This window comes from Ornithodoros turicata, chromosome 4 (assembly GCF_037126465.1).
Source record: "Ornithodoros turicata isolate Travis chromosome 4, ASM3712646v1, whole genome shotgun sequence".
Taxonomy (NCBI): domain Eukaryota; kingdom Metazoa; phylum Arthropoda; class Arachnida; order Ixodida; family Argasidae; genus Ornithodoros; species Ornithodoros turicata.
This window is the reverse complement of record NC_088204.1, coordinates 65,065,582-65,137,670: the sequence shown is the minus strand read 5'-3', so window position 1 is coordinate 65,137,670 and position 72,089 is coordinate 65,065,582. Positions and strand designations below refer to the sequence as shown.

At 46.7% G+C, this 72,089-nt stretch overlaps 4 protein-coding genes and 1 long non-coding RNA gene across 6 annotated transcripts in view; 4 read left to right on the top strand and 1 right to left on the bottom strand.

Moving 5' to 3' along the window:
* The window catches only part of LOC135392527 (uncharacterized protein DDB_G0290685-like), a 25,599-nt gene extending 7,039 nt beyond the window's left edge, over positions 1-18,560 (top strand). The window contains exons 4-6 of the mRNA XM_064623234.1: positions 3,084-3,429; positions 16,865-17,890; positions 17,968-18,560. Of these exons, the coding sequence (XP_064479304.1) occupies positions 3,084-3,429; positions 16,865-17,890; positions 17,968-18,560 (1,965 nt within the window). The remainder of the gene's footprint in view (positions 1-3,083; positions 3,430-16,864; positions 17,891-17,967) is intronic.
* Positions 18,561-18,639: 79 nt separating this feature from the next.
* Positions 18,640-20,420, top strand: LOC135392526 (uncharacterized protein DDB_G0290685-like). The gene is made up of 2 exons (XM_064623233.1): positions 18,640-19,750; positions 19,828-20,420. The coding sequence occupies exons 1-2, from the start codon at positions 18,640-18,642 to the stop codon at positions 20,418-20,420; spliced, it is 1,704 nt and encodes a 567-aa protein (XP_064479303.1).
* A 79-nt stretch (positions 20,421-20,499) lies between these two features.
* Positions 20,500-22,059, top strand: LOC135392525 (uncharacterized protein DDB_G0290685-like). The gene has a single exon (XM_064623232.1). It carries the CDS (start codon positions 20,500-20,502, stop codon positions 22,057-22,059), a length of 1,560 nt encoding a protein of 519 aa, XP_064479302.1.
* A 14,935-nt stretch (positions 22,060-36,994) lies between these two features.
* LOC135393323 (noggin-2-like) lies at positions 36,995-53,539 on the top strand. Its single transcript, XM_064623794.1, has 4 exons — positions 36,995-37,128; positions 46,200-46,480; positions 48,692-49,824; positions 53,033-53,539. Exons 2-3 carry the CDS (start codon positions 46,201-46,203, stop codon positions 49,111-49,113), a joined length of 702 nt encoding a protein of 233 aa, XP_064479864.1. The 5' UTR covers positions 36,995-37,128; position 46,200; the 3' UTR covers positions 49,114-49,824; positions 53,033-53,539.
* Positions 52,977-68,593, bottom strand: LOC135393324 (uncharacterized). 2 transcript variants are annotated; one of them, XR_010422577.1, is made up of 4 exons: positions 68,410-68,593; positions 63,151-63,222; positions 54,735-54,800; positions 52,977-53,102 (listed from the first exon to the last, which is right to left on the bottom strand). It is a non-coding gene; the product is annotated as an uncharacterized LOC135393324 (long non-coding RNA). The 2 variants fall into 2 exon arrangements; XR_010422578.1 differs by lacking the exon at positions 63,151-63,222.
* Between the last annotated feature and the right edge of the window lie 3,496 nt (positions 68,594-72,089).

Sequence of the window (72,089 nt, the reverse complement as noted above, 5' to 3'; positions counted from 1 at the left end):
GTGCCGCGTGGTGAAGCTTGGTTGAGTGCGGCCAACAACGGCAAGCTACCTCGACACCCCCCCCCCCCCCCCCCCTTGGTTGTAAGAGTGCAGAGAAGCTTGCGGAGAGTGCAGAGGAGCTTGGTTGTAAGAGGCAGGTCCCATTAATGACCAGGCTTCATTTGGCATACACGCACTGGGACGTACTGCAGGCCAACGCCACTTTCGCTTTCTTTCTTTCGTTTTTTTTCGTTTTCTTTCATGCCGCCTTCTTTCCTTTTTTCGTTTTCTTCCTATCTTTTCGTCCCCCTTCCTTTTCCGTTCCTCTTTACGAAAGGAATAGCAAGTCGGCCTTTGCCTGACTAACCTTTCCTTGTTTTTTTTTTCTCAATAAACATATTCCCCCCCCCCAACGCCACTTATAGATAAGCAAAATGTACTTATGCTTCCTCTTTCTCCCTCGATACGTTGACATATACGTTAAGCGACCAGTCTTTGTTTCTGGGTGGTGTTAGTGTTAGGTTGTGTTCGTTTATAGGACTCGAGCAACTCGACAGCCGAGAGAGTCTACTCTTGCTGTGTGAAAATGCCCTGGAGTGGCTCTCGTGACGTCATCGCCCTGGCAGTGACTCACTTTCTAAAATTCGCCGAACAACTACAACAACAAATAAGTTAATGATAATGAATGGGGAAATTCGCCACGTAAGGTGCGGCTCACTACCCCAAGGCACAATGGGGCGGGATGAGATGTGTCCTGATGATGAGGAATGAACGATGCTAAATAGGGTCGGTAGTCAGTGGAGTCATTAAGACATCAGAATGGTAGGCAAAACCACAACACACAAAAACACAGCGCACAGGTGCGCAGGCAGATCATAGGGTAGAGAGGAGACCAATGTCACGGAGAAAAATCTTGAAATACTCAAGAGCTTGGCGATCGTCAATCTGGTTAGACCAAGGGCCGAGAATGGTTGCCAATGTGAATGGTGCGGCCGTGATCGACTGCAGGCGACACTGTAGAGCTGCTCTTTGGGAGGTGTAAAGATGGCAGTCGAGGAGCACATGCTTTGTATCCGCCAAAACAGCACAGCGAGAGCAGAGCATCGAGTCGGAGCGGCCGATCAGATGCTTGAAATGGTGGGTGAATGCAACCCCAAGACGAAGCCTGTGTATCAGCGACGCAAAATGGCGAGGCATACGAGAAGGCATGGTGAAGCCAAAGTCAGGGTCCATTTCACGCATCAGAACTCTTGATGGAACGTCCCGAGACCATTACGCATGTGCAAGAGGCCTCACCACATCATTTAGGAAGGTTCGCCTGTCGCCTTTGGGGAGGGTAATCCGCACGCTTGATCGGGAATGATACGCAGCTGCTGCAGCCTCGTCAGCCTCTTCATTGCCGCGGATGCCGCAGTGTGCAGGAACCCACTGGAAGTAGATAGAGTGCCCGCTGATCTCAAGACGGCTTAGTTCCTCCAGTATGTCCACTACCACAGGCGCAAGTGATCCACGAATACCCATGTTCGCTATACATTGGAGAGCTGCCTTGGAGTCGCAGTATATCACCCTGCTGCTGATAGCGGCGGATGCAATGTGCTTGAGGAAGAACAAAATGGCATGTAACTCTGCAGACGTGGATGAGGTGCGGTGCGAGAGACGGTATGCGTGGCACGACGACATAACCGGGATTGTAAAATTCGTCGAATCAACACTAGAGGTTGTGGGAACCAAGGTTCTCACTCTCGGGGCGTCAGCCCGTCCGTTCAGCGACGAGAGAAAACCCAGAGTTTACCCCAGAGAGGACCCAGTCAATTCATCTGCTAGGGTCAGCACGCAATCCCATCAGGACCCGCTGCGTCACGGAATGTCGTAGACCTCACTCATTCTTTTACAGGATCCCGGAAAGGATGAAAGGGACCCTAGAGAGCATACAGAGTAAACACGTCCCGCAGGCTTTGCACACAGCAACCATCCTACTTTCTGTGGAAGAACAAATGTTGTATGAAGTGCAATCCGTCGCAGCGGAAACCAAAAATTTATGGAGTGACCTTCACTGCTCCTTTAAAGGCAGACAGAAGCCAACTCAATCGCTATTTTTTTATATACCAAGCGGGTAACCTACGTAGTAAAAGAAAATGCACCACGCTCGTAATTCATTCCACAGATTCATAATCATTGCAGGATTTGATTATAAAATGTGCCACAAATGCGGCTGAGTGCATCTGTGGCGAAGCACGGAACCAGCCGTCCGAGTTGCTCTGACGTCGTTGTCGTACCATCCTGTGATTTGTTAAGAATAACGTCTGTTACACAACTGTTCCCCATTTCCGAAAGCGAAAAATGGGGTACTGCCTACGTGGAGGCATTGCTGTCAAGACAAAAAAGAAATGCGCTGACCTTGATCGGGGTGCCAGTATGGTGAGTTAGAATATCTTCGTAGCTCACCACAATACCACAGTGTCGTCGGTGGTGACGTTATCCCTCCTCCTTCTCCTCCCCGTTTCACGGCGCAAAGCGTCAGGGTGATCTTTTTCTTCTTTTTCTTTTTTTGAGAAAAAATATTGAGAAACGCTTGATGTCACTCGATATCGTATCCCTCCTCAAGATGCTCCCAAAGTGAAAAATATTTGAGAGAGGTTTCTGTTCTGCCTTAACATCCTGTCCTACCAAGTAAAATTTCTACTAGAATAGGAACCTTGAGCGTGAGGGCCACGAAAATGACGACACGACACTGGTCTTGATGCTTCATGTCGTATCGTCCTCTCCGTGTTCCTCAATCTCAAGGTTCCTACTCTTATGGTACGAATGCCCACCAGCTGGCTGTTTTTCTTTTTTAATTTTTCTCACATTTCAATTGGAAGATTTTTGTTACGTATTTTTCTCGAAAATCATCGCCAGTATACAGACTCTCGTTCAAGGCGCACCGGTTTTGTTTCCTAAAACTACCGTTGTACAACAAACCCTATACTTGTCGCACACTTATCAAGGCTGCGTGCCAAACAACAACGCCCACGAGCAAAAACCAGCACAAAACACTGCACTCCTTGCATGCAAGAAACGCACTTGTATGTGTAGTCGTTAAAACCGAACTACTATCTTTGCAGTCACAGTCATACACGGTGGTTGGGTCAGCCATGTCCGGCGTGTTTCCTGACAAAGTGGTCGACCAAATCTACCTCAAGAGCCAGGGCCACTTTACGAACGGGTCCTACTACCAGGGGCTGAAATCCATGATCCGGGCCTACTTCGAAAAGCTGAGGCGGCATCAGGACCAAGTGCTCCTTACTCGGCAAACGGAAGGCAACGGAAGCGAACTGGGCCTCATACTGGGAGCGACGTTCGGAACTCTGGTCCTGCTGCTGACAGTAATCGGGGGAGGAGTGTACTGGCACGGCTCGCTTCACTGCGTCCACACCTACTTGGTGGCATCGTTGTCTGCGTCAACACGGAGTAAGTCAGGAGGGTAGAAAACAGCAGGATGGTGATTGTACAGCTTAGGACAAAAGTTATGGGGCACCGGGACGTCGCATTTCTCCATTGGAGCGACACCCTATCAGCAAACAGGATCGGACACACACACTGAGAGATGGACAGAGTAGCCGGTTACCCGTTTGTTATTCGACCTCTTCCTGTCAGCTAGCAAGGGACCGGTCCGTTGGCAGGCACCCGGGTTCGAATCCCGGTGCCGGCTGTGCTGTCTGGGGTTTCTCCTGGGTTTTCCTCAGACGCTTTCAGACATATGTTGGCACAGTTCCCTTAGAAGTCGGCCCAGGACGCACATTCCCCAGGGCGTCAGTCGTGACGTTGCCCACATACGTGAGGCCGACAACGGCAAGCCCTTTCACCATCAACACCACCACCGGTCCGTTGAAGATTTGCGCCAGTGCCATGTTCTGTAACCTTTTGTCCCAAGCAGTACAACATTTCGTACCCTCCTGTAGCTTTAGAGGCCATACCAGACGGGGAGCAACTCCAATTCACGATTTTCCCGACCCTAGATGGCGCCACGCTCGCCGTACCTTATCACACAGTTCGCCTCCGACTCCGAAATAATCCCCATTGTGCACGGTTGAGGTCGCGAGTTTAAGGCGGCACGCTCCCCTGCGCTGTTTGTACTTGTGTGTATTTGTTAATAAAAGGTGAAAAAAAAAAAGCGCTGTTTGTCGAGAGGTGAAGTGTTGGACTTTGAGACGAAAGGTCCGCAGTCCGATTCGGGACACTCACGTCTTTCTGCTTGTCTCCTGTTGCTGTATGACTACTTTGCTATTTTTATTTTGTTGCTATATATTTATGCTGTATTTATTGTTTTCACAAGTCACTGGCGTCTGTACTGACTGATTAGGGAATTCTTTAGTTGCTCTTTGTATTGTTGTACTGGTGCATACTTACTATATGCCGACGTACAAATGTGCTCGGATAGTATGGATGGGAATATGGGCGATACAGTTGGTATTATAAACGAAGGCTGCCAGCACTGAGTCTGAGCGCTAGTCGATTGCCAATTAAAGAAATCAGGAGATGACAACGGAAAAGTTACTTCATATGCTATCAAAGCTCTCCCGCGATGTCGGTATCTCGGAGGTTCTCAACTGGATGTACTAGCGGCTGTATATTAGGCTATAAACTAAAGACAGGACGAATCCAAAATTTTTCGAATCCGAATCCCAATCCGAATCCAAGGAAGGTTCTACGAATCCACGAATCTTACGAATCACGAATCTTTCGAATCCTTTCTTGTAAAAGAGTTTAAAAAGCCAGAAAAAAAAAAAAAACTTCTAGTGAAAAATGTTTTGAAGCAGAATATGATACCTTTGTTTAATGAGAAACAAATTAAATAATGCTTCATATTCAGGAGGAAATATACCCATATAGTTCTTCTTAAACGTTATTTATTTAACATGTTGTTCGTCGACTACAAGAATTGCATAAATTCTCAAGTGCGAATTATTCCCATAAAGCTAAGCAACAATCAAAAGCGAAGCCAGGTTACTTTTAAACTTGTAATGTAACAGTTCCTGCCTGAACTCTTTCAGTCCAGAGCAATGTAAACAAACAAACAAGAAAAGACCCGTCGGTCAATGAGGCTTTCGGCGGACTCCGGGGGCGCCAATTTGGAAAAGAAACGAACAAACGTGGTTGGTGGATTCGAAAGATTCGATTCGTCGTTTTGGCCACTGAGATTCGGATTCGCAGATTCGGTTGGCACATCCCTACTATAAACATTGCCTGCACACCGCCCTTACAATGCCGATCTGGAAAATCTAGTGCTCGAAACAGTATTTTAATCCTGCACCCGCCTACACGCAATTTACCTTGATAATACCTCTAGTATTCATGCAAAAATGACATTTTAGGATATATATTTCTGGTAAGTAAGTATTACCAGATATCCGAATTCATTTTCAAGGCGTTGGTGCAAAATACTTTACAAAATTTCTGTCGCAAATTACACTGCTTATTATTACACACGTAACATGATTATTAACACACTTATTATTACCCGAAAACTTCACTAATATATTTTACAGACTCCTTTCCCCCCTGTTTTCCCATCTTTTCCTTTCACATTACAGGAGCCCCGAAAAATGACGTCAGTGGAGAACCCCCAGTGACAGGGACCTTCCTCTCTGTTTTGGCTGGTCCTCCTATTTAGTGAATCTAATCTTATCAAGCCATACAAAGAAACGCGGATATGGGGGGGGGGGGGAGGATAAAGGCTTTGGGTCGACACACACGAAACCAGCCAAGGTCGAACGGAGGGGCCTCGCAGCGGGAGTCGCAATATTTCAAACAGAGACTATTTCTTTTTTTCCCCTGGGCACCAAGAAGAACGATGCGACAAATAATAAAAGGACATAGAGTAAAATAATAATAATAATTGTCACTTGACAACAAAACATGTTGTTGTTTCAGTGTAGGAAACTGCAGTTCGACCTTTTTATATTTCATGTGGAAAAATCAATTTGTGTGTTTTTATTTTTTTTGTTTTTTTGTAAAAGAACTCATGAAGCGTAAATTTTTTCCTCGTGATTTCGTCGAGATTTCGTCGTGTTGGACGCTGAGGTCTCAGTTAATTCAATCCAAACTCGAAAACGTGTAATTCGGTTGTGGAAAAAGCTGAAGAATGGGACATCTTGACTCCTAGACCAACTTCTCGGGCCACGGAGCAGCATTCCACAGAACTGGGAGGCAATGAAGCAAGGAAAAGATAAGTGAGGCAATTAAATCCCCTTGAGAGAAGTCAGCCCAGGATGCACAATCTCCAACGGGCAGCATGCCGCAGGACAAGGTTAGTTCCGTTGAGGGACCGAAAAGAAGGTCTAGGTAGAAAACAACCATTTATTGTCATGAAAGTTAGCAACGGCTCTGCAACGGCAATTAAATGCTCTTGAGAGAAGTCGGCCCAGGACGCACAATCTCCACGGGACAGCATGAAAACAAATATATATTGTCACGGAAGCCAGCAACGGCCTCGAGATCGAACTGTAGGTGGCGCTGCGGCGGAGCTCTAGTGGGGATACGGCATCATCCGGCGCAGCAGGCGCAGGCTTGTCTACGCGGGTATGGCAGTGTTTCTGGATGAAATGTCGCTGTCAGTGCTTCACATATTGCAGATGTGCTGAAATGCGCTACTTAGAACGCTGATAAAATGTGAAATTTGACAATAAGTGCTGCACTGCGAAACGTTGAAGTCGCGAAACGTTGAAGACGCGAAATTGTGAAAAGAGAATCTCCTTTGTGCGTTCGAAGGGAAACACTGCCATGCCATTCCTTTGTTGCAAGCGAGATTTTGTTTTTATCTTTGCCTGCTCTCACTCGGATATTTATTCGTCGTTCGTATAGCTGTGTTTCCCTCTACCTTTCTATCTTAGATCAAGACAAGGATCGAAAAAAAAAAAAAAGAAACCCAAAAATCCCTGTCTACATTGGTCTTGGCAACCTAAATGTAAAAGTGTGCAAGAACACAACGTAAGGGCAGAATAGCCCAATAAGTATTGAAGCCCTTCGCTCTAATTTTTGCGTCGTATAACAGCGGTGGTGATTCCCGTCGTGCGAGTCTGAAAGAGGTTCGAGGTTGATTCGTCTTCTTTGCAGGCATTGGTTAAACGGTGCTAAAATATGTTACGAGATGACCACACCTGTGTGGGTGGACTTAACTTTGTATGGGGTACTATATACTGGTCAGGTATGAACTACATAAAAACTAAGTTTTTGGTTCCAGCGGCAGGTACATTCTGAAACATGCCGTTGCACACGTGCCTCATACCCCACAAAACACACCTGTTTTACAATGAACGTTCGGGGATGGTGATATCATTTTTACCTTGAGTGCGTGTGTTCCAATGATTACGTATGTGAAAGACAAAAGTCAATACGGTCAGATAAAATGAGATGAAAGCTAGAAATTCACACATTTAAAAACACCCATATCATGCATATATTCCACGCGTTCGATATATTCATACATTCGATACAACGTGTTTTAGCGCGCGTAGGATATAACTGGGCATTACGAAGTAAAATGAAATTGCTAGCACAGAAACCATTCCATAAATAACTGTGACATTGTTACATGATTAAAAACCAGTTACAACATTGACCTTAGTCTTCGGTATATTTTGTTCGACACACAGAACCACGACAAATATAACAAAGGCCGAGTGGAATCCGTATGCTGGAACATGCACGTTCTGTAGTTTTCTTCCTTCCTAAGCACGCTTGTGCAGGGAACTAGAAAAGTTGAAAAAGGTATCCACGAAGTCATTTTCACTCACTTTGAAGCGATTTGAAAAACTCAAGCGGACAGACATGCACGTTTTCGAGCATTATGACCACAGCGCAAGCACCGGCTGAAGCAGCGCATCCCCACTAAGGGCAGTTCAATGAGCAGCCGCACTGTGGCGACACTGTTCGATCTCGAGGCGAATAACAGGAACTTTCATTTTGCAGTGAGGGACGGCAGCCGGGGACACTTTGTCTCGGGACATTTCGTCCGGGGACGTTTTGTCCGGATCCCCCGATCAAGTGCTATCATTCGTCCACATTATTTGTTTAAATTGGGAGACGGGATTTTTTAAATTAACGTTTATTAATGAATAGTAAAACCATTGAACGAGGAACATAAATGCGGTTACACCCGCTGCACCGCTTGCATTGTGCGGATTACATCTGTTCTTTCTGTTCCTCTCTCTCTATTTTAGTTTGCTGAGTACAGACAACGCGGCAAGATTAGGAAGCGGTTCTCCAACAACAAATAAATGTTGACTATGACACGAGGTGATTCATCACTGGTGATTTTCCAAGGTCCTGCTACCTTCTACGTATTTCTGGCACATATGTTGGAAAAATGGTGGCGGCGTTCTTTTATAAAGGGAAGTACTACAGAATACTGAGCACAATGACAAATTACCTTCTGTATTCATGCCAAAGAAATGAAAGGCATATGCTCACTATCCTGAGGCTCTGACTTCACGCTCGCTGAACGTGGATGTCGTCGGACGTAGTTCCCAACTCAACCGGAATACTAGTACTTTCATATATAGTTTATTTTGCTGTTGTTGGTCAGACAATGATGTTGTAGGTGTTCTCTAATACTTTGTATGTTGATGAACCGTATTTTCAGATCTTGTCATAGAGATCCTATGCAAGCTTATTTTTGTATAGCAAGCGATTCAGACGGTTACTTGTTCAAATCACGTTCGGGAACTCACAAATGTAGAGAAACAACATCTCCCTCCAGTTCATTCAGTGGCATGCCACCATGCACTTTCTTTTCGTAGTACACATGTTGCAGATTATGGCTTTTTTGTCTTCTCTGGCTAGTCTATTTCCGAGCACCAAATGCTATGCATTCCAGTTATTTGATTTCTAATACAAGAGCCACAAAACTTTTTCATAATCTATACCATCCCATCCCATTCGTGATGGTCATTCACTGGGGTGTTCACCCTGTCTCTCTTTGGCCTTTCCATTTTCAGCCTTCTGATTTTCGGCCTTCTGACAGTCCGGCGTTATGATTTTTCGGTCTTTTGACTTTCGGCCTTCTGATAGTTCGGCGTTATGATTTTTCGGCATTTTGGCTTTCTGCCTTCTGATATTTCGGCGTTATGATTTTCGGCCTTTTGATAGGCTTAATACTTACACTCAATCAGCCTAAATAAATGCATTGCATTTGGCAACAACTATTCAAACAAACAAAAAAAAGAAAATGAGAAGAAGGAAGCTCCTAAAACTCCTTTAACTTCGTCTTTATGTACGAGGGGTGTTCAAGACAAACCGGGACTTTTTCTTTTTCGCAAAAGTAAAATGAACTTACGGGCGAGAAATTAGTTTCATTTTCAACGTAATCTCCAGCTGCACTAATGCACTTGTCGCAGCGTTTCACGAAGGCTTGGATGCCAGCAGCGTAGAAATCCTTACCGGCGCGTAGCAGCCATGATCGGACCACATTCTTGACCTCGTCGTCGCAGGTGAAGTGGCGCAACCCAAGGAACGCCTTCAGTGGCCCAAAGAGATGGAAATCGCTGGGGGCGAGGTCTGGACTGTAAGCGGGATGTGGCAGCAACTCCCAGCCAAGTTCCTGTAAGGTGCGTGTCGTGAGATGCGCGGTATGCGGGCGTGCATTGTTCTGTAGGAGGACGACTCCTTTGGTGAGGCCCGGCCGCTTTTGCTTCAGCGCCTTATGCACACCCCTGAGAACCTGGCAGTAATATGCACTATTGTTGGTGGTACCACTGGGCAGAAAATCAACATGAACAACGCCAGCCTTGTCCCAGAAAACCGTGGCCATGACCTTATCCGCAGACGGGGTGCTTCGGAACTTCTTGGGAGCTGGCGAGCTTGGCGGATGCTTCCACTGTTTTGATGCGCGTTTAGACTCAGGAATGAAATGGTGCACCCACGTTTCGCACGTGATGATTCGATCATGGAACGGCTGTCCTTCAGTGTCGAAACGGTACCTTAGCTCTTGGGAGATTTCCAGTCTTCTCTGCCGGTCAAACATGGAGAGCTGACTCGGGACCCAACGGGCACTAACCTTCCGAAACTGGAGGTGTTCATGAATGATAGTGTTCAACGTTCCCACAGAAAGGTCCGTCTTTCGAGCCAGTTCGAGACATGTTATCCGTCGGTCTTTGAGGATCAGGCGCTCCACAAGTTGGATGTTCTCAGGAACTCTGACACTGGGCACTGAGCCGCCTCGGCCGGGATCGTCCTGCACTGATGTACGGCCGTCTCGGAACCGTTTGCACCACTCAAACGCTTTGCTGCGGCTAAGTGTATCGTGGCGATACTGAGCCTGAAATCGTCTGTGGATTTCAGATGACTTTACGCCTTCATTCACGAGAAACTTCATGACAATTCGCTGTTCGATGTGCGCGTTCATCTCGTTGTCCGCCATCTTGTCCAGCACGTGTCTTCTGTTTTGCACAAACTTTGAACTACCACGTGGTGAACGCGGAGGCCTGTCCCATGTGAAAATGACGAAAAAGAAGCATAGGGCGAGCCATTTGTACACTAAGGAGACAGAAAGTCCCAGTTTGACTTGAACACCCCTAGTATAAATGAACAAGATAAAACGAAAGGAACTTGACTTGCGAGAAGGTCTCGGAGCACAAATTCCGTCTCATAACGCGCTGATTATTACCCGTACACTTCAGTACTATATTTTTAGACACTCCTTGGTTTTCACAGGGTACTTCACATTACACCAAACCTTTCGTTCAGCGTTGAGTCACTAGTTCAGCGGAGAATCCCCGGTGACCCGGAGCTTTTCCTTATCTTCGTCAGTAGGCCTCCCTTTGTGTGCCGTGCAAAGACCAGTCTTGGGTAAGTTACTTCCAAAAAGTAACTGAGTTACAGTTCTAGTTACTTTCTTGGTCAAGTACTAGTTACAGTTACAGTGACTGAGAGAAAGTAACTTAGTTACATATTACAGTTACTTTTTATAAAAATGACCATGAAACGGTGATACAATTGTTAAAAACATACAATTATTTACATTTACTTAAGTGCGATAAAGGTATTATTGCACTTAACCAAAAGCTGTATAAGTCAATATGCGGCTCTCCCACAGGGAAAAATATGACATGTGTACGCGACCTGGCGCATCGCGGTGAAAAAGAACAGCATGGTGACACGCACGCGTTTCGTAGCGTATAGAGAGAGACATACACAAGGATAAGGAAATCGCCTCATGATGCTTTTTCAGGTTTGAAGTTGATGTCCTGTTTGCCGAGAACGTCTTATTCCACATCTTGTACTTTACAATTAAATTATTTTCATCCTTCCATGATAAAAACTCGAAGATTGCTTCATAGCGCACCCACGGAACTTCATAGCAATGATAGCAGCAACCAGGGCAGGATTAGCTATTGCACGGGTCGGTGCGCACGTGAGCTGACCGGAAAGTTTCTCCTTGTGCATAATCCTTCCCTTGTTCATATCCAGAGGAGGCAGGACCCCGTGCCAGGGCAGTGACACCATTACTAATATATGACTCACTCCGACCCTTGAGGGTAACTATATCTTCAACTGATTTCTTTTCGCAAAGCTGGAATTCCGTGCTTGGTCAAGAGCACAGGGCACATACCGATTACCGACAGAAGGAAGGAAGGCACTGTTAGGGGGAAGTAGGGTACGGTAAGGTAAAGAAAAAAGCGAACTACAACATTTATTCAAGTAACTAGTTACATTTTGCAGTTACATTCACAGAACTAGTAACCAGCTACAGTTAAAAGCTACTTTTCTAGAAGTGTAACTAGTTACCCCCAAAAGTAACTAGCTACAGTTACAAGTTAAAAGTAACTTAGTTACTACCCAAGACTGGCAAAGACAGACGGGTAACGGTTTTGGGTCATCCCACGCGCAACCAGCAAGGAGTGTCGAAAGATGAAAAATCCAGGGAACCGGTATCGAAAAATTGGGTGTACCTCAAAATAACGTGATCGAAATCCCCGGTGACAAATAAACTGGAAATAAATGTTATCTGGCTATAAAATGCACAGTTGTGCGCGGGAAACTGCCAAAGCGCACTTAGACTAACCTGAGCATGAAAATGCAAACACTGAACTTGTACTAACCTAATAATAAACTAACCAACGTGTTGCAGTTGTAAATGCCGTTATCCTAAGGCACGTTTATCTCATGTACTCCGCTTGCTCGTAAACACATTCCTCATGCTAATCCACTTTTTCGCACCCAAAAGCGGTTCAAGGGCCGCCTTGTTCACCCTAGCCCGTTCGGCAACTTGATAGGCTTTCCGGCTCTGACACATATAGTGACTAAGCATGCCATACATGTCTTTCATCCCTAATCCCCAACCCTTTTTCAAGTAATAATTGATGTCAAATAATAAACATTTTTGACAAATAAATCAGTCAAATGAATAAATGACATCTTTGGATGACGCTCACTGGGTGGTGCTCCAATATCGCATATCGTATCTCCTGTATCGTATTTTCCTATTGTAGGTCAGACACACACTTTGCAGTTGTTCTCTCATACTTTCGATGTCGATTAACCGTATCTTCAGCAGAAGCAGAGTTGTACGGGCCATGAAACAATGAATAAATGGGTGCGCAGCTTTCATTGCACATAAACATCGGCACAGAAAAGATGCAGGGGACAACTGTAAAACCCGTGTCTGGCCAACTGTAGAAAAATACTAGCATCTAGAGCAGTGTTTCCCAAAGTGTGGTCCGCGGACCCCTGGGGGTCTGCGAGAGTGTCCGTGGGGGTCCGCGACCGTCTCTCACATTTCAGTGAGGATTTTCGTCCCCACAAACACGCGCTCGTACATGCTGCCCGATTTCCAAACACCCAGAACTTCCAAAATTGCTACAAGCATGCTTCAACGGCTAGCTTCTAATTTCTGATAGAAAAGTCCTGCAATGCACGTTTATGCTGTTTATGCATATTTATGCTTGCACAAATGTAATTTCGTTCCTTGTTATACCCTGTCGCGCATATTAAACGCGGTCTGCAATGCAGTGTACACAGCGCGTATCCCGGTATATTTGTGTGTGTGTGTGGGGGGGGGGGGGGGGGGCGTGAATTGGTTCTCATCGCTTCCGGGGGTCCGTCACCGCCAAAAGTTTGGGAAACGCTGATCTAGAGGACGATATCACTAGCGAACTAGTGCAGCGAATTATATCGATTTTATGTTGCCCATTGAATGGAATTTCAAATCAGGAGAGCGAATGGTAACACTTGGTCGGCTGTGATGTGCTTCATCGGCTATCTGCAAGTACGCCCCTGTATTTTTGGCAGCGCAGGTGCTTGCGGGACCATTTTTTCCGTCCACACAACCAGGGATCATATTTTTTCTTATAGCCTGCGAATTTCGAGATCGTGGATTTCGCAACCGGGAATATCGAGGTCCTCCCGAAAACTTCAGAAGTTTGGAACTGACTGAGGCTTACACTCTTAGCGAAAAGAAAAGGAAACGGCGAATTATTATTATGGGAGGCGACGGTAGAATTTCTAGCATTTTTTCAGCATTACGAACATTACAGCACAGCGCTGTTGAATGTTACTGTAAAGAATGACTGTACATCCCCGCAGACATGTACGTACCTTGAGTATTGTATTTGAAATACAGTAATTTAAATACTTTTTCAGTATTTTGTATCTTGCTAATTACTTTTCAAGAAATGTATCTTGTAATCTAATTTAAATAATTTTTAAAGTATTTTCTACTGAGTATTTCGATTACTTTCATTATTCTGGGTCATAGTCTCGTGAGGATTTTTTTCCGAAGTGCCCTGACGTTTCCCTTCTCCTCATCCTACCGATGACAGGTCAGGGTAGGGCAGTCAAGAGATGACCTCACAATTTTTGTTCTCTGTGCGTGTACGGAGTAGCAGGACGCATGTTAATCCTCCTGTATGTTCTATACTCATGTGTGGAATGGGATCCCCTACAACCCTCCTGTGACCCAGAAACAAAGCGGGACTTGTACCTCTGGCCGGTTTCCATGCAAGAAGTGGCTCTCAGGTCGATGGTCTAACCGCTGCTGGAATTCGGTGAATTCCGGACCTGCTTTTGGGATATGCCATTGACCTGAGTGCTGACCTCCTTCAGCTTTGGAAGGTACCATATAGGGAGACGATTTCTAAGGGTTGTTTTCAGTTACTGTTGGCTGCGCGCATGATCACATCTCAGGATGGAGCCCCACACGAAGGCTGCGCCTCTACTTCCTTTGCCTTGTCTGAGGCCCTATTTCGAATGCGTTGCCGAAACAGAGAATAACGGCTATAAAGGCTATCGTGGTGTCTGTTCTTTATGCCAAGTACGAAAGTATCTTGTGAGTATCTTAATTACTTTTTCAAGTATTTAGTATTTTACTCTAAATACTTTTATTCGTAAGTAATTCGTACTGTATTTCAAATACATTTTCGCTTATCTCTGTATCTTATTTCAAATACTTTTTTTGCGGTATTCTGTACATGTCTGAGTCATCCCGGCTTGCATTAACCGGAAATACGAGAGATTTCAATACGAGGCAGTTCAAACAGTTGACTGAGTCCGCACAAACTCGAACCGGCAAAACCGGGCAAATTGACGTTTTCACGTGAAGCTAATAAAGTCGTCTCGCTCTTCTATGCGCGCACCGTGCGCAGAGAGAGAGAGAGAGAGAGAGAGAGAAAGAAGCGGGTTGTTGGTCTCGAGGAGGAGGGGGAGGAGGAGTGTCGTTGGGAGGAACCCGAGAGGTCTGCCTGCCTGATTAGGCGGCATGTTTCTCGGGAAGGGAAAGGTGGTGGAGAGGAGGAGAGGGAAGGGTGAAGTGGAAGACCGAGCGGAATCCGCTCGGTGGGAGGATAGCTGCGTCCATGGTCCGACTTCAGGGGAACTGTGCCGGCATACGCCTATTACACATCTGAGGGAAACCCAGGAAAAACCCCAGACGGCACAGCCGGCCCGCGGATTCGAACCGCGGACCTCCCAGTCTCCAAGCGCACTACCGCAAGCGCGCGTTACCGCTGCGCCACCGGAGCTGGTAGGTTGTTGGTCTCAGTGTGCTTTCTCTTTGTATTACACAGGCCACGACTATGCAGGTTCAGAGGATAATCCCTTTACGAGCAGCTAAGCAACCTTTGTACTGGTGTCCAAGGCCATGCCCTAAGTCAGTGGGCCATGAAAGTAATGAGAAGAGAGAGAGAGAAAGAGGATGCAGGAACCAGCTTGTCATCCACACCCCCGCGCCACCCATACCAGCCAGCACTATGCTGTGCATGCGCACCGCTAGCTCGGCAGATGGATACGGTCCGCGCGGTTTTTTCCTGTGCGTCACCAGATGGCGACGCAGAGTGACATGGTCCAATGGGCTTTCAGTCGGTGTGTATGTGTACTCATATTTCGTGCTTTTTTATAAAAACGAAAAGTGTTAGACATATAAATTTGGTGTCTATCGATTCCTGAAATATTTCGAGAGAAAGTAAATACGAGTTTTTTTTTTTTTTTCGAAATGGCTATCGAAGTTTAATAAAGACCTGTTCAAAGAGGGACGAGAAAAAATGTATTTTTTTCACATTCGTGACGTCGCGCTAAAATACATACGACACGTATCAGAAATGTATACGCGTTATTCAATTCATCTTGTCTTCCTCTTTGTAGTGAAACCACCCGCGTTAAAATCTGCGCGGTGGTTACCGAGAATAAGCATAAAACAAGTTCCACAGGTATACATTGGGACGGAGGGCTGGTATGCCCTCTTAAGAGTGTATCCCGACGTCATCCGCAAATATTAAGAAGTTCCAGAACGTAATGCACTCGTTATTGGATAATGAATAAAACGGATAATAACATTATTTCTCTTCTGCGCCTACGTTAATGTAGAGATGCCCTTGGTCTCCTTTCAAATCCGCGTACTAATCTTTCTGGAGATAACGTGTCTTCGCCATGTGAACATCGCCCGTGAACAGAATTCCGGAACACCCCCCGGAAACCTGCACTCCTAGAAATGAAGTTCACCGCATAGCGAGGCGGGGAAGCGCTATACCAACAAGCCCAAAGATTCGCTTTTCACCGCATAGCACGCTATTCCCCAATAGCGTGCTTCGACAATGAAACTACGCCCCCCCCCCCCCCCCCCCAAGCCCGGATGTGAACCCGCCCCTCACTCTGATGGGTGTCATGGACAATTTTATCAAGTTGTATAGTTTAATATCAAAACGATATAAAATGTAAAACCATCACTGTTTTTATATAAAACAGTCCATGGTGCATAGTTGTCTATTCTGTAAGCCCTTTTGGAGATCCGCAAAGAATGCCCCTTAGCCTTTCGGACTCCTTCGGACCGGCCGTAGAGTCTTAGCGGATGCGTATTACGATAATACTGGGCCCGTGGAGCGCCTAGGCGGGCAGTCGTGTCTAGGTCGCATCCTTGAAGGCCCTGGGTGCATTAGGGTTCACACCTACAAGTCGTGCGGCGGTTGGCATCTGGCCTGGAGGACGTACTCACTCAAAATAGGAGATGAAGTTTACATAATTTGACTTTCTTTGTCGAAAAATCATACTTTAAACATGGGCCCTGCGGTAAAATGGACGAAATCCTCATAGGCGGAATGCATTAAAATCCATTTGGCCTGGGTGCACTAGATTTATACCCTGTTAGCGCCTTTTATGTTTCCAGGGGTTCTTTACATGGTGTTGTTCCGTGTTAGACGATGTCATCTTAAAAATATTATTCCCTTTCGCTGTTAATTGGCATAAGCGCAATTTCCAAATGAAAGCCAGCTTTCCCGCATAGCAGCCGAGCATAGCAGCGGAGCGCGTCTACGAGACGGGTGACCGCGAATGCCGAGAACCCAAGCTTAGGTATTCTCGATATGACGTTTAAGGGCTGAAAAAATCCAATCAACCAACCAGGTTTATCGTCCCTTAGGATTATCACATTTACGGCTCGGACGGCCACAAACAAGGACACCCGGCGAGCAACGAAATGGCAACAACACACTACCAGAAGCCACGCGTCTGTACGCCGAATCAGAAACTGGATCAGCGTCGCACGACGAGAAGACAGTTGATCACAAAGCGTCCACTTCAGGCGACCAGGACGAAAACAACGACGACGAATCGGACGGCGAACCAGAAACTGTATTAGCGTCGCACGACGAAGGCACAGTTGATCACAAAGCGTCCACTTCAGGCGACCAAGACGAAAACAACGACGGCGAATCGGACGGCGAACGAGAAACTGGATCAGCGTCGCACGACGAAGGGACACTTGATCACATAGCGTCCACTTCAGGCGACGAAGACGAAAACAACGACTCCGAATCGGACGGCGAACCAGAAACTGGTTCAGCGTCGCACGACGAAGGCACAGTTGATCACAAAGCGTCCACTTCAGGCGACCAGGACGAAAACAACGACGGCGAATCGGACGGCGAACCAGAAACTGGATCAGCGTCACACGACGAAGGGACAGTTGATCACAAAGCGTCCACTTCAGGCGACCAGGACGAAAACAACGACGGCGAATCGGACGGCAAACCAGAAACTGGTTCAGCGTCGCACGACGAAGACACAGTTGATCACAAAGCGTCCACTTCAGGCGACCAAGACGAAAACAACGACGGCGAATCGGACGGCGAATCGGACGGCGAATCGGACGGCGAACCAGAAACTGGATCAGCGTCACACGACGAAGGGACAGTTGATCACAAAGCGTCCACTTCAGGCGACCAGGACGAAAAGAACGACGACGAATCGGACGGCAAACCAGAAACTGGATCAGCGTCGCACGACGAAGGGACACTTGATCACATAGCGTCCACTTCAGGCGACGAAGACGAAAACAACGACTGCGAATCGGACGGCAAACCAGAAACTGGTTCAGCGTCGCACGACGAAGGCACAGTTGATCACCAAGCATCCACTTCAGGCGACCAAGACGAAAACAATGACGGCGATCGGACGGCGAACCAGAAACTGGTTTAGCGTCGCACGACGAAGGTACAGTTGATCACCAAGCGTCCACTTCAGGCGACCAAGACGAAAACAACGACGGCGAATCGGACGGCGAACCAGAAACTGTATCAGCGTCGCACAACGAAGGGACAGTTGATGACGAAGCGTTCGCTTCAGGCGACCAAGACGAAAACAACGACGGCGAATCGGACGGCGAACCAGAAACTGGATCAGCGTCGCACGACGAAGGGACAGTTGATCACCAAGCATCCACTTCAGGCGACCAAGACGAAAACAATGACGGCGAATCGGACGGCGAACCAGAAACTGGTTTAGCGTCGCACGACGAAGGTACAGTTGATCACCAAACGTCCACTTCAGGCGACCAAGACGAAAACAACGACGGCGAATCGGACGGCGAACCAGAAACTGTATCAGCGTCGCACAACGAAGGGACAGTTGATGACGAAGCGTTCGCTTCTGGCGACCAAGACGAAAACAACGACGGCGAATCGGACGGCGAACCAGAAACTGGATCAGCGTCGCACGACGAAGGGACACTTGATCACATAGCGTCCACTTCAGGCGACCAATACCAAAGCAACGATGGCGAATCGGATAGGCGAACCAGAAACTGGATCAGCGTCACACGACGAAGGGACAGTTGATCACAAAGCGTCCACTTCAGGCGACCAAGACGAAAAGAACGACGGCGAATCGGACGGCGAATCGGAAACTGGATCAGCGATGCACGACGAAGGGACAGTTGATGACAAAGCGTCCACTTCAGGCGACCAAGACGAAAACAATGACGGCGAATCGGACGGCGAACCAGAAACTGGTTTAGCGTCGCACGACGAAGGTACAGTTGATCACCAAACGTCCACTTCAGGCGACCAAGACGAAAACAACGACGGCGAATCGGACGGCGAACCAGAAACTGGATTAGCGTCGCACGACGAAGGGACAGTTGATCACCAAGCATCCACTTCAGGCGACCAAGACGAAAACAACGACGGCGAATCGGACGGCGAACCAGAAACTGGATCAGCGTCGCACGACGAAGACACAGTTGATCACAAAGCGTCCACTTCAGGCGACCAAGACGAAAACAACGACGGCGAATCGGACGGCGAATCGGACGGCGAACCAGAAACTGGATCAGCGTCACACGACGAAGGGACAGTTGATCACAAAGCGTCCACTTCAGGCGACCAGGACGAAAAGAACGACGACGAATCGGACGGCAAACCAGAAACTGGATCAGCGTCGCACGACGAAGGGACACTTGATCACCAAACGTCCACTTCAGGCGACCAAGACGAAAACAACGACGGCGAATCGGACGGCGAACCAGAAACTGGATTAGCGTCGCACGACGAAGGGACAGTTGATCACAAAGCGTCCACTTCAGGCGACCAGGACGAAAACAACGACGGCGAATCGGACGGCAAACCAGAAACTGGTTCAGCGTCGCACGACGAAGACACAGTTGATCACAAAGCGTCCACTTCAGGCGACCAAGACGAAAACAACGACGGCGAATCGGACGGCGAATCGGACGGCGAACCAGAAACTGGATCAGCGTCACACGACGAAGGGACAGTTGATCACAAAGCGTCCACTTCAGGCGACCAGGACGAAAAGAACGACGACGAATCGGACGGCAAACCAGAAACTGGATCAGCGTCGCACGACGAAGGGACACTTGATCACATAGCGTCCACTTCAGGCGACGAAGACGAAAACAACGACTGCGAATCGGACGGCAAACCAGAAACTGGTTCAGCGTCGCACGACGAAGGCACAGTTGATCACCAAGCATCCACTTCAGGCGACCAAGACGAAAACAATGACGGCGATCGGACGGCGAACCAGAAACTGGTTTAGCGTCGCACGACGAAGGTACAGTTGATCACCAAGCGTCCACTTCAGGCGACCAAGACGAAAACAACGACGGCGAATCGGACGGCGAACCAGAAACTGTATCAGCGTCGCACAACGAAGGGACAGTTGATGACGAAGCGTTCGCTTCAGGCGACCAAGACGAAAACAACGACGGCGAATCGGACGGCGAACCAGAAACTGGATCAGCGTCGCACGACGAAGGGACAGTTGATCACCAAGCATCCACTTCAGGCGACCAAGACGAAAACAATGACGGCGAATCGGACGGCGAACCAGAAACTGGTTTAGCGTCGCACGACGAAGGTACAGTTGATCACCAAACGTCCACTTCAGGCGACCAAGACGAAAACAACGACGGCGAATCGGACGGCGAACCAGAAACTGTATCAGCGTCGCACAACGAAGGGACAGTTGATGACGAAGCGTTCGCTTCTGGCGACCAAGACGAAAACAACGACGGCGAATCGGACGGCGAACCAGAAACTGGATCAGCGTCGCACGACGAAGGGACACTTGATCACATAGCGTCCACTTCAGGCGACCAATACCAAAGCAACGATGGCGAATCGGATAGGCGAACCAGAAACTGGATCAGCGTCACACGACGAAGGGACAGTTGATCACAAAGCGTCCACTTCAGGCGACCAAGACGAAAAGAACGACGGCGAATCGGACGGCGAATCGGAAACTGGATCAGCGATGCACGACGAAGGGACAGTTGATGACAAAGCGTCCACTTCAGGCGACCAAGACGAAAACAATGACGGCGAATCGGACGGCGAACCAGAAACTGGTTTAGCGTCGCACGACGAAGGTACAGTTGATCACCAAACGTCCACTTCAGGCGACCAAGACGAAAACAACGACGGCGAATCGGACGGCGAACCAGAAACTGGATTAGCGTCGCACGACGAAGGGACAGTTGATCACCAAGCATCCACTTCAGGCGACCAAGACGAAAACAACGACGGCGAATCGGACGGCGAACCAGAAACTGGATCAGCGTCGCACGACGAAGAGACAGTTGATAACAAAGCGTCCACTTCAGGCGACCAAGACGAAAAGAACGACGGCGAATCGGACGGCGAACCAGAAACTGGATCAGCGTCGCACGACGAAGGGACAGATGATGACAAAGCGTCCACTTCAGGCGACCAAGACGAAAAGAACGACGGCGAATCGGACGGCGAACCAGAAACTGGATCAGCGTCGCACGACGAAGGGACAGTTGATGACAAAGCGTCCACTTCAGGCGACCAAGACGAAAACAACGACGGCGAATCGGACGGCGAACCAGAAACTGGATCAGCGTCGCACGACGAAGATACAGTTGATCACAAAGCGTCCACTTCAGGCGACCAAGACGAAAAGAACGACGGCGAATCGGACGGCGAACCAGAAACTGGATCAGCGTCGCACGACGAAGGGACAGTTGATGACAAAGCGTCCACTTCAGGCGACCAAGACGAAAAGAACGACGGCGAATCGGACGGCGAACCAGAAACTGGATCAGCGTCGCACGACGAAGGGACAGTTGATAACAAAGCGTCCACTTCAGGCGACCATGACGAAAACAACGACGGCGAATCGGACGGTGAACCAGAAACTGTATCAGCGTCGCGCGACGAAGGGACAGTTGATGACAAAGCGTCCACTTCAGGCGACCAAGACGAAAACAACGACGGCGAATCGGACGGTGAACCAGAAACTGTATCAGCGTCGCACGACGAAGGGACAGTTGATGACGAGCGTCCACTTCAGGCGACCAAGACGAAAACAACGACGGCGAGTCGGACGGCGATCCAGAAACTGGATGAGCGTCGCACGACGAAGGGACAGTTGATGACAAAGCGTCCACTTCAGTCGACCAAGACGAAAACAACGACGGCGAATCGGACGGCGAACCAGAAACTGGATCAGCGTCGCACAACGAAGGGACAGTTGATGACGAAGCGTTCGCTTCAGGCGACCAAGACGAAAACAACGACGGTAAATCGGACGGCGAACCAGAAACTGGATCAGCGTCGCACGACGAAGAGACAGTTGATCACCAAGCGTCCGCTGCAGGCGACCAAGACGAAAACAACGACGGCGAATCGGACGGCGAACCAGAAACTGGATCAGCGTCGCACGACGAAGAGACAGTTGATCACAAAGCGTCCACTTCAGGCGACCAAGACGAAAACAACGACGGCGAATCGGATGGCGAACCAGAAACTGGATCAGCGTCGCACGACGAAGAGAGACCCAACCAATTGAGCTAAGCTAACACTTTTTTTTCACACAACTTTTATTGAGCCATGTAGCCACACACACAAAACACAATTCAGTACAGAATAAACATATAAGAATGATTGTTGATGGTGTCCATTGTACAGATGAAGATCAATTATGTACAACTATATACAAGTCCCTTTAGAGGCTTAAAAAGTAGAGATGAACTACAGGGTTATTCTAGCAAACGTTACACATTTCGATCGCACTGTAAAAATAGAAGACTAGGTTTGACCGTTGCGAAACTCTGCAGACTGATAGCCATTTATCTGAAGTTTCATTCTAATTTTTTGTAAGCGCTATGGTCATGTAGGAGGAAAATTAAAAATAAAGCAAAATCTCGCCCCATGCGTTTTCAATGGCCTATCCTCCACAAACACCTCCAGTTTTTCTTGTGTCTGCTTCACATTCACATCACTTCACAGAGGTAGCGCTGCCTACAACGATGTGACATGCCGGTTCTGACGTTATGCACCAATCCTCTTCTTCTATTCTTGTTCTGTATGCTGATGCCACCTGTGTGTGGTGCAATGAAAATGAAGCGCACACAGCAGAAAATGGCGGCTCTTGAGTGAGATAGGCCATAGAAAATGCACAGAGTGAAATTTTGCTTGATTTTTAATTTTTGTTCTACAGGACCATAACGCTCAGAAAAAATTCAAACAAAACTTCAGACAAATGGCTACCAGTCTGCAAAGTTTGATGTTGGATAAACCCAGTCTTCTATTTTTACGATGCGATCAAAATGTGCAACGTTTGCGAGACTAACCCTGTATATACACACATATATAAATGTTCAAGAGTAGCAGAAGACAAATCACAAGTTCGAGCGTGCACATGAGCTCGAACCTGACCAACAAATTATACAGCCGCACACAGAGGCTTTCAACCCATGTTACATTTGAAATAAAATTACATTACAATTGCCATTTGCTGCCAACAACTGCATATACTAACCGCATTCAATAGTCAGTTGGACTAATAATCAACAGTTCAAGAACGCGATATCAAGGAGATTCTATGTCGCATCCCGTACTTGAGAGGATGAACTTACAGGATTATGTAGCGTACCTCCTGAAGAAATGCCAAGATCCAAAAGGAGGGTCGTTAAGATCATAAATGCGACGGGCAACCCACAGAGCGTACAGACCCAGCAAGAGAAGAACGTCCCACGGTAGCTCACTGTCAGGCCTCACAGGCAGGAAACGGATACTAGGCGGACATAAGTAGAGATTCTTTCTGAAAGCACGCTGGAAGGTGTCCCAGAAGAACACTGCGTCTCGACAGGAGAGAAAAGCGTGTTCGACCCCTAACACACCACTCCTACGACTTCCAAGGCATCGTCATCTGAAGGGACAAACCAGCCACTCTCTCACTCATCCTTCTTTCACTCTTACATTTTTTCTTACTCACAACTAGGGTTCGGAACCTCGAGCCTTTTTTACAATCCTGGGATTTCGGGATTACGAAATGTGGATCCCGTGATCCCGGGACGGGATCGGGATTCTTTCGCAACTACACCCAGGATGTCGTATAGGTATCCACTGTACTGTATCCACGGTATCGTACTGTATCCACTTGCACAACCATGCTATCACAAATAGCTATATAGTTCGCGTCTTCTGCCATCCCCACGGAACATTCTAGTGAGAGAAAAAAAAAGCGCAAAAACTGCTCACGGGGCAAAACCTGCGTATTACATTGAGCATTCGCACCGTGCCGGAATGTCGACTTTGCAATGGAATGCGTCTCTTCTTGTGGTCTGTGGTCTGTGGTCTTGTGGTGCACCTTTTTGGAATGGGGTAAGGTCCTGCATTCAACGCAGGGAAACATCTCACATCATTATCATCATCCATTCATCTATGTTGTTGTTGTTGTTGTTGTGGTCTGCTCTGGAATATCTTCTGGCGGCGCCCCAGTATATTTCCCGCAGTTAGTAGTGCACGACATGATATATACTTATGACGTACAGCAATTCTACTTAGACAGCCGCTAAAATCAATGACGTATTTCGCATCATCCGCTGGAGTATTCTGGGGAATATCGCTTGTGTGAATACATGGAATGGTGCGTTTTGCTTTCCTTTTATTCATCACAGTGACTGTTGTGTTTTATTCTGCTAGCCGAGTCTATATAGTTTTCTAAAAAGGCTGCCTCCATTCTCTTTTTTCACTTAAAAAAAATATATATATATATATACGTATTCGTGCAGATCAAAACAACAAAAAGATAGCTTCTGCAGAGAGAGAGAGAGAGAGATTCTGCAATATTTTTTGTTGTAGGATTGCAAGACTCCTTCTGGTTTCATGGGAGTTTTATGCTATTTGTGGGCTGTTCTCCGCTATGGCATGCGTAGTTCACATGAGTCAACAGCTAACGTCGTTGTAATGTGTCGTGGACGATAAGGTTGGTTCGGTTTCGGATTGCAAATCATATTTTTCGGGGAAGGAACGCTTGAAACAAAAAGTCGGTTGGACACCGTTCTTTCCCTTTCACTCGTACCACCGAATATTTGTTGTGAGAAAAGCCGAAATTTAGAATCCCGAAATCCTGGGATTTAGGGACATGAAACTATGCTGAAATGCCGGGATTTCGGGTTCCCGGGATTCGAACCCTACTCATAACACATTCATACGACGGGATCGACGCAAGCGGCATCAGTTGAACATGAGACAATTGATGTTCTGACGCTGGAACACATAGAAAGGACAAATACATACAATGCCTCAAATGCCTAAGAAATTTATAAGAATAATAATCCAGAAGGTGTGGGTTCGATTCCTACAGCTGGCTAACCTATTCAGTGACTTTCATCTTTCATAAATACGCACTAGTTTTTCGCAAATCTTCGCTTACTTCCTCTCTTCTCTCTGCTTCTTTCTCCTTAATCCTCGCTTACTTCAAGGTCGGGCATATCCTCCACAGGGGTTAACCGTCACCGCTTCTATAAGCTACCATGTTATACACCGCGTGCTCTGTGCGCCGCGGCTCCTATACGGCCCCCGTGGCCCACCGAGAAATGGACATGGAATTTTCTTTGGCTCAAAGCAGCGCTGTGTTAATCTCGAGCCCGATCGTCGCCGGCGAAGATGGCACTGAAAGACTCTGGCCTTGCGTCTGCCCTCTGACTGGGCTTTCTTGTACCATGTCGTGCCTGTGCTGCACTACCTGTTTTCTTTCTTTTTTTTTTTCCTTACTTTTCCTTTCCTTTCTTTTTCCCTTTTGTTTTTGTTTTGAGTACCTTTCTTTTTTGGAATAGCAAGCTGGCATTAGCCTGGCTGACATTTCTATTATATATCTATATTCTATACTATTTAACCTCGTCATGGTGGGTCTGAAGTCCGGCATAGCCTCGAAGGTCAAAATCTCGATGTATGCTGATGATGTTTGCATGTGGACAGTTGGACAATCAAGACCTGCAATTCGGCGTTGTCTGCAGAGTTCACTGCTCGGAATTATGCAGTACTTCACCGAAGCCGGCATGGATATATCGAGAGACAAATCCGCAGCTCTCGCCTTCACAAGGAAACATATGCACCAGGGTTGCGGAATGGGGCCACCAATTCCATTCTGAGTAATTGAGATTTGTGATAATTCCATTCCTTACAATTCCTCGGAACGAAAAGGTGTGGTCAGTTCCCACTCCTGGAATGGCTCGGCAAGCCCATTCCATTTCTTAAGTTATCACACCGTACGACATCGACTGCTGCGGAGCTTTATGCAACGGCTCTGGCACTCAACTACAACGAGTCTTCCACCAGTGCCATTTCATGGATTATTTATAGCGACTCGAAGAGTGGCCTACAAGCGTGGCAGAGTGTGTTTGTGTCTGACGCCATTTCTGCCCCCCTGTACGAGGTCATCACGTCTTACAGCTCCTGCGCTTCGGCTGGCCACGACGTGATATTGCAGTGGGTACCAGGTCACTGCGGAATTCAAGGAAATGACGCAGCTGACGCTGCAGCGTGTCGGGCACACCAGCTTGTGTCTACGCGGAAGGTGTGCTTTTCGCGATCGGACGTGAAATGCATGCTTCGTTCCCTTCGAGAGCGGCTCAGTAGGAACTGATGGTTTTCTGGCAGTGCACGGTCCTCTGTGCTGTTTACCATCGACCCTGAGTAAAGTTTCCGCGCCCCTCAGTCTCTTCCGCGTTCCATGGAATGCCTTATCCACCGGCCTCGGCTGAATGTTCCCTATACTGCTCGGCTGCTTCACAAGATAGGGAAGGCGGATTCCCCCAACTGCCCTGACTGTGGCACCCTCGAGGATTCAGAGCATATACTGGTGTTGTGCTTGCGATACTCTGATGCCCGATGGAAACCTCACCGCTCGCTCGCGGCCCTCTTGGGCTATCTACGGTTTTGGGTGCCCGACCTCCGCATGAAAGTATGGTTGCGCTGCATGCCTTTCGTCTCGTTCCTGTATAATATTGGTGCCGACTTTGCCGAAGTTGTGACTTTTGTGCTTTTCTTTCCATTACTGTTCTTTTTTTCTTTTTTTCACTGTTCTGACTTTGTGCGACTATTGGTATGTTTTCTGAGCTGTCTACGGGGTATGGAGGAGCCGGCTTCCACGTTGGTGGTGCCAATTTTCTCCATTTTTTTTTCTTTTTCACTCACTCACTCACTCATTCCTTTAATTCCATCAATAAAAAAGAGAGAAAGGAAAAGGTAACTGTACTGGCGAGCCCAGCAGTGTTAGAAGAGTTTGGTATTATCCAGCACGGAAGAAGCACAAAGAGGAGGTTCCGGAAGGATTCTAACATCATAACAACATCGATACACTACTAACTGTGATGATAGCCTTTTTTATTTTAATTCGGTCATGTGAGCAATCTTGCTGATCAAGGACATCGTGTGTTCAGGTTCGCAAACATGGGGTGCTGGAAAGAGGTGCCTGATAAGATAAGATAACCAACTTCGCAGTGCTGTCATAATATGCGAAGCCGTGCAAAATACTTTTTCTACGTCTGCTGAAGCTGCGTGGGGTGACCGCGGAGAGCTCCCATGTATTATTATTTTCGAAATGAAGGAGAAAGGGAGAGAGAGAGAGAGAGATACATGATGACGATGATATGGGGATGACTTCCGCACATTGAGCAGAACGCTACCCCATTGCTATTGGGGAAAGATGAGAGGATGGTGATGAGAGGAGAAAGGGAGCCCCGTTTATACATGCCGAATATTGAACAATATTATTTCGCTCTTGACCATGTGCGCAGGTGCAGTGGTGTGTGCAAAGGGCGCGTGGGCAGAAACCAGTGGATTGAAATAAAAAAAAATACCACCGGAGCACCCAGACCATTCCATTCCAATTCCATCCCCATTCCAGTCCCAGGACAGTTCCCGCCATTCCATTATAATTCCATTCCAGGCTCTGATAAATCTGGAATGATTCCGGAATCATTCCAACTCCGGAGTGGCAACTTCGCAACCCTGATATGCACCGCTATCAGCTTTTTCTTGTTGGATCGCCGATCAAGCAGGTGAAACATCACAGGTTCTTGGGTGTCGTCCTCGACTACAACTTGTCCCGGAAAAATCACATTGATCACCTAGATAAAAAGGTTCAGCGGCGGACATCCGTCCTTCGTCACTTTGCTGGCGGTAGTCACTGAATAGCTTCAGAGTACACTCTTAAAAATGAACTTCACCGCACAGCACGCTCCTAGCCAACCACATTCTCAAATGATATCGGTATCTGCCCTGATTTGTTGAAAACGGGAGGCGTACGCCTTTTCTATGACAATTATGAACAGCATAAGTGTCGCAAAAAAGGCGTACGCCTCCCGTTTTCAACTAATCAGGGCAGATAACGATATCATTTGAGATGGTGGTTGGCTAGGAGCGTGCGAGCGTGCGTTGAGATGATTCAGGCAAGACTGGGCATGCAACCAATGAAATTATCATTATTATTAAAGAGCTCGCCGTTGCCGGCCTCACAGATGTAGGCAACGTCACGACAAACGCTCTGGGGGAATGTGCGTCCTGGGCTGCCTTCTAAGGGAACTGTGCCGACATGCGTCTGCAAGCGCCTGAGGGAAACCCCAGACAGCCCAGCCGGCACCGGGATTCGAACCCGGGTACCTCACTGTCTCGACGTGACATGGGGGGGGGGGGTCGTAGTAGCTTGCCCTTGTTGGCCGCACTCAAGTGGGCATCGTCACGACTGTAACAAAAAAAAAAAAAAGAAAGAGAAAGAAAAGAGGGAGAAGAGAGTTGACGAGTTCAAAGTGAGGCATAGGCAGGATGAACAATACCGATGGGACGGAGGTGCACTGTAGATGAGAGGTGCACTAGAGTGGTCTTTCCGCGAGGCCCGTTTCTTGAAGAAAACGCACGAGGTTGCGAGTTTTGCTAAGTCGTTCTGCATAAGAACATTCGGGGAGGAGGACGTCCGTCACTATAACAGTCCTGGAGTGGGAAAGGAGAGTTTCCCGCATAGTATGGCATGCGCGGCATTCTGTCAGGATATGTTCGATAGTCTCCGGATGATGACAGTGACCGCAACTGGAATCCTCCCTGGAGCCGACCTTGAACAGTTGCGAGTTCGTGAACGCTGATTCTGTGCGTAGCCGATGGAGCATTGTCTGCATGAGTCGGGGAAAGTCTTTCGTGGGAAGAGAAGGTCGGTGATTTGCATGATGCACTGTATGCCAGGATGACGCACTTCAACTCGCTGTTTAACGGCCATGTGCCTGTCGGTGTCGGCCGGAACTGGTAAGGATGGGCTGCAGGTAAGGTGTGCTGAGGATGCTAGCTGGTCCGCTCGTTCGTTGCCCTGACATGAGACGGGATCCACTGAAGAGCAAGATCACCTCCGATTAGCTTATGCTGGGCACACGACCTCCTTATACAGCGGGCTAGGATGCTACCACACATGGGGTTCATCACGTTACAGAGGGCACTTCTGAAGTCCGTAAGTAAAACGGCCTTAACTATTCCAATGACTTGGACCGCAGCTGCTGAAGCAAGGCTAGGAATTCGGCCGTCGTAGGAGATAGTGTAACGAGCTGACTTCCCTTGCCAGGCTACGTTCATTGATGGGATGTAGTACGCACTGGTAGCGCTTTTGGCAAAGTTGTCAATGGAGCATTCCATGAACACCAGAGTATGCGTGTGGTAGACGTCGCTTATCAGGTTCTCAGCCGCCATTCCGGCCACCAGGGGGTTGGACTCACTCTTCTTCCGTAAACCTGGGATGTGAAGCGTTGTTGCGGGCACGAACTCACGCGATGGCGGCCTAGGTGGACTAGCTGGGAGCCGAGGAAGAGCCCCACTGTTGGCCAGAGAGCTGGTGGCGAGCCCACTAGCCAGGTGCCCTGGGGATGTGTGTGTCCTTTGTTCGAGGTCCGTGAAGAGGAAATGCTTGTTGATAGATGTTGCCGCAGGATCGGCTCGCCGTTGCTGGTCACGCAGAAGTGGGCGTCGTCACGACTATAGCAAAAAAAAGAAGAAGAAGGACGGATGAAGGGTGGAGATGCGTAGAGGGTGCATGAGTTCGTGGGGGAGAGTAAAGTGTTACATGGGTCGTTGAGCAAGACCTGCCTGCTGCAGAAAGAGAATAAGGTTTCTTGCTTTAGCGGAACGTTCGGCAGAAGAACCACCGGGGTAGAGGATGTCCGCTAGCGTGCCCGAGCTGGAGCGAGGGAGATGGGCTTCGCGCGCAGAATGTTATGCTCGGTAGTCTCGCAGGATGTGCTCGATTTTTTCAGGTTGTTGACAGTGGCCACAGCAGGCGTCACCCCTAGAGCCGATCTTGAATAGTTGAGAGTTGGTGAACGCAGACCCAGTGCGGAACCTATGGAGCATGGTCTGTATGCTTCGAGGAAGGTTTTTCATTGGAAGAAGGGGGCGATGATGGTGCATGATGTCCCGTATCCCAGGGTGGCGCAGTTCTACATGCTGCTGAACGGCCATTTGCCTGTCGGTGTCGTCCGGAGTTGGCAAAATATTGCTGCAGCCCAGGTGTGCCGAGGACGATCCAGCTGGTCCGCCCTTTCGTTGCCGCCGACACCGACGTGTGTCGGGATCCATTGGAAGACGAAATCGGTTTGTTTATGCTGAGCGCACGATCTTCTGAAAGAAAAGGTAGGTAGGTGAAGGTAGGTAGGAAAAGGTAGGCCAGCACGCTGACCACTCAGCGCAACCAATGAAAATGAACTATGATGCCTACCATTCGGCCAATCAGGAGTCTCTCAGTTTGACTGGCCTTTCGGCCGGTCTTGGCTACCATCGGCTTTTACTGATTTTTATGCCTCACGCTCGTTATTCCGTATTCCAAAACAACTAAGGCAAATTTTGGACGAAGTACACATTTATTTGGTTGCATCGTGTTGACTCAAAAGTCTGACAGAAACATTCACCGTGCGTACAGAGCCCAAAGCGTTGCGTTCCTTGACAGACTGCAACGAAACCAAGTTCGAACTCACAAAACACACACACACACACAGTCTACTCCTAGAAGCGGCGAGTGAAGCACATGGGTGCATGCGATTTCACGGTGAGCATCTTCTTTCGTTGATTGCAGTGCATCAAAGGTTACAATGAAACGGGAATTCTTTGAAACGCACCAACACCGACTTCTGTCTCCGTTGTCACTGCATTTGAAACTGCGACGGCGCTCAAAAGTGTTCCTTAGGCGTCAGCTCACCACTGCATCCCAGTTCCGAACTGGAGAGACCGTTTGTAGGATATGATACTTGTGTCGGAAAGATCCACAACAAGCGCAAAGTCACTTTAACACACGAACAAATCCGCGAACACACTTATCTTTGAACACAATAACAACACGGTCATACGGTGCTGTCAACCGACATCGCCGAGACACTGCCGACTCTGCTCGCAACTGCCCGCCAGGCCGGCTGCCCGCCAACAACTGCTATTTCGAAACTTTGCCAACCAATCGCGGGGCACGCAATCTCCTTCGGCCAATAGGCATCTACTATAATGCCTGACGCAGTAATACCACGTGGTTATGACGTGGAAACATTTTTTTTTAGAGCCGCGAAATGGGAGTTGTGGAGGTCTGGCGCCAAGTGGGGCATGGATGAGCAATCACTCCTGGTTGTTCAACCCAAGCAGCACACCATCATTGGTTCAATATCGGTCCAACATTGGCAGCCAATATAAGTTACACTGGTCCAACATTGGCCGTGCAACTCTGTCCGATATTGCGCCAATGAAACTGCCAATATTGGTCCAAGGTTGCAAGCCCGTGGTGGGCCAATGAAAAATATGAATGATCTGTAGCTATAGTAACTGCCACACCAGTCTAGTTTTAATTGGTTGTAATATGTAGCACGACAACAGGAGCCATCCATTATAGGAATCATTAGTTTTCCTTTCATTTCTTTTGTTACCCTTACAAAAATGAATTTCTAGTTTCTATAGGGGTTTTATAGAATGCCTATCTAGCGTATCCAGTGTCTATCTTGTAGATAAAAACTGCATAGGATCTACATAGAGAGCTTAATTAGTGGGTTCTATATGTTTTCTATAGAAACATATGAATCCAGTATGTATATATTCTGTATCCATTATTTATAGATATAAATCCTCCATGAAACATATATTTTCTCACCATTATGTAGCTAGATACCTGCGCACTATCAGTAACAGGCTGTGCAGCTATCAAATTAATTTATTTTCTGTGGAGACATCCGAATCCAGAATGTATATATTCTGTATCCATTCTGTATAGAGACATATCCCCTATCGAAATGTATCTTCTCACCTTACGTAGCTCAATACCCGCACAACAGTCAGTAACTGTCTTTGCAGCTATCAAATTGATTTATTTTCACAAAATAAATTAGTGAAAAGGAAAATAATAACTTTCAGAACAAAATTGAAAAACATTGAAAACATTTACATTGTTGGCCACTCACAACAGTGATTTTGTACATAAAATGTAAATAAATCTGAGTGTGTTTTACCTTACAACATCGTCACTGTTGCATGTTCCTCAGGGCTATGCAGTCAAACACCAAGCATCACAAATAAAGACAATGTATACGTGCTGTATATACATCGAACAAGAAATGTATAGAATCCCCCCCCCCCCCGGACAGCTACTCAATTCAATCTCTATTCAGTTTCTTTTCAGTTCCTAACTGCTGTGTATAGGATTTGTATCCACCCGCCTGTATCCAGATTCTATAGAAACCAGTCACCAATTATCTATAGAAAATATATTTAAGAGTACATAAAAACTGCACAGTATTCCTATAGAAATTCAATGTGCTTTATCTAGGCATTTCTATACAACTCCTATAGGATCTAGTTAAATATTTTTGTAAGGGTACACTTTTTGTGTAGATACTCAAACTTTGCCATCGGCGGCACGCGGTGGTGAGATTGTAAGATCCCGCTTGGTGTAGGATCCAGGTACACCCACAGAACTATACCGATCACAAAAAACATATGCGAGCATCCCTCTTGGAACTTACGGCGAAAATGGCGGCGTACTAATGGAGTGCCATTGAAGGTGCATTGGTTGAAAGCTGGCTACATCGGCACTTTGGTTTAATAGCAAACCAATGTAACGCCAATGAAACGCCATCGTTCATTGAGCAATTCCAGAACGTAATTATAAAGGGCGACATGGCTTCAAACTTCAATAACAATGGTATTCCGGTCATTCTTTAACATGATGCACTTTATTTGTTTGGTTTTGCATTCTTGCGGCTCAGCCAAGATAACACCAATAGAGCCAATAAACCGCCATTTATTGGCTCTTCGTTGGCTTGATTGGGCCTCCTTAGGCTCAATGAAACCGGGATAGTGCCAATATTGGACCAATATTGTGTGTGGCTTGGGAAGCGTCATGAGTTCATGCCACAGTTTCTGGCTCGATTAAGTTGAGGAGATGGTCACTCCTCCGACCGTCCAGGCCGACCGCCCACGATAAGTGTACTGGATACATCCGTCGAGCCAAGCGTGATATCCAGACTGTCTGACAAAAGGAGGAGACATTAAAGAGATGAACTCAAATATCTTTAATCACGTCCGCCTGAATCTTTGTGTGTCCACTTTTCTGCTGTTCCACAGAGGGTGGTATGCATTGACATCGCCGCCCAAGAGGAATATGGGCCAGAAAGAACTTGGAAGATACCTCTGGATACTCGAAGCCGGGACAGCAGCCGACGGTGGAATGAAAAAGTATAATCTGTTCATCATATTTTTACATTTTTTTAAACATGCTGTTACTCCCGAAAGAACACGTATTAACACTTTACAGTAACTTCCCGTTACAATGCTATTTCCAACTACCGCATAGAAATTTACAAATGTGAAATGGACGTTTTTCACAATGGCCTATGTGCATGCGTATGACCTTGAGGCACCGGAGAGGATTATCTCCGTCTTCACTAGATGGCGCTATGGGGACGACAGAAGCGGGGACCAGTGGGGAGACCGACTAACGGCGCGAGCTTGTCGGCCCCACTCCTGATTGGTTTTGGTCCCTTGTGCTACCCACGTGGATTTGTTTTGACGCGCGCCGAGCATGGTTCGTTGGAGAGCCGCTTGGATACGACGCGTATGTGAAAAAGGTCCATTTGAAAAATTTCCAACCGCTACAGTCCCTCGTCGACCTTATTTCGAAATTTAAAAGTTCTTCCTTTCGATTCTGTTGTGAAACAACGTACAGCTCTACTTATGCAAAGTATTGTTAATCTTAATTTTTCGTTTTCGGTTCACTTGTTACAACCCAAACTGAGGTCGATCTGAGAGGGAGGTTTAGTGAACTTTAACCTTAGGAAGGTCAATAATGTTTATGGTCGCGGGTCTGTGGCATTTCAAGAAGTTAAGATATGGAACTCTCTTCCCCCTAGACACAAAAAGAGCGCGTAACTTTAAACCCGCTCTCACTAGGCTCTCCAATAGATTTGTCCTAATCGCGTTATGCATTCTTCATAAGAGTGTATAAATGTGTTGTTCGTATTGGTTTTTAGTTGTTTCGCTGTTGAGTTTTCTTTTTAGTTGATCCCCTGTTCTTGAGCCTTCTTCTTTTTAGATGCTTCGCTGTTCGTGAGTTTTCATGCTGTTGTACGTGAAATTGTTTATGTAAATTCTATAGTAGCAGACCCACTACTAGCAGACTGCTATGGATCTGCACGTGTTCGGTAGTTATACTCCTGTTCATTATCGAAATAAACAGCCAATTAAATTAAATTCAATATCTCTAATACGCAAACACCAGGTGTCGTCAACAATCCCCCGACGTTGCTGCAAAAGTTCCGGAATTTTCTCCTTCCGTGGCATTGAGTAGAGGACTATAGTCTTATTATTTTCATTCAAACAAACTTCCGAACAAGCTCCATCACCAGTGAAGTTATGCAGCCTCCTTATGCGAGAAAGCGAAAACAAAAGAAAAGATAGAGCGAAAGGAACGTTGTCTCCAAATTTGTGTTTGCTGATCCTACGTCGTCAATTTGCGACCTACGTTGGTGAGCTGACTTACTTCCTACAGATTTTGCCACTTATCCCTCATGCACTGTGCTCTAGTGCAGATATTTCGACATAGCTTCAATGCCGATTTCATTCGCCTTGGCAAGGCTACTCAGACAACATCGTATCACGTTACTTGAAGGTTACCCTATACAGATTGGTTGAAATCAAGAACCAACCGCTTTGGTGTTCTGAGGAATGCACATACAGCCGTGCCTCGTACCGATTTTTATGAGGACGCCTTTCCAGTGTGGTGTGTAGTGACAGTGCCACGTGGTACCAAACCTATATAGAGAGCCCTATATGTATTTTTGCCTCGTTATTGTGGACGGCATTTATGTATCGACGGAAATTCGCCCTGCACTGTCGAGCAAACGTTCCGCTGCACGCAACATATAGGAACAACATCTTCAGAGTACGCAGCAAGAGGGACACAGGGTTCTGAACGGGATGTTCTAGCCACAGAGGTGTCTGTTTAACTTATCTGAGAAAGTGACAATTAAATTACATCGTGTGTGCAGACGCCTCAAGATCATCCTCACAGGTGTCACGGCTCATGAGGTGGCGCAAACAGCGCTGAAGTTTTCTTTTGTTAGCAACCAACAGCATGCTCTCCATGTTGCCCGGACTTTGAACATCGTTATGCATGTTAACAAGTCCTGATTACCTATTTTGATTGATTGATTGATTGAAAAATTTACATCTTCTGTCGCGGACACAAGTAAGTAAGTAAGTATTATCTGAAAAAAAAAAAAGAAAAGAAGGGAAAGAGAACAGTCTTGGAACAGGGTGGCTGCCACTACAGGCGCCTGCAGCTCCATGTCATTTGGTTTAGATTCTGTCTCAGAGACGCGGACAGAAGTATCCATGATGATGAGGCACTTCTGATTGTTTGACACTGTTTTGAAATGAAAGCCGACGGGTAATTCGTGCTGTACCCTGATTCGTTGCAACTGAGAGGTGTGCGTCTTTTTGTGACACTTATGCGGTTAAGTTAATTGTAACAAAATGGTGTTATATCAATCCGCACGATGGTTTAACTTGGGCGTGTTATGTAATGGTGCAGTGAGGATACCGCACTTCGCACAGAGACTACATTCCAACCACTTGGTGTGAAATTTTCGAGTCCGTGTAACTTCCTGACTTCCGGTACGTTCCGGACGGTCTTGGATCCAGAAGTGGCTTTCTTTGGTTATCTTTTCAAGTTTACAGACATATTGCCTATACACCGTAGTACCTCGGTCTTCACTCTGAGGCGACTCATTATCATGTTTCACCGCATAGCACCACTACCAATGGGGTATAGAGTATCGGGCCTGGCGATGACACTCCCCAACCATCATCATTAACATAATGTTGCTCCTTGCATTAGCTGCTACGCGGTGCAGCCACAACGTAAAGCTTGACGGGTGACTTGAAGAGTGTTCGAAATACTGCAGTGTCTGACGCTGTTGTTGTGCTCATTCACCCCCTGAAACAGCAACAGATAACTTAATGATGACGAATGGGGGAATTCGCCACATGAGGTGCCACACTCTGAAAACGTAAGGTCATCAAATAACAAAGAGCAAATTGCAAACTCAAGGCAAACCATACCGCACAGAAGGATGCCGCTACCACCCTTGTCACTCCGGATTTGAGGAGAGACCGGACCTGTACTCTTTGTGTCATGTATATAAATAATAAAAAGAAGAAGAAGAGGAAAAGTCAGCAGAGAGAAATATGCGATTCGGAATCACGCCGTGGAGTTTTACTCTCTGAGGGCATTTTTGCATTGCCACAGGTATAGTTTTGCATTGCGTGTACAACGTGTACCTATATCTACTTTTCTCGTGTTCAAACACTCACCATGCGCTCCAGTATATGGCATTCGAACAGAACACCACAATCATTATAACGTAGTTAAATATAACCTTATTAATGCCTTTCCAGCACCGTGTGTCGGAGAGTTTCGGCGCACGTCAAAAGAACTCCAGGTGGTCGAAATTATATCCTCGGTCCTACCCTGCGTAACGTGCAGCATGTCGCCCCTCACAAAATAGGCCTCCTCACCCTACGCGTAAATCTGCTCCCAAGGATTACATGTTATGTAGTAATACCATGATTACGACATAATTCCTGTAATGTAATAAACGCAGAAAAATGTGGTGACAGACAGCATGATCATCAACCGTAACTCGAGACACAAATTACATGGCTTTGTCGAATCTGTGAGTTGCTCATACGTGCGATCAACGAGCGCTACAACCTGAATAGCCCTCAATCTGCCGCGCAAATGCGATTTAACTGGCAATGTCGAAAATGCTCGTTCTTTCTAAAGGAAAGATTACGATCCCCCCACTCCACCCCGCACAAGAGAGCGACTCCTCCGCCTCCAACGAAAGCAGACAGCAACGCGAGAGGGCAGCACCAGCGAATCCGCGCGCAACGTCGTCTGCTTTCATTCTGTCGCCCGGTGATCGTCGGCGTCGACATCGCCGTCTCTCGCCCAATGTGCACCAACTATCATCATGTATCGCCGGCACACTGTGTAGTGACGTCGTCGACGTCATTTTATCCACGCGACTAGGGTTCGAGCAGCGACCTGCGTCCCCAACAACCAGTAAGTGAGACGAAATTACTTTTGCGCTTCCGTTTGTTCCGTTAAAAATACCGCTCATATTTTTGAAGTTTTGGGTAAAAGCGTGGCAACTCTAACCACGATAATTTTTCATTGAGCTGAATTATAATTTGCAGTACACTAGGTAAGGTGAGGCAGCTCATATGTGTGTGTAGCGACACGCTGCACGTGCTGCTGAGTGCGGAAAATTTCGACTACCTGTCGATGTATGTCCGTGTTCTTCTGTCGTGTGCCAGAAATTTCATACACACGGTGCTGCAAGCAAAAAAGCGAAAAGTGCAATAATTTGCTTTAATGCAGATGAAACAGAAAAACGAAACAAGGTGACAAAAAGTGTCGACTTCTTGTCAGAGCACTAATTCCATATGACATTTTTTGGCTGATATGTTCAATTTGAGAGACAAACCTTAGGTTTGTCTCTCAAAAGTGCAATAATTGGCTTTAATGCAGATGAAACAGAAAGACGAAACAAGGTGACAAAAGGTAACGAAAGAAAAACGAGAGCGGCATAAAACTTATGCTGACCCACGATATGTCGTTAGTGAAGCATGTCTTAAAAGTCAGCAATTTCCATGAAATCAAGAAAGCAGGAGTGGTTCACAAGCAAGGCGCGAACGATTGAAGGCTGCCACGACGGTGCTTAATTGAACGTGTCAGCGATGGAAACTTTGCTAATGAACACGCAAGCAGCAGGCTGTCGCGGAATGCGATTTCACGATTCGAAGCCACGCGCACAGGTAGTGGCCGTAACGTCTTCCTAATATAGCCTTGGGTGCCGGAAAACATTGTTGCGTAATACAGCTGTTTTCGGCTATCGAATTCGTTGCGTTTGCTTTATGTGTATACGCCGTTCGAGAAGGACAAACAGGTGACCGCAAAAACGACTTTTTAGCTGCTGCATACAGCAACTCAATTTTCATGGCTGCCGACAAAGGGCAGTATTCGTATGATTGTTCAAACGGCACGAACTGTCGCTGGCTGCACCCGCCCCGTGAATTTCTATCTTCGGTTCTACGTTTTATCTGGCGCTGAACAGCAGCATCAACAACGCCGTACGTTTGACAACATTTTAAGCTTGAACGTGAAATATTTCTCGTATTCAAACCAGCAACTGCATCCCCAGGAAATATTCCCGTGGAAGAAAACGCAAAAGAACTGCTCGGGCAGACGTTCTACATCGTTCCGACACATGCTGGTGGCGAGCATTCGCGTGATGTCACTGAATATCGGAAGTGGCGCACTGCGTACTGAGCAGACGACAGCGCCTGTGGTGTTTCCTGTCGTCTGCTACGAAATATTTTGCGGCCGTGCCGCTGGATACCACGCTTAGCAGTATACACAAAAAATCATGACGTTGAGCGCTTACATGGCAGCAGAAAGCTCTGACGTTTCGGCATCTTCCACTGGAGTATTCCAGGGAATGTCGCTCGAGTGAGACACGGATTAGCGTGTCTTCAGGCAAACCACGTCTTATTAAAAGTCTTGTATGCAGATGGCTCAACGGAGACGAAATGTTGTCACATATATATAGATTTTAGATATATTTTTTAAGCTTCTTAATGAGATTAGAATTATCCTTCATTGCGTTTTTATTTGTCGTGAGCGGGCGATTCATTTATAAATCGCGTATGTGGTAGACAGGTTAACTGATAAGGCGGGTGTCCGTACAAATCCACCGAGGTGGTAAGGAAGCACCTTTTACCCATAGTGTCTTATGACTGCTATGTCTCGTCCTGAATAAACAGGCTGTTCGCGAGTTCGGTTTCGCGTTGTTGCACTGGCGACAGACGATGGGGTAACGTAAAGTGAACGCGTAAATATTGCCTCTTACCACAGTGGAATACCTACGGTGGCGAAAAGCTCAGCAGGACAGACAGGACAGCAGGACCACAGCCCTCGTAGAAACTGCCAGAGGTTCTTTTTTTTTTCTTCTTCTTCTTTTTCATCTCCCGGAAATGTCTAAGTTTATCGATGACGTTTCTATGCCGTCAATGGGTTCGTCGACGACATGAAAAAGCGAGTAGTCATAACATTTTTGGAAGGGACGGCATATGTCGGGCACCGAAACTTGGTTTATCCGAAAACCGCTTCAGAACCACAACTCAGCGGCATCATTGGAACGTTGAAGAAGCACTACAAATCAAAACGTTCCGTGGTTATCGAGAGCTACGAGTTTCAGCGCCGCATGCAAGCAGAAGACGAGACAGTATCGGTCATACTGGGCAGAACCCTTCCAGATATGTTCATCTGTGGTGTCACTCGCCATTGACAACGGCAAGGAGTATCCCTTTGACAGAGCTGTACCACCGGCAACAGCGATGGAGGCTGCAGAGAAGCAATCAAGAGGTTTGCAGACGGGAAACCGCGGGGTCGAGCGATACAGATGCGTTAATCAACTGGCAGGGCAAGAGCACCATACAGGAAGCCTAACACCGAGAAGACTACCGAGAAAAGAAAAAGTAAACAGTGTTACCGGTGTGGTAAAGGGCATTCGCCACACACAAACGAAGTATTTTCTTCTGTGTTTGTGAAGTGTCGAAACTTAAGCTAGCTTAAGCTTGGCCACTTCTGGAGCTTATGCTTAAGCTTCGACACTTCGCTTGGGCTTAAGCTTAAGCTTGGACACTTCGCAAACATGTGCAAAGAAAAAGCCACTGCAAAGCTACATATCGACCCGAAAATCCGCTGAATGTGCAGGGCATCAGGATGAATAAGCCTTACGTGGCTCACATGAACGGCAATGGCAATGATCGGCCTGCAGAAATTCGGAAACTGATGCATGTTCTGTTGTTTCAATAGTCCTCTACCCGAGAAACGTCATCATGACGTTGGTAGACAGACTGAAACCGAAACAAATCAGAGGGGGGGGGGGGGGGGGGCTGGGTTCCACGAATGGGCACTTGTACTCTGCCTCCTATTGAAAGAAAAGTGGCACCGAAGGTCGCGTCCCTTTCAGGGTCCATCGGAACCCCCTCAAGACGGTGGCTTCCGGGTGCGACCCTGTTCCCCCCCCCCCCCAGCTTCGAGCGTAGCGTAGTTCACCTCTACCGAATTGGTGGCGCTGTTGAACACTATGACGTCATTTGTTTATAAGCAGGGAGAGGCCTATTATGTCTGAGTGAGAGTTGGAACGTGTATTTGGCGATGTTCCGTGTAAAGCATCTGGCTCGAGGTTGAAGACCCATAACCGTACTCCGGTAAAGGTTAAGGGCACGATTGACGTCGACGCTGTAAATGGGCGCGTTAAGTAAGCGCCCCTCTTTTGGCGCACTCAAATCGGGGGCATGACACACAGGGAGCGGCCACTAAACAGCGAAAATCACCTTTGGAGCGCTACACTGCTCGCTAGCTGATACCCACTTTCGGTTGTCTGCTCATGCAGTGCACAGACGGAGAACACGTTGGCTTTGTTTGAATCTGTATAGTAACGTTGGAAAAGACGGTTGCGGTTGTGAAGACTTCTCCTAGTAACAGTGAATGAAATGGAAAAGATGGGAATTTGTAACATACGTCATAGGAGCTGTTTACTGTGAAGATGGCTGCATGGCGTGAATATGTCTGCATTAAAGCTCTGCATTTTCCGCGAATAACCGCCGATATCCATGTGGAGGTTTCCCACTCATAGAACACCATGATAATAGTTACAAAATATTACAGTTTTCTGAAATCGGGGCACTGGGTAACACGAAAGTCCGTATATCCTGCCACCCACATGCACTTCGAAGGTCGTACTGCCACCGCTCAACAGGAAGTTACGTCACGAAAAATCTCAAGCACCCGGGCGCTTGTCGTCTGCTTCCAGCAAGGCTTCCAGGCACCAGAATGAAACGGGAGCGCGAAAAGCATCTCTCACACTCCCGGGTGCGCGAGTGGCGCTTGTGTCGCGTTAAGTGAGTGTAGTCTAAAACACACGCGCCCCGAGGCGCCTACTTAGCGCACCCATTGAAAACCAAGGGGTTTACACTTCGTCCGGTTGTCCCACGGCAGCAAAGAGGATGTACCATATGCCTACTTTGCTGGGTAGAGACTGGTTACCCGCAGTTAACCTCGATTGGCATAACATAAGAAACCATGTTCCAGACGCAAAAACGGGCATCTGAACCCGGGCTCGGTGACGTTGAAGGCAACGCTTGACTGGAGCCTTCGCGTACTAAAAGAAAAAGCAAGGCCGCTACTTTGCATAGCCAGAATCGTCCCGTTTGCCTTCCGCGAAAATGATGAGGAAGAACTGCGCGTAATACAAAACGATGGTATTCTGTATCATGTGCAACAAAATGAATGAGCCACGCCACGAGTCATCGTCCCGAAAAAGAAACTAACAAGATTAGATTGCGTGACGATTATCGAGACACAGTGAAACCGCATTTGAAATTGAATAATCAATCCCTACCCCTTCCTGAAGATGTGGGCGCAAGTATATCTGGGCGAAAATATTTCACAGTGTTTTATATATCCGAAAGGCCTGTCTACAGCCAGAGCTACTCGCGAGAACGAATAACTATGTAAACACCCACCTGGGATTGTTTCGCTTCGCGCGTTTGCCCTCGGAATTGTGAATGAAGATGGATCTGTGCGTGGGGTACCAGGAACTGTCTGTTAGTTACACGATGTGTTAATCTGTGGAAGGAGCAGTTACGAGTGTTCGGAACGTGTCAGCGCCATCCGTAAACGACTGCGGGCACATGACATTCGTCTCAACAAGTCAAAATGCCAATGTTTTCAAGCGCAAGTAAAATACTACTTAAACACCGACGTTGAACGTATGCGACCCACGAAGGAGCACGTGGAAGCTGTACACTCTTAATGTGGTTACCTTTAGTAAAGGGTAAAAAATCGCGTCCCACCAACATCTACTCTGTGGTCGTCTGTTCTTAGCGCTATCTTCGCTAAGCGCTATCTATATAACCTTCTATTTCAGAAGTTACAAATTAACGATGCAAGTAATTTGTGTAATTTCTTAGGAAAATTGAGGCTTTGTATGTATTTGTCCTTTCTATGTTGTTCCAGCCTCAGAACATCAGTTCTTTCATTACAAATTAACTTTTGAGCAGTACCTTTTATAAATGCTAACCAGGACGCCTATAATAGAGGTCACTGTCTCCTACCCGCCATACAGACGTAAAGGTTACAATTTGGCCAGGCACGGTTGCTTCTACATAATAGACGCCTACCTCCTCACGGATACGAATATCACGGGTGCGGAGGGGAATATCGCCTTGCAGAGGCGATCGCGTACTCTTGAAGATGGCGGAGAAAAGAATGATTGTCAATGAATGAATCAACCTGCTTCATGCCTTCTTTCACGAGACACACTCTTCAAATGAGGATACGCATGAGGACGTCACAATACAAACACCTGTGCTGTGTGAACGACATTTAGTTTCAAAGAGGGACTCTTTACAGTCCTCACGTTGCACCTCCCTCCCAGTACGTCGAAAAAACGTCCCTATTCCTTTGCGACATCCGACGATTAGACTATGGTAAACCAGAGGCACATGAAGAAGTAAAACACAAAGATGACAATTGATTAAGTAAAGAACGGACGTAATAACAGAATGACGTCGAACTGCCTTGGAGCCCGTTGAACCGCGTTGAAGAGACCCAGCGATCAGTGCGGTCCAGAAAAAGTGGCGCGCAATAACCTCGCAATTACTTCAATATTTTGCTTATATACTTCACAATTCTTAACACGATCTGCAATTTATACAGAAGCAGAGACAAAATGACGGAACGCACACTGATCTGAAACTCCCGTGTTCGGCTAGAACGAGAACATCGTAACCTTTTTGAGCAGTACCTTTAAGGGTACTTTGCAAATAAAGAAGAAAACCGAACGCAGAAGCAGACGCGGATCTCGTTTAGTAGTTACAACGTCCCTATAGAGGTTACGTTTATAAGTTACAACGACTGCATTTGGGATCTACTCAGAAGTAGATTTCTGCGCTGGCCGAAGAAACCAACGGAAAAGACAACGGCAGACTGCGAATGCTTGCTCTGGAACGGCCGTGTCGTGGTGTTAACGGTACCGGAAGACGTAAAAGTGTTGTTGCACGAAGAACACATTGGCGTAAAGCAGGATGAAAATGCTGGCTCGAATGTGTGGGTATGGTGGCCAAGACAGGGATCAGAAGATGACAAAAAAGGAAAACGCATTTCGTGTCTCGTTCACGTAACAACCCCCCCCCCCTCCCCTTCTAGAAGGACTAACAACAGTAACAAAAGAAAGTGCTTTATGCAACAGTACCTTCACAGCCGTGGATTTATCCCGCAAATAGCTGGGATCATCAACAAAAACAACACACAAGATCGTGACTATACGACATGGGGTGATTCACCGCTGGGATAGCGTCCACACGTATTTCGCAGAAACCGAAGGAGAGCACATGCTCATCATGGTCGACGCATAGTCGAAATGGGTAGAAATTGAAGTGATATGGACTGATGGACTCAACACACACACACACACACACACACACACACTGCAAGCGCTCAAGACGGTACGTTCAGTGTTCGCTCGCGGTCAGTTCGCTGTCGCGTTCGTCATCATTCACCATCTTCTCCCCCTCAAGCAATATGATAGGGTGCCGCCTTAGCGGCGAAACATCGCACTATACATCATCATTACTTAATACTTATTTGTTGTTGTTCGCGCTCTGTGGGCTGCTAGTAGAAGTGGTCACTGACAATGGCTCACCATTTCGTTCTAAGGAATGAGAAGACGAGAAAACAGTGTCCGACATATTTGCAGCAAACCGTACCACTAGCAATCCAGAGGAGCAGCAGGACGAATGGTCCAAACCTTACAGGCCACATTGCGCGGACTCTTGTACGTCATGCCGCGCCGGGCAGTGTACCGCCTCAGCGGCGGTGAATCGCCCACCCCATCACCATCCAATGTATGTGTGTGTGTGTGCCGCGTCGGGTAACTTCTTGGTGTCTTTTGGATTCCCTTGAATCACTTGCTTTTGGTGACTCCGGTGAACGTGGTTGATTCATATTTGGTACGCGCATGCGGTAGACAGGTAACCCGAGAAGTGTGCCTGTAACGATGCCACCAAGGCGGTAAAGGAAGCTGCTTGCAACTACACAGTGTCTTATGTCTCCTGTGTCTCATCCTGAATAAACGTATGGGTCTGTTACACGAACGAGACACGAAATGCGTTTTCCTTTTTTGTCATCTTCTGATCCCCGCAGGATAAGTTTCTGGGCCAACAAAGAAGAAAGGAAAGGTCTAAAAGACCTAGCCGCACGAAACACTAGAAGTCGCTGAAACCTACCAACAAAGACATGTTTCACGCAAGTTAAAAGGTTCCTCGCAATTTCTTCTTTCTTCCTTTTTTTTTTTTTTTATGTATGCGAGGCCTAAAGGGTGCCTTGCCCACTTAACAAGTTTGATCTGACACCGCGTTGCGAAAACGGGTATCTCGAACAGCGCTGCGCGAGAGCTACCTATCGAAAACGCAACGGAAAACTCTGGAAAGAGGGTACTCTGTCCACGGCGCAGTGTTGAGACAGCATAAAGCATCTTGGGTGGTGGTGGGAGTGTCCATGTGGATCCTCTCTCTCGAAGACCTTGTACGTCAAAATGTGACAAACCTGAGTGTTCTTGTGGGGTTTGTTGCACGTTAGACAGCCAGAGCGACCGTTATACTGATTAGAATTTGAATCGCCGAACAGTTTATGACATTCAGACCTAGAAGTTGGACTTGCGGAAAGTGCGTGCTGTGATCCCTCCAAGAAACCTCTGCGACGAACAAACGGTGAACCCTTTCTTTCTCTATTTTTTTCTTTTTTAGAGCATTGCATAACGAAAGACCAACAGTCGATTTTTTATATCTTTTTTTCAAGTTTGTATTTTTGCGATTTTTTGAGTACGGTACGGTACTGGTACCAGACGACAAAGTGCGGAGTGCCATCAACAATAAAAAGAATATGTTCATCATCATGATTTGGAAATGATGGAAACTAAATGTTCTGAGGCTGGAACACTCACTCTGACCAACACAATACACAACACAACACAACTTTAACCGGTAATCAAGAGGTGCGGGTTTGGTTCATGCTGCTTTCAAATCTTTTCCACGACTGCCTTATTTCAATCTTCCATCATCAGTTCTTTTCTGGACGGTTAATGTATTCCTTACCAGGAATTTGTTTCTCAACGGCGAACGGAACATCTCCAGCCGTGCTTGGCTTCCAAGGGAAGTACTTCGAAGCGGGTTATGCTGATTTCTAGCTCTGTTGTTCCGAGAATGTGTAGCGTCAGTCTCGTATAATACCCGGACAAAGTTCTTTGATATATTAGAAATAAACGAGCCGTTCAAAGTTACGTTCTCGTTCATATGGGCGGTAGAATTATACCCTAGTCAGTCGGCAAACCTAAGTCCGTTAGCGGAACGGCCATTACTTCGCCTGTAGTCCAACCATCATTTCGAATGATATCACTCTCTGTCCAGATTTGTTGAAAACAGGAGGCGTTCGTCTTTTTTGTGGCAATTATGGACTGCGTAATTATAACAAAAAAAGATGTACGCCTCCCATTTTCAACAAATCAGGACAGAGAACAATGCCATTCGAAATCATGATTGGACTACGGGCGAGGTAACGGCCGTTCCGTTAACGGACTTGGGGGATATATGTTTGTTAAGAAAAAAAAGGGACGAAAGGTCAGCCAGACGGTGGTCGGCTTGCTATTCCAAAACCAAGGGAGAGAAAAAGAAAAGAAAAAAGAAGAACACAAAACTAAAACTGAAAAATCACACACACGGTTACACAATCACAAGGCGTTGACAAGGTTCGAAGCGTGGAGAAAGCGGAGGAGCGCAGTGGTGACGGCCCACTATGGACTTAGGTTTGCCGTCTGACTAGGGTATTACTCGTTCCCTGTATGGTTACCAGGGCAGGAATTGACGTGGTACGTGGTTGCCCGTTTTGCGGCAAGAAAGTGAAACACCGTGTGAACAATGACTTGTGGTAACGAGAATTGCTCCATAACTGGTTGAATGTACCTATTTTAAGGTACCCAGCTCTCATTACGTCCACTTCAATTTCAGAATGCCCCCACTGCGTCAGCGTGGCCCGTTACCTGTTGTGTGGTTTGTGCTGGTTGCTGTCCTCTGTTGTCCTGGGGGGGCCTGGCATCCCCAAGGGGCCCTGCGACCAGCGCCCTCCCATGACCTCCCGGTCATCGACCTCATCGAATCCCCCGACCGCATGTACGACCCCGGGCCTCAAGACCTCGATCCCGTTCACCTGAAGAAGCTGCTGGGGCACCGCTTCGACGCCAATGTCATGTCATTGCACAGACCCAAAGAAAGCATACGACATCCAAACGGTATTCTACTTCAAATACGTCACCATGAGAATATTGCAGATCGCGTCATTCAGTGCTGTCACACGTCAAGCGTCCTGGAACAGCTGGTCGCACTAGTGCGACCTACGTTTCTATTTTTTTCTTTCTATTTCTATTCTATTCCATTCTATGCAGATCGCACATGTCAAATACATGTCCCATTTCCCTTTTATGGTATGATAAAGTAGTGTTAGCCGCTGAATCTTGTGGTTAGGTTAACTGACATCATGAATCCAAGGGGCTTAGGCGCCTGAAGTGTTCTAGACATATCGCGGTGGGGAAAGTAATAGCAATACAGAGAGATTCAATCAGGATGTTCTGGTGACTTATAGATACCATGGGAAGCAATGAACACGCGAAACAGAAACAACAGCAACGAAATCATGACGATGATTTACGAGACATTTAACCATGCCGAGAAATTTCCTTCTCTATGGGAACAGAACGTTATCTCACAGCCGTTCGATCTATAGATCGTTGAGGATCATAATGATAATTAAAAAAATGCAGAAAGGAAGAAAATCGAGAAAGTGTTCAGGGTTGCAGTGGAAGGTGCGAAGACTATAAGATATCGAGCAGGCCGGTTCATTGCAAAGAGTTAACAGCAAAGCAGCAAACCCGCAAATCCGAAAAATAGTGTATACGCAAGGCGCAAAATTGTGGTTGCTTGCTGCGCATTCGTAGTGTGAGCGGAGCTCTTTCTTGCTTACGCGACTTTTTGCATATTCTTTTGTGCGCAGTGTTAAAACCAGAGATGCGGAAGTTAAAAGGAACTAGTTACGAGTCACGCTATTTAGCTGAAATTGTAACTAAGTTATTAGTCAAGTTACAAGTTCTGAAAATTATTGGATTGGATTGGATATGAAAGAAAAATATGGAGAGGTTAGTCCCGACCCCGTCAGGATTGGCTACTCCAAGTTACTGGCTACTCTTCAGTTACTTAGGAAAGGGATGGAGTTATGTCCAAGTTACTTGGTATACCATGCCGTAATTAGGTCTTGACCTATGCATGCGTAATCCGTTCAGACCTTGGTGCCATCACAGTTGGGAGCGGGGGACAGCAACAGGCTCAGAATGCTTTGGGTATCAGGGACTATTCAGTCTCGGCACCCGAGACGGAGTTTGAACGGTGAAGGTTCCCGAATACTTTGCTTAAGCACGTTAATACACAACATTATTGCTCTCACAATGAGAATAAGCTTATGACAGAAAGCAAATACACGCACAAAAAACCCCTCGAAGTCGTATGAGACAGCAAAGCATTATCAAACTAGGCCAAAAATATATCGATGATCTGTTTGACGGAAGAAGCCGTAGTTTTATGTGCTTCCTTATTGGTTCGCGTGGGATAACCTTACTTTGTCAATGGGGTACAAAGCAAGCATCGGAATTTCAAGTTTTGTGATCTAGTCTCTCTCTTTCGTGCACATTTCACAGAACCTTGCCAAATGTGGCCCTGTCTGACACCTGACTCTCAAACACACGCCGGAAACTCTGTAGCGTACATCGCGCAGCGACTAGAAAGGGAAGCAGACAATCAGGTGCCGTGCGCGTGCAAGCGGCGGGCTGACTGCCATCGCCTTTTATAAAATACAAAAATAAAAATAAAAAGAAAGTAACTTGTGACTTTGCTCAAGTTACATTGGCGAAGATACTTCAACAAGTAGTTCTTCCACAAGCTACTAGAACAGGAAAGCACCGAGTTAAGTTGAGAGTTACCGAAATGAAAAAAAAAACAAAAAAAAACAGGTATAGTCAGAATAAAACTTACATGCATGGTTAAGAGCGTTTAAGTTTAATGACGAGATTTCGTGCAGAATCTGCGAGCTACGCTTATTAGAACTTTAATGACGGACACGTGAAAAAAATGTATACGATATACTGCTTGTGTTCATCATCAAAACTTATTCGATTCTGTTCTGTACAGTCACTACATAAATTTTAACAACACAAATAGTGGGTTCTTTCATTACAAACCGACGCATTGTATAAACGTCTCACAAATACAACGGTTCTTTAAAGCTATGCTAACATTATTAAAAAGGTCCGTACACTCCATGCACTATTAGCTGCACACGAGGGTTAACTTCACGACATTCTTTTTTTTTTTTTCTTCGTCAAATATGCCGATGCCATTCCGTTGCTGCAAATAGTTGTTTTTTTGTAACTAGTTCCGACTTGCTTCTCCCACAGGTACACTCCAACCAGGATTCCGCCTCAAGCGCGGCCGCCTTGTTCCCAAGAGCAAGATGCCGCGCGATATCCAGAAGCTACGTCTTCGTAACCTCCACTTTCCCGGTGGACATAACGTCCGCCTCGACGCCGGACGTCGATTGCGACGCAAGATGCGGCAACTGCTGTGGACATACACATACTGTCCCCTGGTGTACCGCTGGAAGGACCTTGGCATAAGATTTTGGCCTCGATGGATACGCGATGGGCGATGCTACAACGGCAGGTCCTGTTCGTTTCCCGCGGGCATGACGTGCAAGGAGAAGTCCTCAGCGGAAAAGACCATACTTCGATGGCACTGTCGGGACTGGCTGACACGTACCGACTGCCGGTGGATTCCTGCAACCTTAACGATACTTGTGGAGTGTGTGTGTGCGTGCTAAATGTGACATCCAGAGCGTGAAAGAGACATCTTGATAATGCTGAACGCCGGACGTCTGGTGTGACATCTGACCTGTCGTATGGCACCCTAATGTGAGTGCTGTACAGGTCCATTTCAGTCAGGCCGGATTGATAGCTTGGACCCTGACAGAGGTTGTATGCCACAGCAGGTCGCATAGAATACAAGAAATCGCTAAAGCGCAATAGCTATGCAGTCTGAGGAACTGTAGGCATTCTCGTGAAGTACACAGCAATGGCTCTCCTCCTGTGCAAGGCCTATAGCTTGGGACATGTTTTGTGCAATAATTCATTGGCCTCGTTCTGACATGCACGGGATTTCGTCGTACCTTGAGACGCCCATGTGGCCGTCCAGCCTTGAGGCACCCTACAACTTGAGTACATGCTCAGAGAATGTCCATGACGAGGTACTTCGTGTTGCATCCAGTTCTTCTAGGCTTAGGATGCCTTGATTGCTACTGTACCTCTGTCGTCCCTTACAGATGAGTGCCATGTTCTAAAGGCATATTGATCTCATATATGCGACCAGTGTTCCTATATCCTCAGGAAAGTGACACTACTCTGAACAAAAAAGCACGTACGATTATACGTGATGTCGTGTTCGTGGTCGTTGCCAATGTGTATCTACGTCGCCAGTGCGAAAGTCTACGACTGTACTGTGGTGAAGACTGCATCGACACTGGGCAGGTCAAGTGGTAAGCACGAAATAACATTTTTTTAGAAGCTTGCGGGGAATCTTGCGAGGAATGCAAGCTTATGCTTGACGATCGTTAAGACGAGACACCTCCTGGCTCTGTAACAAGAGCTCTAGTCGAGTCTTGCAAGTAGAATACCTGCTTCGTAGTCTGGGTGGCGTTTTTATATCACGTCTTTTTACGTTACTAGAGCTGGCTAGGGCTCTGTATACTTTTACTGGAAGGCTGATGCAGCTCTCACCACCATGCCTGGAATTACAACTAATCCACATAGTCCGGAACATAAAATGCAAAATGGCGTTTGACGAATTCTCGTAGTTTCAAGCCTGTGTTTAGAGGGCGTTAATCTTCTTGCAGCTCCCAACCCTGGAATTGCGAGCGCAAGAACAAGGCAGATGACAACAGCTGCCATAGCAGTCGCCATCTTTGTTCCATTTGCGCCCAATCAGGGCGTCGACACGCATGCAGAACCCGCTTTTTTGAGGGCCCCCCGGGGACCTATTTCCAGTTTGACATCTTTATTTACTTTTTGCTTTACCGTTTTTCATTACGGTAAGCTCGGAAAGGTTCTCTGGTGATGTTCCGTCTTCTCAAAGACCCCTCTGTGTGGGTTTGCAACGGCATTGACACTGGGAAAAGTCGCGAAGGCAGAGGGCTCGCCCACGTCCACCTTGCCAGGTGTAGAATAATCACAAAACTAAAAAAAATAAAGAAAGTCCGTACGTCGCTGCAGTAAAAGAAGGAAAAGCGAGAAACAAGCACAAGTGGGCGAGCACGGCGCGAGCGGGGGGAAAGTGAAAACGGGGCCCTCCATTGGCAGAGCGCCGTCACCATGTAGAGCACGCGGCGCAACATTCTCCGTAGTACGAGTGAGGAACTGGGCGGAGGTCGAAGGGTACGTTGGGCCATACGCCACGTACACCAAAGTCACCTTCCTCGTTATCTCTCGGGAATCACCACTTCCTACTCGGCCTTCCTTTATGTGGGGGAGATTAGCTCTCCTGGTAAGGTTTTCAAAACGGGGAAGTGTGGGACTTTTCTTTGGTACTATACGTCCGTCCGTTACCCAATGTAAAACCAAGTGTCGGAGTGGAAGAGGTTGAAACTTCCGTCAACGATTTATGAAGAGCCGAGAAGTCATGTGTGACTTTTTGACGTTGTTTCGCAGCAATATATATAAGCATAAATAATAATAATAATAACATATAAATTTCGCTGCGAAACAACGTAAAACAATCGCACATGATTTCCCGGCTCTTCAGAATCATTGACGGAAGTTTCAACCTCATACTTTTTTACAGTGATCGTTTTCGCATACCTGAAGTCGTTCGGAAAGTGAAAAAATCGCACCATTTCAAGAACAGACCCTCTCGCTTAAAAAAATAATGATACAATTAATAAAAATAATAAATGCAAATAAGCAAAAAAAATACAAAGCACAACTGGATGTCGAGGTTTGCTTTGTCATTTTTGTCACATCCAGTCGAGTATTTGCTTTTATTAATTTTTTTTTCTCACTAAACCGTACCAGACGAACTAATCTAGGCTTTGCATACAACGCAGGCCATTGGAACTGTCACGTTTTTTTTTTTCTTTTTACTTTCCAAGATTTATCTAAGAGAACTGCTCCATAGCACAACTTCTTCCAACGTATGGTTTAAGTGCGTTTCTCATTCGTTTCCACACTTCTGAACTGGAATAAGCCACGCAAGAAGATAGCAGATTTCGTTTGAAGGGGATCAGACACGTGCGGATGACGTATATACATACGCGCATGATGTAATAGTGACGAAAGTTTCGTAGGACTCTCTCCTGGATAGGAGAAGGAGGTGAAGTGTGATGAGGTACGTGATGAGACATAAAACCCACATCGAATGCATAAAAAATGTAATCTACTGTATCATGACTTGCATGATGATGTTTGACCATAACAGCAATGGCCATCGGCACTTCTGCGGTCAACGCAGGATAGCGATAGCAGATAGCAAACGATGTAGATATTTTATTTCGTTTGTGTCATATGGAGCAAAAAAAAGATCCCGAACTTTATCAAGGCCATGTGTTCTTCGTAACACTACTTTATTTAGAAGATATTTGTTTCGGGATTGTGGAACTGGTGATCGGGGGGAAGGAGGTACGTTTAACGATGATAAATATCAAAGAAGGAAAAGGTTAGGTTAGGTGAAATTCCTTAATTCCTTAATTTCTTAATTGCCCCCAAGTGCATGCCCTGCCGCTACAAGACGGAGAGGACAGAGTGGCATCGCGATTCGCTTATGACGTCTACCTTAATCCTGTAAGGCAAACAGTTCGTCGGAGGGAGATCAAGCGGCTCCGCAAGTACCAACTGCGCATGCACAAAACGCGTGATGATTTTGGACAAGTATCAAAGTGTCGCAGCCGTGCATCGAAGATTCGCCACCTGGGGATCATACTGAGATTTAATTATGCATTTGGTTCATTCGTCCTTTAATAGGGCTCCAAACGATGTTCCGGCCAACCTCGTAACTGGACAAGTTAGCGACGTAGGACATCGTAAAAAAATTGAAGGGGATCCTTCAGTCCTAAGGACTATGGTACTGATATGCAAAATGCATTCTCTGGTCTCGCTATATGGCATCGTAATTACATTACGCAAAATAAATGGAACGGTTAGAAGCATCAATATAGTTTAATTTGACAAGCTGTTCCCCTTTCATTTTCAAGTTCCCTTAGAAGTCGGCCCAGGTCGCACATTCCCCAGGGCGTCAGTCGTGACGTTGCCCACAGATGTGAGGCCGACAACGGCAAGCCCTTTCACCATCACCACCACCATCACCACCACCATCATTCTCAAGAGAGTAGAGCAGAACGTTATGTGTACCTCCGCGTTGACGTCTGATTGGGTGCAACAATTCTTCAGATGACGTAACGATGGATAGTGGTATCTAGATAGCGGTACGTCTACTCGCCCGTATCCGAAAAAAGTGCGTTTTTGTATTAACGCTGCACATGTTATGAAGGAGAAGTATTGAACAATAAATTGTAAATAGAATTACGAAGCGTAGAAGAACAATATCACACACCCGTAACTAAATACATGCAGATAGGAGTTCTTACCTCCTTTAGGTCTGGTAGAGCTCGCCTAATGAGATATGGCTGCATGTCGATGCCCTCTTTTCACGAAATCATGCAAAATTCACCTGATAAATATCTTGACAATTTGCAGGTAGCGACGACCTCGCAAGTGACGACCACCTGGAAGAAGGGACGTTGTCCATGGTTGACCACCTCCAGGACTGCCGCGTGTTCGGAAACAAGAAAAACGCATTCCCATCTCCATGAACGTTGTTATTTATATAGGAGTTACACGTGATCATAACATAACGGTCCACGCAATAGTGCTCTATTTACACTGCGTAATATTAGTGAAATAGAACTAAGGTAAACCCTCGCTATTACGAAGTAAATGGGACTGGGGGGAAAAATTCGATATAAGAGGCATAAACACGGTGGCAGTACAGCCACGGAAGAAATTCGATATACGAGGCATAAAACACGGTGGCAGTATAGCCACTTAAGAAATTCGATATACGAGGCATAAAACACGGTGGCAGTATAGCCACGGAAGAACGTCGAAAGCGTTAAATGGTATACATGCAGGGAAACTGGCAAACCTAGTGAGCAGTAACCTTGGCAGTCTTTTACACTATACCGGGTGTCTTAGTTAAATCCCGGGGCTAAACAATTCCCGAACCGGTGCACAAATCGAAGGACTTTCTTTTTTTACAAGTATCTGTCCGATACCGCCGACAACCTGCGCACCGTGTGGATGAGTTGGATCCGCTCATTATTTAAATAAAAATTCAAATGAGTTTCGTGAGGAAAAAAAAACCTAACTTCTAAAGCCGGGCGCCGTCGGCATTAAAATGGGTACTACCCCTTTTGGGACCTTCAGTGGACACCTTTTAGAAAAAAAAATCTGCCGCTGAAGCGGGTCATTTGTTGCAGTATTTAATTGGTTCCAGTTTACATATTTTTGTCGCGGCTCGTCGCGGTGAAGCGGAAAAGGACGCTCTTCCACTGTCATGTCCACCAATGAATTACGTCCTTTTGCACTTCGCCGCTACCAGCCGCGACAAAAATATGTAAACCGAAACCAATTAATTACTGTAACAAATGACCCGCTTCGGTGGCAGATTTTTCTCTAAAAGGTGTCCACAGCAGGTCCCAAAAGGGGTAGTACCCATTTTAATGCCGACGGCGCCCTGTTTTAGAAGTTATGTTTTTTCGCGAAACTCATTTGAATTTTTATTTAAATAATGAGAGGCTCAACTCATTCACACGGCGGTGCGCAGATTGTAGGCGGTATCGGACGGATACTTGTAAAAAAGAAAGTTCTTCGATTGGTGCACCGGTTCGCGAATTATTTAGCCCGGGGGTTTAACTGAGACACCCTGTATAGGCTTTTACACTCGCCCTTCGCACCAAGCGGAGTCGGCTTCCAGGATAAATCGAATAATCCAGTTCGAAACGCACATCTTTCGGTTGGAGCGGCGTGAGGTTTCGAATAAAGCAATAATTCGAGGGGGAAAAAGCGATTTCGTTATACCGAGGATTTGCTGTGGATGTTGTTTTACCTTCGTATCATGACCATTTCGGACGTCTCACAATTATCGACGGTAATTCCTTCTAGCGTCTATTCATTGCAGCCACTTGTTATACTCGAATTTTATTTATTGTAAATTTTTTTAGTAGACGCTGGCGTCTATTTTGTGACACTATGTTGACGGTGTGTTGTAGATGAAGTGTTCAAGAGCAACAGTGCGCATGCGCCGAAATGCGTCACGAAACGCATACCTCAGGTGTTGTCGAAGTGTTTATACCAACTGTGTGTACAGTGAAGCGTTCGATGTACAAATCTCATTTACCGAGTTCGTACGTGCCATACTATCTTGCAACTTGCGTCCGGCTGACTGTCTCGTTGTGTTCCTCTCCTAATTGAGACATAGAAAATAATATAATACAATTAGAAACTGAGCAAGCTTTGTGAATTACTTTTTTTGCAAGTGAGTTGTTAACCAACTGCACTCCTAACACAACACTTTACTACATAACACGCCCCCATATAGTCAGCCCTCCATCGAAATAATGTCTTTCTTGTTTGCAGATTTGCTGAAAATGGGCAGCCTACCGGTCTTTGTACAGATGTTGCGCACAATTTCCGTCTATGACCATCGTAATCTCCCTCTCGATATGTGTTCTACCCGATAATGATAACGTTATCAACGTTATGCAGTGAAGTTCTGTGTTCCGTGTGTACGTCACGAACACCACCCGAAAACAGACGTCTTGTTCCACACACCGTACACAGGTATACAGGGTGTTCGCTCTAACGTGTCCAGAAATGTTATTTAAAGCGAGCGATAAAAGAGAAACAAGCGCTACTTTTCAACTACTTGACTAAGAAACAGGTGCTACTACTGAAGCAGGACCTGTTTCTTACTCAAGTAGCAGAAAAGTACCACTTGCTTTTCTTTTATCGCTCGCTTTAAATATCATTTCTGGACGCGTTAGAGCAAACACCCCGTATAAAGTTCCGCGTTTGCAGTCTTAATAGAAAAACTCTGAATACAGAGGGACATTCGAAGAAAGATGACAGAGATATATTGCTGCACATGCCCAGCAAATTGTTGATGCAGATCAGAAAAACATACAGAAATACGATGGTTGCGAAAAATGTCCGTTTACTTGTTCGTTATCCGTAAAACGCCACCGTTAGATGCACAGCACCGAAATTACATTGTGATTTCTGTCGCCGACAATTGTCGGGTAAAACCATGTACACGTCAGGAAAAACACCGAAAAACACCGATTTCGTGAAAAAACATACGCTGAATCCGCTCAAAAATAAAAACCGAAAACGCCGAACCCTACAGATATATACCACGTAGGGTGAGCCGGTATATACCTATATCATCCTCCCTTGAAAGTCCGAGACACACCTGGAGTGACCGCAGGTAGCGCAGGTGGTTTACATCACTTCCTGGTTACCATGACATCAGTGACTGTTACGGTAACCAGTTATTGGGAAAAGGCGACACAGTTACACGTTTAACCCACACCCGACTAATGAGCTCCCTGAACCCATTTCAACACACCCAGGTCGACATGATTGAAAACAGCTGCCAGACTTCCCATCGATGGTATCGGAGGATCATCCCCGTGAAAAGCGGACACTCCCTCTCATTCACGTATTGCCCCCTCTCCCTTTTCTCAATTGCGGTCCGTAGTATATACCCGGCCCATTGCGTGGCGCCGGCGTGCCGAGAGACCGCGCACTTCGTAAGCCCCTCTTGTGTACAACTGGGTGTGCCTTCCAAACTTACGCGACCGAAAAAGACAAGCAAAGGCAACAGACGCCACTGAATCCCACGCAGTTAAAGACCGGTGCGACCTCCGAAAGGTCAACGCGGGCTTCGGGGCCTGAGCGACATGCCTAAAAATGGTGGCAAGCAGATTGGCAGGTGATTATTGCACTCCATCATTTGAAACGACGACTGTTCGCCCCCGAAGAAAATGCGCTTCGAAGAAAGCCCCGTGCAGGGATGTAGGTTTTTCGGTTAAGATCCGTACAATTAATTACCCAGGTAAGGTGGGAGGGCTTGCGGGAGCAGCGTATGGCCCATCTATCACCAAATGGTTGCCGTGCTCCCACTGAGCATGAACTATTTCCGTTTATGGACGACGTGCTTAAATTTGCAACCAGAGCTCCCCCCTTTTTTTTTTTTTTTTTTACTGCAGTGGCACGTAACTCAAGAGACATAGTAAAACCACGACCTACTAGAATATAACGACCATGTCATAGGCACCCTTTCCCAGCGCCGCATTTGGAAGCTAGCGGTGGCGCTACTCATCGGCCCGGTTATTGCTTCCTCAATTTCTGAAATACTTTGTACTTCACCTTACCTTAATATTTTTGCACAAGCAATTGATGTCCCACGGGAGATGCTTCTTTCTAAAGTTGATTATCATCATCATTCTACGCGTTTCCATATGGGCTGTTGCTGTCGTCTGCTACGGAAGTCGTGGTGGTGATAGGGCTCGCCGTTTCTTTGCCTCACAGAGATGGGCAACGTCATGACTGGCGCCCTGGGGGAATGTGCGTCCTGGCCCTGTGCCACGGAATGTGCTGGGGCCTGGGCCTGGGGAATGTGTCACCAGCTCCCGTGGCTGAGTGGTTAGCGTGCTGGCCACGTCACGTCGAGACTGGGAGGTACCCGGGTTCGGTGCCAGGTCTGGGGTTTTTCGAGGGTTTTCCTCAGACGCTTTTTGACATATGTCTGCACCGCTCCCATAGAAGACGGTAGTCCGCTTCTGCGCGTTCAAAATTCAAATTTCCATTGTCCAATCATCATACAGATACCGTGGGCCAATGAGTAGCGCTCCTAGCGGTTCGTGCGGACGGACGCCTCATAGGGGTTGCCGATTATGCGTGGTCGTTATAATCCAATAGGTCGTGAGCGGCACGTAACTCAAGAAACATAGCAGAAGCATACAAACAAACATATTTTCTGTTCATAGCGGACAGGGCTTGTTCGACGCCAAACCGTCGGCGGCTTAGGCTGGCGTGTTTCTTGAAATCTTGCGTCGATGTCTCCCTTCACCTTGTTCATTTGCGAGGACGCAGGGCCACCCGTCTAGAATTACCTTTTAGCCGTAACGTCAAAGCCTTTATTTCGCTACCTACAATTTTTGCGAAATGGACGCCGAGCACATATTTGCGGTCACTAAATTTCGTCAAACTGCGCGAGCAAAAATTTGTGACTCGATTGGTTCAGTTTGTGATACACTCCCGAGATTGTCATCCCTTACGTGTAAATCTCCTTCAATTACCCCAACCACGCCTGATAAAAGCGGCTTTATACACGATCTCTGAAAAGCAGTTAGAATGCTTACCTGTGTGCGACTAACTGCGAAAATGAAGTTCGCAGTCGCAGCATTGTGGTTGAAGGGCAAATTCTTGCTCGAAATTCGCGCGTACTCTTAGAATTCGCAAAATGTGTGGCTCGCAAGCATTACGCTGACTCACTCGCAGCATCAAGGAAGGTGTCACCATATTTCACTGGAGCCACTCAGGCGTTTGCGTGTTCAGGTGTACTTTAGGTTAGGTTAGGTCAGGTCAGGGGCCGATACAGGGTAGTGGCGGATGTCCTGACCCTTCCCTCGACTTCTGTCGCAATGCTTCTATTGACCTTTGCCAGTGTCGCAGAATATGTAGCACGCCGTCCCAAAACTGGAACGCCCCTCATCCCCCTCAGAAGGATCATGGATCTGCGCTTGACTGAAGTATACACCCCAAACCACGTGGAACACAGCTGTTTCTGCACATGCTAGGCTGTGTCCCACACTTGTCCACACTATGTCCACACTTGGTGCACACGAGTCACAGAGCCAGAGTATGTAGCCAGCTAATACCTTAGTCAGACGGCAAACCAAAGGCCGTTAGCGGAACGGCGGTTACTTCACCTGTTGCCTAACCATCATTTCAAATGACATCGCTCTCTGCCCTGAATTGCTGAAAACAGGAGCCGTACGCCTTTTTTTGTGGCACTTATGCCCCCAAAAAGGTGTACGCCTCCCATTTTACCCGTTACTTTACCACGAAGAAAAGACTGTCATAATGCTTGCCAAACCCGTGGCAACTGTAAAAATGAAACGTGAGAGAGATGTGGAGGTGCGTATTTTGGTCCTGCGCGGCTCTCCATTCTAATTTCACGTCGTCTGCATTTGGTACGGTGTGGTAAAATGGATATGCAGTGGCGCGCACTACCAGATAACCAGCGCCAGAGATTTACGTTCGCAGCATCATTCCTTCCGCACTACAGGAGCGGACAGCAATATCCGCACTGTAAAACCCATTTATCAATCAGGCCATGCGGGTTCCAGTTTGGAAATCAAAATTTTCCTCTTTCAGGGCACATCTGCCGCTGTGTGAGCCTCGGTCGTCAGAACGGAATACGCAATGAGTATACATATACACAAAAAATTAAGGGACGCAACGAGGGTTGGATACAAACCATTCAATCCTACGTGCACCTTTTCTCTTCTGCTCTGCGTGAGTTATTTTCAGGAGACGCGTTCCACAGACTCTGATGAAACATCGAACATCGAGGAACGCCAGCACAAAAACAGTTTGTACGCTAGTTTTCCAGTATATCGTGTCGCTCCTGCATTAACCTCGAATGTCGGAAGTCACCGACGAAGGCATCATTTGTCAGCTAAAAGGAAAAGGTACGATCAAAAATATAATCGTGCGTGGGAGAACGAAGAAGAGCTACGCAGTTGGCTAGCTCCGAGCTAGAAAGGCCCCACTTTCACGTTTTGCAAAGACATGTGGCATGGACTTGTCGATAACCTCTGGGCGCGTCAATCTGCAATGCCACGTGGCAACAGCAAAACACGAAGAAACTTGCAAAAAAATTGTTGGACAACTTCGACTCTTCTGGACGTTGCAGCACTAAGCCGAAGCACGTCCGCTGAACAGTCGTCTACAGAAGGGGAGATCAGGATAGCCACTTTTTGAGTCGAGCATAATCTCTCGTTGCTGACCATCCACCAGAATTGATATAGAAGATATATGCAAGGACTCTGAAATTGCAAAGAAGATGGCGCACGGAAGAACTAAAGCGACAGTCATTGTAACAAAAGTTACAGGAAAGCAGAATTTGCCTGTGTGAATCCCTCCACAACGAAAACTCATTTAAAAAAACGCTAAAGCTCCTCAGAAGCTCTTATACGTCCTTCGCAAACGCGATGGCTGTCACTGCACGCAGCAGCAGTTAGAGTGCTTGAGCAATATGACGCATTGACAGCGTATTTCTCAGCCGCGGCATCCACAGAACGTCTTCTGGCGCCTGTAACCATATTCGAGAGGCTGACGGAACCAGCGAACAGACTCTTCCTAGAGTTTCTTGACCTCATCCTTCCTATATATTTAACCACTTAAACACGCTGATGCAATCTGAGGGGCCCCATGCAGCTGCCGGAATTCCGCGAGGCTGTAGTCACTGGTATTAGGACAGTCATGGACTGTCATCTGCAACATACCTATGTTATGAGCTACATAATGTAAAAGCATGACACACAGACGGACGACACACAACCGTCTGTGTGCCCAGGCTCAGGCTTTTGCATTATGGAGTTCATCCACCAGCTAAGCCTGCATCTACGCCATTTTGTCTATGTTATGAGTACTCCAGAGGACCAAGTACACTACAAGGACCCAGCACATTACTTGCCGATTGATGACACCTACCTTGGCGCAAATGTCAAAGCGACTTTGTCTGGCCAGAAACTTTCACGTGAGCGTGTGAATTTTTTCAAGATGTGGTGCATTGAGTTTCTGGTTGAGAGTGTGGGACAGATCATGATGTAGGTGCCCTTTGAGAGTACTGTTTTAAACAATGTGGCCATACTCGCACCAGCGAAAATCAGAGAGGCACAGATCTCTTCAGCAATGCCTTTAGCTGCAGCATTTCTGCGCCTGGTAAAATGAGCTGCGCGCCCAGTCTCTGGATAACGAGTGGCGAAGCCTTCGGAACATCAGCTTGGAGCACATACAATCAGACTTGCCTCTGGTGACATTCTGGAGCAAAGTGTTCCGAACCACACGTGACGACAGCTGACCAGCATTTCCGACGCTGCAAAAGTTTGTGTGTGCGATGCTGTGCCTACTCCATTAAGAATATATTCCGCAATTAATTTGATGAGAACTAAGCAAAGAAACAGGCTCTCAACGACCACCACAACTGGCCTCCTGCACACAAAACGCGTGCTTGTTGGGTCAAGCTGCTTCGCCTTCGCCGTTGACAAGGATTCGATCCGTCGATCACGAAACTGGCGGGACTCGCCGGAGGAGAAGGAAGTCGACAGCGGGTGAACCATTGGCGAGCCTCAACGCTAAATCAGTTTTTTTTTTTTTTTAGTGTTGTGTGCTTATGTGCGTGTTACCAGTTTGCCTCATAGACTTTACTTGACTGGCTTTGTATAGTGAAACCACAACGTTTATAATTCGTGTCACGCATGTACGGTTTCATTATGTTTGTGGAAATAATATATCGAGCTTTGTTTATTTAGTCCATTGCGGTCCTCGCTCATCAGTGTGATGGTGGAACGAGTGAGAGAAATGTCCCTACTAGACGCGATGCGTTATTATTGCATTGGACCGCCACAGCTGATGTGAATGCACATGTCAAACTATTAAAACCTACGTGCGGTGACCTTTTTTCTTCTTCTTTTTTTGTCATGTAGCGGATTCCAGTACGCGACGCCGCAAACCGAAAGCGAATGTTCCAATGCGTAATGCCAGTGCGCCGCGACAAATTCCGGTTGTGGTCTTCAGCAGTGCAACAAAAATAAGCCCTCGCTCTTCCACTAATTTAAAGACACAGGCAGACATTCCAGATTTGAAGGAGAAACGCTAAAAAAACTGAGTTTTGAGTGGCTACAGATTTTTAGCACGGCCTACAGATTTTTCGGACTCCGATCTACAGATTTTTCATTTTCTGTTTTTTTACGTGTGGCAACAGTGGGTCACATATCACAGACGACGCAAACAACGAACACCGTTCATATATATTGCTGTCAAGGTAACGCCATCAGCCAGGACAAATTTTTGAACTTCAGTGCCACGTGTTCGTGACGTCATCCTTGTCTTCCAACCTCGCAGTAGTCCCTATACACGGCACGATCAACAGCCACAAAGGCCAAGCCCAAGTCTCAAAGCACGCCAAGGAACAAGCAAAAGACATTCCTCTGTGCAGGCAACAACCTTCGCTGAAAGACATAGAGAAGGTCGCCTTCCCATTCAAAATTGCATTAGAAATGTGGCCACGTTGGTGGTGCACGTATTTAAACGCATTCTCCACATAGCGAACACCACCAACACTTCTTTCTTTCCTCCTGCCTTCCTGTGTACCCAACGTACGTGTGCGTGCCGAGTGGACGTCCGCGATCTTTCCGGGCCGTCGACTACGGCCGCCGCCGTCGTCTCGGGGAAGCGACGTGCCAGTGGGCGTCTCCTCCTCACACCACGGAGAGCAAGGAAGAGCGACACACACAGAGGGACGTGGGCGGATGTGGCGCCTAGCGTCCGTGCCGTCCCACGCCGCCCGGATTCTGAGTACATACTGTAGAAACGGATTATAGCCAACATTCGCAGGTACACTTCCCTCTCACTCTCTTTCTCTCTCACACACACACATACACACACCATTGAAGTGTTTTCTGTTTCCTTTTTCTTTTCTTTTTTTTACTCCGTTGTTTCGGCGTAAGTATACACATACTAGGAAAACGTAGGATAGTTAGTCATAAAATGAGCCACTCGTAAAAATGATGTTTCGTAATGAGGCGGGTTTCTCGGTATGCGACGGTATTAATTGTCTTCGGGTCGCGGAAAAGGAAATGGGATTCGCGAACCACTTTAAAATCGTTAAAATCCCTATCTCACTTTGATACTCTCACGCAGTTTTAGGCTTGGTGACCTTCGTAAGAATGCCATCTGACTTCGTTCTACGGAGCTGTTCTACATTGACGCGTGCGAAAGCGAGCATGAGAATGAAATGATGGTTAAGAAGCTAGCAAGCTGGTGATATTGATGCATAATGTGAATGACTGACTGAGAGTCTTTGTCACTCATTGTTCTTATTGTAGTTAGCCATTTTTGTTTTTCCAAGTGATCTGGAGTAGCCGGCTCTCGTAATGAGTGCCTATTTCTCCTTTTTTTTTTTTTTTTCAACTCAACTCAACTCATGATAAACCCCAGACTAGGAACACGAAAAAGGACGACACACACAAGGTCCTTTCTGTGTTCCTAGTTTCGGGTTTGTAACTATGCAAAGAGAGTGTACGTTTCTTTTGAACAAAACAGCGCAACAACGAACGAGAGAAAACCAGAACGGGCGCATTCTAACAATTAATTCCGTTAAGTCACATTAAATAAACAACAAATAAATACCATTAAATACATCCCCTAGGGCGCGGCACCTGCCGGCAAGATCCCACTTGCATTTTTGACTTATTAGATGAGTCGCAAAAATAGCGATCCTAAATACTAGAACCATTCCGCTCATGTCTCAAGAAGACGCTCACCGTGAGATCAACTGACGCTCTGCTATAGCACGTTAGCTGTGTCATGCATCATAATAATGGCGCCGTGACATTACACGTGACGTTTGTCTGCCTTTAGTGTGGCGACATGTTGCACGTGCCGCATGGTAGGACATTCCTTTGACATGCGCCGAAAATCTCCAACGCGCGGTGCTGGAAGCAATACGTTTAACTCACCCACATTGCTACCGTCCTCAGCCGGGTTTGAACCCGCGATCTTGAGCCCGCATGAGGCATTTGAACTTGAAACTGCAAAACAGGTAAAAAAAGTATACATATAGAAAAAGAAAGAGCGGTGGTATCGGTAACTGAGGCAGGCGAAATGTCCGAAGCGGCCAATTCATTACGAAGTCACGTACGAAAAATACGCGTGAGTATTTTCCCGGTTGGAGGAATTTCAGCTGTTTCGAAGGACATATTTTGCAGCTTCAGCAAGCTGCCGAGCACAGGATCTGGTGTTCGTTCCACTGACACACGGCGACGAAGGCAAGTCCAATTGCAAATGACATTCTCGAAACGTAACTTCGCATTATAATAATACTTTTTTTTAGTAATAATAAGAATATTTTTCATTTGTTTTCGTATTCAAGAACGACTGCCTTGGCCTTGACATTGGCGCATGACTCCGAAAACTGGTAAGGTGACGTAGTGACACAATCTGCACACAGAACGGACTCGACAAGGTGCAACAGGAACAACTACCAGCTCGCGCGGCATAGTGGTTTGGATGATCGCCTCCCGCGCCGAGACTGGAATGTGACACGGGTTCGAATCCCGGCACCAGCTGTGCTGTCTGAGGTTTTCCCCGAGTTTTCCGGCAGACGTTCCAGTCGAATACCGGCACAGTTCCCCAAGAAGTTTGCCCGGACTCATACTAACCCCCCTCCCCCACTCCTTCCTGCTGTCCTCTCTCCGTCTGTACGCCGCTCATAGCCACAGTTGCGTCGCGGCGCCAACACCGAATAAAAAAAAAACACAACAAAGAAGACTTTCCACATACGACACCGGTACAATTCCCCCTGAAGTTGGCCCCGGACGCGTAGTATCCCCTTTCTCTTCCACTCGTTCCAGCTGTCCCTCTCTCCGCTTCCGTACATCGCTCATAACATAACATGCTCCTGGTCATCCATCATCTCGAGTGACATCGTTCGCATCTCCTCCCATCATTTGTTGAAAATATATATATATATATATATTTTTTTTGTGACACATACGCGGTTACGTTAATAGTCGCGAGAGGGGGCTGGCGATATTGGCTTGGCTGGCCGTTTCTCACCGCACGGGGAATGGGCATCGTCACGGCTGTAGCCAGAAAGGATGAAGGGATGGGAGGAGGTGAAGGGAGGATTGAAGGATGAGGTTGAATGAGGGATGAATTTTGAAAGTTTCCCGCTGTGAACGGGTTACGTCATGGGCTTTCCCTTCTGATTTGTGCAAAGAGTCGACGTAAGCTGTTCCTTCTGAAGTCGGCCCAGGAAGCACGATCCCCCCTGCGAAAGTAGTGACGTCACAAACAGGCGTATGCCATGGCTGGCTACGAGCATGTTATAGGTACGTTCGGCTAGAGTTTGGCACGGCGACACTGGCGCAAGCTTTCTTCCCTGGTGGCGGGAACTGGAAAACTTTTCCTCGAGGAAAAGATTTCCAGTATATTCTACAATCGTAGATGACGACGTTGGCGATTTCACACGTCGTCGCTTGAATTCTGTCTTGTGTTCGACCTACCTCAGTGAATATGTACAACGCCTGAAGAAATAACTGCAGGGAACTGCGAAATAACTGAAACAAATGCTGGTAATAACTTATCCTCGCCACCACAGACGGCACTGTTGGCAGTGAGCGAGGTCGCCCTCTGGGCAGCCGAACGAACCTAAAAGATGATATTCTGTTTTAAGATTGCGCATTGCTGCGCCAGCACGGAACAAGATGATCATATAACGACGAAAGAAAAAAAAAGCTGTTGGGATGCAAATCATGCAGTATTTGCGACAACGGATACCGAAGGTTGTAAAACAGACACGTTGCTTTCATACTGGAAAAATAAATTTAAAAAAGCGCCCGGAAGATTGAAGACCGCCCTGAAGGGAAATTCCCACGCTGCTTCCATTCACTACTTATGTCGTGTACTCTAATTGTAGTCATTCAAGGAAGGTACGACGCAATCACTTAACGGACGAGAATAGATAAAGAAGAAGGAGGAGGCGATGGCCCTGAAGAAGACCCGTCTACGCACACCGGGGGTTTTCCGTCGCATCTAGAAAGGCGAGCTTGAGCAATGCGTAATCCACCGCCACAATAGACGCATCTACATTAAACGCCTCCTTTTTTTTAAAGATAGTCTCGTCTGTATACGTTAATTGCGTTAGACAGCCTCTGTTTCCCCGTTTGGGATGGCCTCGGAGCAGCTGGATTACAGCAATCAGAGTACGGTAGTTAGGCTATCTGGGAGTAGAGGACAACAAGTAGAACACACAATTTCGGTAGAAATTAATGTCGTACACATTCAGTTTTTTATGGCTTTCAGCGCGTAAAGTTTTTTTTTTTTTTTTTTTTGAAGACACACACTCTTTTGACACCGCGGGCTCAACTGAAAGGTGCAATGTCAGCGAATTGTAAAAGGTGTTTGCGAATCACCTATCTGAAACAGTGCTTTAAATGAAACACAACTCCCTTCAATGGTGTTATCTATAGGGATGCCCTTTGAAACGGTGCTTTTTTGTATAATACACCATTCAGAAGGCTGTTTCATGAAACACCGTTTTGTATGGTGTGAAACTTACACCATTTTTGCTAATTTTACTGGACATTTTTGCTAATTTTACTTTATTTTTATCCTCTTTGTAACTTTTTATCGTTTTGTAAGTTAATCTTCTTTCCGTGCACCTCTATGTAGGCTCACGCTGTTGGCGGGCACGTGAAACTAATAAATAAATAAATAAATAAATGTATGTGCAGGTGACGAATTCAATATCTTCCGTTTTTTATATATATATATATATAATCAAAATCAAACAAAATTACTGTGTTGCTGTATGCTACAAGAATACCGTTGAACTATGCAGACGGCAATGGGTACAATTGCAGTGATTTGTCGCTGCTACATCGCATAGATCCGGAGCTGAAGTTCTGTGTTCCGTCTACGTTACCGCGCTCTGTTCAGACGTTTTTACACCGGTGTCGGTTGACTGTGCCTTATGGCCGTCATTTTCTTCATAAAATTGGAAGAGCCGACTCATCGAATTGTTCGGTTTGTGCAACGGTGGAGGATAGTGAGTATATTATAATGCACTGCACTATAGGTATGCGTCTCAAAGAGCTTCACTGAAAGCTACACTTGCTCGACTAGACAGCAGGGCATATAGTGAAGGTGTTGGGACTTTGGGCACCGAACACGAGGGATACGGCCTTGGCGGCACTTGTGAAGTTTGTTCAGAGCTGTGGGATGGGCACAACCTTTTAGGATTCTCTGTGCATGATCCTGGGATAATTGTGAATAGTGGACTTCTTGTGAACATGTGAATAGTGGACTTCCGAATAGCGAAAAAAATGTGCATAGTGAATAGCGAACTTGCGAGTAGAGCACATGAGAAGTATTTTTGGGGTGGGGGGAGAATTTATGTTAGGAGTAGCAGAACAAGTCGGGAAACGAGTTCAATTCTCATCTTTTTTTCCTCTTACAAACAAACAAACGATGAAAGCGTAGGATTGGCTAAACGTCGGAATCGACAAGGTTACTATTTCACGTTACTATTTAACGTAATTTCACGTCATCAGACAATCCGGATGGATTGATCGATTGTCGTTGGGGTATATGTTTCGCTCCTGAGACTAAAGTATGACAAAAAATAAATAAAAAGAGCGGGGGGGGGGAATAGTTTGTACTCGGCCGTCTGCGGAGCATGTCTCACCTATCATGTGTAAATGTGTGCTCCATCCATTTGATTCACATCTCACTCGCATGGCAAAACGTCTAACACTCACGTGCAAAAAAAAAAAAAAAAAAAAGAACAGGAGAAGAAAAGAAAACACACCACGTGACAACTTGTGCGCGCGAGTTTCACGCACCTTTCCCTTTTCGGGCGTAAGAAAAAAAGAAAGAATACAAGAAGCCACACAGCGCGTAACCCGTTAGAAACACACCCGTCGGGTGTTTTCCAAGCAGCCCCACGACTTTCAAATTCACACCCCCACCCTTGAACCAATACTTTAAAGTTGGATGATTGGTCCTATCAAATTAATTAATTAGACGCAATGAAACTTCCTGGCGTGGCGTCTATACGATATTCGACTGCTAACATCATTCGGTTGGCTTCATTCGCGTTTTGAGCGCTCCGTGCTCTTTCAAGGTACCATAAAGCAAGATTGATCTCATCGATCTCCTCAAATGCAATTTCATAAATGCAATGTGCCGAAGCAGACACCAACTTGGCTTTACCCATAAGGTACGGCGGTGAAACTATGTCGGGTCCAACGAGGCAACGTCTATAGCGTGCAGCGTATATAGGAACGAACGAACGAACGCACACGCGCGCACACACACACACACAATGTTGCTTTTTGGCTCGCCGTTTTCCGCAGTTGTTGAAAACGTTCCTGATGACTAACGTTTAGCGAAATTATCTGCAGTTGCGTATGTTATCAAGCCTATCGATGTTCGGTATCAACATACGTCTAATAATAATAATTCGTGGCTTTACGTCGCGAGATAATGTCAACATAAGTCTGCGAGCAGGCGTTTTTTGTGATGAACCTGAATAAATCAACGTTACGCCCACAACTAACAAACGAACACCTCAACCGTCCTTACGATTTCCATTGCGCAGTCACTTCCACGCGATGTTGACGCAATTGTTAAAAACAAGAGGTGCCAAGTTTCCTCATGATACAGCAAATAACAACAACAACAACTTTTTTTTTAGATGGAGGGAGGGGACGTTCATCGCCAGAGGCGACACTCTACCCCATTGCTGGTGGGGATATGGGGAACAAAATAATGAGCTCCTTCACAGCAAACTAAAAAGGATAGCAGACCCTGTGATTCAGCAACGCGAAGTAACTCAAATATTTTATTTCGTTTTCAGTTGTGTGCTGTGTCGTCTATATCAGAAACAGGCTACCCCAAAGCCGTGGTATGCGGCCCGCGTAGTTCCTCCATGGCTCAATGCGGCCCGCGGACACGCATGAGTTCGGCACCCCTGGTATAGACAAAAGGAGCCGATTCTCCGAGTATGTAGTCATTATAAGGTTGCCAGGTCAAAATGCTGAGAAATCGCCAACGCCCCCCTGAGGAAGTATACAAAAGTGGCCAATTCCCCCCCTATGTAACCATTATAAGGTTGTCGGGTCAAAATGCTGAAAAGTCGCCAACATACCCGCAGAAAATAGCCAAAAGTAGCCAATTTCCCGTGTATGTCGCCATTTTAGGACACCCCGTACCTGCATTTGTTGCGAAGTATTGAGTCCGAGCCGCACCAGTTTCGAAGATCTCCGACGAACCTGTGGTGCACTGGACGAAGGAGTCGGCCAGTCCACAACGGGCATTGCCTTTCGCCAGAAAAATGCACAAAGAGAAAGTCGTAGCGGGCGAGTCAAATATACGTACGAAACACAATGAAACCGGTTAACGCACACCACCTTTATCCGTTACCAGCGTTATCAGACGAGGTCTTTGGCCCGCGTCAAAATACATTAATCACATCACCCTCCCCCGCCGAACTCCGAAAGTGCGATAACAGGGCTGCGCTGACGTCTCATTTATAGTCATTTATATGCATCAACATGTTCACGGCTCTTAACGTCGATACGGCGGAGTTGGAACAGTAAAACCTACTATCCATTGTCCTGTCAGATCGGATAACAATGTCGAGAGGAGAGGAGGGAGGGTGGGAGGCAGGTTATAAATCTGTGTAGGGTTTCTGATATGAGCAGGTTTAACGAATAACATAAAGGGAGCAAATCCAAACCAGGAAATGCGACCGAGAGGATCGAAACGTTGGACCCTTTTGGTGATAAAGCAGTGCTGCCCGAGGTTGATGGAGGTCCATTTTCTTTGTTTAGCTATAACTGGGCTTGAATGAAAAAGCAGAAAGATTTGGAAAATTAATGGTCGGATGTTGCGAGCAAAAAAAAAAGAAAGAAAGGAAAGGACAAAATAAAGACGTTCGAGCGATTTGTTAACTGTCGACGTTGATAAGAAGAACGGCAGGGTTGTTTCATCCGAATGGCCTGCGAGAGGGGGTCGATTAAGAGGGGCATGGAATTGCCTGTCGCTCACTGGACGTACCCTCAGCTCCGAAACGGTATAAAATCCAGCGAACCATAGGGGACCCCCACCCCCCTTTCATCCCTTCCCCGAGCAACCCGCCGCCTATCTAGACCGGGAGACCGCTCGAATCCCCACGTCACCCCCCCTCCCCCCTTACCCCCCCCCCCCCCCCCTCGAGGAAATCTTGAGGGAAAAGCCTCGGGACGAGCGTCGCCGATATTTCGAACAAAGACTCTTCTTCTGATGATTATGTTCGTAATATCGGCGGCTCTCAAAGCCTTTTCCCTTTCTCCGGTGCGGAATATGCGAGGTGAAAGTTGAGGTCACTCAAAAATGAAAGAATAATACAGAATAGAATGAAAACGATATTTGTTTTTAAATTATCATTTTATTTGAAGTTTCACCCTGTGTTGACCGAAATATATACGTTTTGAGTCGGATTGTTGGTAGTGTACTGCCATCCGACTCCGCATAGTACGAAGGCCGAGCCGACGGAAGACCGAACGGACGACAACCTGGAGTGAGCTTGTACAGCTGACGTCGCTCTTCTTCAATGGTTGAAAAAATGTCGCACATCTTTCCGTCCATGTACCTTGCATGGTCAGCAAAACTTGAGGCGCGGATTTAACTGCCACTAAACAGAGGGCCGTAAAACTTCAAGGGCCGTATTCTGAAACGATCCTTGTGGGTATTGAGGAAGAAGCGCTTCTCCTCCACTTGAGTTGCCATTGGGCTTGAAGGAAACAGGTGCGCTACTGTGTATCACTCGAGGAAAGCAGGGAGGATCTCATCCAGTCGAGGGGTTTCGTTTCGAGTCAACATCGATATCTCATCCAAGGCGTGAGGTGTGCCGGGCAAAACCCAAGGCAAAACCCCGGTTACGTCTTATTTTCTTCTTTTTAACTCAAAAATAAGAAGTCTGTCAAGGTGCTCATCCACGGCTGATTTGCTTAGTATGCTTGCTGTAAGACTCCCCCAAAGCTTCCGCGCACTTTCGTAGCTACAGTCACTGTTTTGTGCCATCTCCGCATATATCGAATCGTCGCTTACGCCGCTTTTATACTCATTATACGCAGGCGCGGATTCTGGGGGGGGGGGGGGTCCAGGGGTCCGAATCCCCCTCAATTGCAGACTTGAACATAGGGTTCAATGGACCAATCTCAACATGCACGTGGCACGTGTCCACATCGGACCCCCCCCCCCCCCCCCTCCGGAAAATCCTAGATCCGCCCCTGATTATACGTTATACTGAGTCTGCTGTATATTGACTGTATAAACCAAACCTGCGTGCTGTAATATAATGTGTACTATATTTAAAAATATTCGTGGGCATTGATTAGTACGCACACACTCCTGAATGCAGAAGAGCATGTGAGGCTTCAAAGACTGTTCGATAGATGGGGCTAGGCTTCTGTTGTCGCCACTGATAGGTCATGTATGATAGGAGTATAGAGTTTGTGAGAATGAAGGCCCATTTTTTTTCTTTCAATCATCATCATCATCATCATCATCAAGGCGCAAAAAAAAAAAAAAGAAAAACACAAGCCGAAGGGCTGAAGGACACAAACACTGTGCGCATAATAGCTAAATAAAGAAAAGCACGGAAGCTTAATTATACATGGAGTGCGCATATAATATGTGCGTCTACCGTTCGGTCCTATACGGCTTTTTTTAGCGCTTCTACTGTCCAGCAGTGATTTACCCAGACCCCCCTCTAATGTTTGCAGACACCCCTATTACTTTTTAACCTGTGTACAAGCTGTAGTGACTTAACTGTAATAATGACTTCCCCCCACACACACACACGCTTTTTTGCACCTCCTACCCGTGCTTGGGATTCTGGATAAACCACCTGTTCTCAAGTATGTACCAACATGCCCGTGACAGAGCTACAAGTGCTGTAACCGAAAAAAAAAAAAGAAAAAGGAAGTATACAGACCGACATTCGCGGGCATGAAAGGGCAGTGAGGAAAGGAGAGCATCGACTACGAGTCAAGCATTGTACGTAGCGGGTGGCGCCGCGCTACTATATTCCGTGCTTTTTTCGGGGGTAGCGAGGTAGCGATTATGGAATATCTTCAATCGGTAGCCGAGAACGTATTTCCGCTATAATTTCGCGTAGAGGCGGACTGTTTCTCCGCTACACCACGAGAACAATTTTCCATAAAATGTAAAACACACTTGTGTCGTGTCGTCCTTCCTGTTCGTTCCCTTGCCCAAGCTCTAGGTTTTTCTACAATAGAAAACACAGACACCCAGTTCTAGGAATGTACGTATATAAAACGCGACTCCAGGGGGGGGGGGGGGAATTTATTGGCAAAAGAAATAAAAAGAAGAAAAAGCAAGGGGAAAGGTCAGCCATGCAGCACGGCGGCTTGCTATTCCTTAAAGAAAAAAAAAACATAAATATAAGAGAGAGAGAGAGAGAAAAAAGAAATAACAAAAAGACAAATGAAAAATAAAAAACTCCAGGGGGAACAGTTTCCCCTTCATACTTCGTTTATTTTCTCGCCACTCATGCGGATATGTTTGGCGATGCTCCTCGCGATTACAGCAACTCTCATACGTTCAGGCAGACGTGTGCTGAACATAATGAAAGATAATGTAAAATTCCCTTCTGGTATCTATGAGCCTTGTCCCCGTTTTTCTTATTTTTATTTTATTTATTTATTTTCTGGTTACCGTCGTCGGTCGTCGTCGTCATCATCATCATCGTCATCTCGAGATCTATCCGATCGCATTTTCTGATATCTTTATATTATATCTTTCAGACATTATATATTTTCATTTTATTTTTCGCCACAGGTAAACTGTAGGTTGTGTCGAGCGGAACAACAATAACAACAACAAA

What these genes read in the sequence shown, in the direction of transcription:
- LOC135392525 (XM_064623232.1), top strand. Translation starts at nt 20,500, where the DNA reads ATGCACGACGAAGGGACAGTTGATGACAAAGCGTCCACTTCAGGCGAC.
- LOC135392526 (XM_064623233.1), top strand. Translation starts at nt 18,640, where the DNA reads ATGCACGACGAAGGGACAGTTGATGACAAAGCGTCCACTTCAGGCGAC. An exon ending in CCAAGACGAAAACAATGACG is followed by an intron (nt 19,751 to 19,827) that starts GCGATCGGACGG and finishes CGTCCACTTCAG; the next exon opens with GCGACCAAGACGAAAACAAC.
- LOC135393323 (XM_064623794.1), top strand. Translation starts at nt 46,201, where the DNA reads ATGCCCCCACTGCGTCAGCGTGGCCCGTTACCTGTTGTGTGGTTTGTG. An exon ending in AAGCATACGACATCCAAACG is followed by an intron (nt 46,481 to 48,691) that starts GTATTCTACTTC and finishes CTTCTCCCACAG; the next exon opens with GTACACTCCAACCAGGATTC.